Here is a 59,135-nt window from a genome sequence, read left to right on the forward strand (position 1 = left end):
CATTACATTGTATAATATTGTAAGATTATGTATGTCCTAATTTGCATTATAAATGTTTTTTTCCTACGTAAAGGCATAAATATAGCAACTTTGTATAAAGGTAGCTTATTAGATTTTTAATTTTGTCTTTTATAAAAAATTGTCTAACAGTGGGACTAAATTGTCTAACATTGCCAAATTGTATATGAAATATGAATTTTACCCCCTATAGTTAATTTCGTTTATAAGCATTCCATATTTCTCTAATAAAAGACATAAGTGATACTGTACTATGCATAAATTGTATTTTAATGCTGTTTCATATCAGCATTTTAAATTTTGGTTTGCATTTTTAATATTGGCAAAATTTACCACTGTTGATTAAACCTTGTTGTATATGTAACAACATCTTTTGCCCTCTAGCCCTCCCCACCCTGTTCTCTATTTCTCCCTGTCAGTGCCAACTTCATACGTTTTGTAGCATGGCAATAAAATATAACTTTTACACTGAGGCCAAGTGTGGCTTTTTGGAGGATGTGGACATGGGAGGATTACCCTCTAGTTATTCTTTGCATATGACTTTTTGCCGTATAAGCCATGTTTCCAGGCATGAGGAAGTTATCTCGTATATGATGTGAACGTGCTTTTAAGGACAAGTGTGAATGTGCTTTTAAGCTTAATTTTTGTCCTAACAAATAACTAGTTTTTTATTTTTGGAAAAGTCAGAGTTCTTGAAGTACAATCAAACCTTTATTAACTGGAGTACTTAAAGAATAAGCTAATAATTGAATTTAGTTCAACAACGGCTAAACAACACTTTTTAAAAATCCTTATTTATTGTAGAGTATTAGTATACCATCCTAAAAATTATATATAAAATATGGTTTAATTTTAGATGATTTAGCTTCTTGCAATGACTTACTGTTGTCATTCTGGCATAAATCTCCATGACGAGGTACTCAAGTTGATACTGGAAGCTGAGCTGACTATACACTAACCTTAACATTCGTGAAAAACTGCTTTGTTGAATAAAATCTGATCGGAGTTCTTATGGTTACTTTCCCCCTTATTGCCTAAAGTAGATTGCAATAAAACACCAATAAAAGTTTGGTTGGATACCTATTTAAAGTTTCACTGTATTTATACTTCATACATTTCTTGAAACTTTATAAGAGGTTTTATTCCTTAGTCTCATATCACTGCCTCCATTTTCAAAGTTCAAAGTGAAATGAAATTTTATGTATTTGACAGACTCTCACAGTTTTTATCTTCTTGGTCATTCAAACTATTAGTACTCAGGGCTGGGACTCCAGACCTGTTTTTTGTCACTGAGTGGCACTGCAAACCCTATTTCAGTATAGCTCAAGATGGAGATTATTTAAACAGTAAAGGGAATAGACAAGTCCACAAATGATCGGGTGCTTACTATGTACCATACACCATGGAACACAGAAATTGGTTAAGATGTGACAGAGACCACACCTTGCAAAACTTAGGTGTTTGTTCTCAGAAATTAAAACCTTTTTTTGGATTATTGCTGTATTTTTCCTTTGAGCTCCTTTGAAGACAGTAACTATTCACATATTCTTATTTAATGAATGAGCACAAACTAGGTCCTATGCTAGTAATAAAGATAGTAATTCTTGTTCTCAAAAGAGTTTGTAGTTTAGAACAGCCCTTCTAACTGAGGGCAGTGCCCTTCCTCCCCCCAGAGGACTAAGCCCTAAGACATAAATTAGGTATAAGGAATTACCATCTCTGTGATACCTCTAGAATAGTAGTAGCTATATACTTAGGAGAATTGAAAAAAATTATTCCAATTCTTAATACGTGATAAAGGCACGTACAAAGGAAGGGCATCTAACAGCCTGAGAATGGAGATTTTCGAGAAGGGCTTACAGGAGGTAATCCCTGAGGTGTTTGATGAGGGCAGGAGGGGAGAGGATATCTTAGGGAGTAGAAATACCATGTGCAAAGGCACAGAGGTGTAGAAAGATCACGATGTTCAGTGGTGGCAAAGGTTCCATATGCCTGGAGCATAGGATGAAAAGGCAGTCTGGGGGGATAGAGAAGGGAGAAATGAGAGACATCATATAGGTATAGAATGCGAAGGAGTTTTTGTTTTACTCAAAATGAGGTGAGACAATTTGAAGGGTTTAAACATTGGAGAAATAACATTTTATAAAGATGACTGACATCAACATGGAGGATAAAATAGAGGACATGGCATTTTAATAAGGCAGGGAGACTAAAATGGAAGCAAAACTGGATAAATGCTTTTTCAAAGGCATTGTTAAAGGAGTGTTTAGGTTATCTGTTGCTGTGCAACAAGCCACCTAAAACCTTAGTGGCTTAAAACAAATCATTTTGTTATTTCTCACATTGCTATAGATCACAGTAGGCAAGCTTATGGAACCCACCCCAAATTACAAAACTAATATATGGAAGAGTTGAAATCCAAACCCACGCAGTCTGGATCCTGAAGCTGTTTAGCCTCTGGCATACAAGGGTGACACCAAATGACACAGGAAAGGAGGAAAAGTCAAAAACACACGCAATAGAGAAAGGACAAATTGCTGGGAGTTCCCTCAGGGGGCTCCTCCTGGCTGTCTCTGGCCTCTGCTCCACAGGTGGCAGAGCCTGCCTCCCAGTTCCCATCCAAGAGCCCCTGGCTATGCTTCTCCCCACCGCTGCTCCAAAGACCAGCAGGGAGGGGGGGCTGGCTTTTCCATCACCCATAGTCTCAGACTTGCCTGCCAGAGGACATAATAATATTTCCACATATGTGATTTTGCCCACAATAAAAACAGCTGTTTTCAATACTGTACAGGTATCTTAGTGCCTTGTTATTGTGACTTCTCATTCCACCGTGCGATTTGAGATCTGCTGGTTGAGGTACATTCCCTGAAAGAAGAGCAAGTTTTCCCGCAAAGAACACAAAACTCTTGGTAGATTTATAATAATTTGTCCAATCTGAACACCCCTTTTCATGATGGACCTTGCAAATAGTGTAAACTGGGGTCAGCAAACTTTGTCTGTAAAGGATCAGATAGTAAATATTTTAGGCTTTGTGGGCTATAGAGTCTGTCACAACTACTCAACTCTTCCATTGTATAACTCTGTATTGTATTGCCCAGTATAAAAATGAGTTTGCTTGTGTTACAACCAAGCTTCATGGATGTCAAAATATAAATTTCATATAATTTTAATGTATCACAAAAGTTTTTGTTTTCAATCACTTAAAAATATAAAAATCATTCTTAACTCTCTGGCCATACAAAATCAGGTGGCAGGTTGGATTTGGCGCCTCATGGTTTGTCAATCCCTGGTGAAACTAACCCTCTTAGCATATATCTGAAGGGTAGAACAATTAAAAATTGAAAATATCAGGACTTCCCTAGTGGTCCAGTGGCTAGGACTCTGCCCTCCCAATGCAGGGGGCCCAGGTTTGATCCCTGGTCAGGGAACTAGATCCCACATGCTGCAACTAAGAGTTTGCATGCTCCAACTAAGAGTTCGCATGCTTCAACTAAAGTTCCCACATGTGGCAACAAAGATCCCGCATGCTGCAACTAAGACCAGGCGCAGCCAAATAAATATATTTTTTAAAAAATTGAAAACACCCACCAATGTTAACAATTGCCGCAATCCAAGAGCTTGCTAAGAGATCAGTTAGTCAAAGGGAGAAAAAAGCATCAGATGCAAAGCTAAACAGATTTTTTTTAAGTACAAAAATTTTGCTTTAAATGTCCTAGGGGTCAATTTAGAGAAAGTAGAAAACTGTTCTTAACAAACGGAAATATTTGGGATTGATTTTGCTCTTTACAAAGACATTATGTAAGAGGATATTAGTCATCTCTACAACTGTGTGTTGGGGGGAGGGGAGAATGAGTGAAATGCAAAACCTCCTGAAAGTGAGCAAGCTGGACAAAGTAAAAGTCTCCATCAGAGCTCACAAGACCTTGTTCTGGACAGCCCAACTGAGAACAGCGTTTTACAATCCAGTAAAAGAAAGATGTCTTCCTCCATCTTAATAAATAATGTTTAAAATTAAAATAGCAATAAAATATTATTTAGGAATATAATGGTAAATGTTTTATAAAGCTCAAAAAGTTGAGAGTGGTTGCTTCTGAGGAGAGGAATTAATGCGGTTGGTGAATTATGTTTTCCATTATTAGTGTTATTGAGCCCAAGCTCTCTCTGCTTGCTGCACAACAGGCCAATAAATCTGGAGGCGAGTTGTTGGGGCAGGGAATAATGACTTTAATCGCAAAGCTAGCGGACCTTGAAAGGGGTGGGGGTGGGGTCCCCTGCGACGTCAACCAGTGGCTGAGTGGGACTGCTACTAGTGGCTCTCTAACAGCCACGTGCCTGCCCCACCCCTATTACATTAGTATACAACACTTTAAACTCTGTACATGTAGTACTTTAAAGCAACATTTTTTTTTTTTTTTTGGTGGTACGCGGGCCTCTCACTGCTGTGGCCTCTCCCGTTGCGGAGCACAGGCTCTGGACGCGCAGGCTCAGCGGCCATGGCTCACGGGCCCAGCCGCTTCGCGGCATGTGGGATCTTCTCGGACCGGGGCACGAACCCGTGTCCCCTGCATCGGCAGGCGGACTCTCAACCACTGCGCCACCAGGGAAGCCCAAAGCAACATTTTTTTAAAGGTTAAATATAAGAAAAAAAAATTAAACGTGCGAGAAAGAACTCCGTTGCTATGGCAACACCCACAGCGCAGCGTCCCTCCCACCTTGGTGAGTTCTACTCCCAAACCTCTGGGCCTCACGCAAAATCTCCGACCTTCCCCTTCCTGGTCCCCAGCGGGTGCCTCCAAAGGGAGCGGAGCGCCGGCCGAGGCCCCGCCCCTGCAGCGGGACGGGCAGCTTTTCCGAACCGCGGGACTCCCCTCAAACGCTGTGCCCTCCCTTCCCCCAAGGGCGGTGCCAGGACGAGCGGCGCGCCGGCCGGGGCTCCGCCCCCTGCGTCAGAGCGTCTGGCGTCATTTCCGGCCTCTTTTTCCTCCGGCCTGAGGCGCGAGCTGGTGAGGGGTTGTTGTGTGTGCTGAACTCTTCGGAACCATGGTGAGTCTGGCCCTGTAGGCCCTTGCCCAAGGCCCGCCGTCCTCGGCCGTCCTCGGCCGTCCCCCGCCGTCTGCTGCCTCATCTGTATCCCAGCGCCGCGGGCTCCCTGTGTCTGTCCCCGGGCCCGCCGCACATGGCGCAGGCCGCGGCGTGTGGCCTGCGCCGGGCCCGCAGGGGAGGCATGGGCCTGAAGGCCAGCATCTTGTTGTGACTCGGCCTCTCCACAGCCCCAGAACCCCGAGGCTCGGAGTTCACCCCAAGCGAAGAAATTTCTAGTGCACCGGGCGGGTCGGCGAGACGGGCTTCGCCCTCCCTCTGGGGGCGGAGCCTGGAGCGGCCAGAGGGCGAAGATGGCAGCGAGGCCGCAGCGTCCCCTCGTCCTGGCGGTCGTTGTCGCGCGAGTGGCCTACCACCCCTTCCTGCCTTATCCTTAGTTTAAAATCATCTTTGCCATCTTTGGTCTCGCCGTACTTACAGTCGATCTCTTTGGGGTAGAATTTTTATTCCTGAAGGGCTTAGAGATCCAAAATGCAACGTCACCTAAGTCCCTCCTTCCGCTTTAAATAAATGACTGCTTCGATGATGGAGAGCTTCATTTGTTTAAAGTACCCTGTGCTGTAAATTAATTTTCTCTTAGGTATCTACTTGTAAGTCTAGTGGAAGGCATCTAAGTATATGTGTTAAAGAATACTGGTATTAAAACTGAGTCTTGATGTTCCGTTTTAGGCGTCCCTTTCCCTTGCACCTGTTAATATCTTCAAGGCTGGAGCTGATGAAGAGAGAGCAGAGACAGCTCGTCTGGTAAGACTTTATCTCATTCTTATAAAGATACGGTAGTTTTTTGGGTTTTTAAGACCGTGAAGTTGATTTTGACCATCTCTGATTTTTATTCCAGTCTTCTTTTGTTGGTGCCATTGCTATTGGAGACTTGGTAAAGAGCACGTTGGGACCCAAGGGCATGGTAAGAAAAACAGAGAATTTTAATTTTTTAATGTTGCTTTAGAGCCGTTAGAGATATAAAAACTTCTTTTGGATGCTTTGTTATCTTTGAAACTTAACTGTTAATTGTAAAAGTTAAGATATGGATATATACTCCTTACTAAAAATCAAAACAGTACCCATATGGCTAAAGTCCCCTTCGATCACTATCCCCAGTGCCACTCACCTCCCCAGTGACAAACACTGTTACCATTTGGATATAAATCTAACCAATGTCTTTATTTTTATGTAGATGTACAGGTATTTTATGTATTATAAGATATTATTTTATACATTCTCCCTGTAATAGATAACATTGTTTTGTTACGTGATAGATATTATTTGTATGTATTTTTTCTGTAGCTTGGCTTTTTAAATTCCTTTCAGTATAAATAGATATACTGCCTCCTCTCTGACTGTCAAATAGTATTCTGTATCTTGCTTATAGTTTGTATTTATTACTGTATTGTGAGGGACCCTTAGTTTGCGTTCATTGCTTTTGCTATTACAGTATCGGAACAGCCTTGTTCATGTCTCTCTGTTCTTCTGCTGTCTTTAGGGGTAGACAAAGGTTAGGACACCAAGGTTTGCTTTTGGGGGGGTGTATGCAGTGAAAAAATTTAAATGGATTCTGCCACATAACCATCCAGAGTATTTACACATTAGCAATATATGAGAGTACTGATGAATCTGTGCGTTCTTCCAGATGTACTTATATCTTAACTAGAACCAAATATGTTCCTTTTAGGACAAAATTCTGTTAAGCAGTGGACGAGATGCTTCTCTTATGGTAACCAATGATGGTGCAACTATTTTAAAAAACATTGGTGTGGACAATCCAGCTGCTAAAGTTTTAGTTGGTGAGTTTGAGGATGACATTTTGTTAACATTTGGAAACAATTTTTTTTTGTTTTTGTTTTTGTTTTTTTGGTTTTTTTGGTTTTTTTGCGGTACGCGGGCCTCTTATTGTTGTGGCCTCTCCCGTTGTGGAGCACAGGCTCCGGACGCGCAGGCCCAGTGACCATGGCTCACAGGCCCAGCCGCTCCGCGGCATGTGGGATCTTCCCGGACCGGGGCACGAACCCGTGTCCCCTGCATCGGCAGGCAGACTCTCAACCACTGCGCTACCAGGGAAGCCCTGGAAACAATTTTAAATAGGCTGTGTTGACTGTCCTTTCGACTCATTGGTTATTTAGTTTTTAACTGATTATTATCATTATTAAAATGCAAGCTTCTAGATGTGGTATATATACACAATGGGATATTTCTCAGCCATAAAAAAGAATGAAATAATGCCATTTGCAGCAACATGGGTGGACCTAGAGATTATCGTACAAAGTGAAGTCAGAGAAAGACAAATACCATATACTGTCACTTATATGTGGAATCAAATATGACACAAATGAACCTACCTATGAAACAGGAACAGACTCACATACAGAACAGACTTGTGGTTGCCAAGGGCGGGGGGGAGGGATTGGGAGTTTGGGATTAGCAGATGCAAACTATTATATATAGGATGGATAAACAACAAGGTCCTACTATATAGCACAGAATTATATTCAGTATTCTGTGTTAAACCATAATGGAAAAGAATATGAAAAAGAATATATACGTGTGTACAACTGAACCACTTTGCTCTACAGCAAAAATTAACACAGCATTGTAAGTCAGCTATACTTCAGTAAAATTTTTTTAAAAATACAATTTTCTGGGGCTTCCCTGGTGGCGCAGCGGTTGAGAGTCCGCCTGCCGATGCAGGGGACACGGGTTCATGCCCCAGTCCGGGAACATCCCACATGCCACGAAGCGGCTGGGCCCGTGAGCCATGGCCGCTGAGCCTGCGCGTCCAGAGCCTGTGCTCCGCAACGGGAGAGGCCACAGCAGTGAGAGGCCCGCGTACCACAAAAAAAAAAAATACAATCTTCTGGTGTGCCATGTACTTACTGATGGTAAAACTACTGTATTTCGGGCTGAAAAGTTCAAAGAATTTGTCAGGTGAGGAAACCTAGATAAGTGAGATTTAGATTGATAGTGGATATATTTGGAGAATTAGGTAAGCTACCGAGAAGTAATTTAAAAAGCAGAATCAAATGTAAGAGTTAATAACTAGCTTTTTTTTCCCCTAGATATGTCAAGGGTTCAGGATGATGAAGTTGGTGATGGCACTACCTCTGTTACTGTTTTAGCAGCAGAATTACTAAGGGTAAGAATATCTGAGCAACTTCAATTTCATCTTATTGGGGTTTTTTTGCTACTGTGGTTTTGAGTATCAGAAGTAATCAACTTCTTACTACAGATTTAGTATTCATGCTTGTCTTCCACTGTTGTTTAATAGGAAGCAGAATCTTTAATTGCAAAAAAGATTCATCCACAGACCATTATTGCGGGTTGGAGAGAAGCCACAAAGGCGGCAAGACAGGCTCTGTTGAATTCTGCAGTCGATCATGGGTCGGTATACCAAAATACTACTGTTTCAAACATTTAATGTTTAAATGTTCTTTTCGAAATACACTCAACGCAGGAAGTCTAGAGAGCAGTGAAAAGCATACACAAACATGATTCTGTTGGCTCATCCTGCCTCAATAATAACCAGAAAAACCCCACATTACCCCCCAGAGGTAGTAACTAAAGTTAAAGTTTGGGTTTCCAGGGTTTTTTTTGCACGTATAATCACAATAAACAAAATAAATAGTATCATTGTATAGAGGGTTTTTTAGCCTCTTTAACCTAGTTGAATAACCAGAACAGTTTCGAGGTGTCAGTGTTCTCTGTAATATTAGTTTTAGTAGAGGTATGCATTTGATTATGTGACTGCTATAATTCACCTATCTATAATTGGAGATTTGTGTTTCGACAATTTTTAGCTTTATAGTGTTGTGACAGACTTGTTACTTAAAAAAGTAAGTATAATTGCTGTGTCCAAAGATATGTATGTATTTAAAGGCAATTTTATTTACCTTACAAGTAGTGCTCTAGAAAAAATTCATTAATTTACAGTCCCACTAGCTGTATAACAATGCCTTGTTTCCCATGTTCTTGAAATTTTTGTTTGCTTGTGTTTCCCTTTTGGTAGTTTGCCAGCTTCGTGGGGAAAATAGTATCCTTTAATTTGTATTTCTTGATTACTGATAAGGTTTAATTTTTTTCATGTGACTTAGAGCCCTGACTGGTTGAGGTGAAAGTCTGTTGACAAACAAGTATCTGGATAAATTTTGAAAAGTAAAACAGGGTTGATAACTTCAGAGAAGCATTTTAAGAACCGGCCTGAGTTTTTTTGTTCGTTTTTTGCTTTGTTTTGCTTTTTTAGTTCTGACGAAGTTAAATTCCGTCAAGATTTAATGAACATTGCAGGAACAACATTATCCTCAAAACTTCTTACTCATCACAAAGACCACTTTACTAAGTTAGCTGTGGAAGCCGTTCTCAGACTGAAAGGCTCTGGTAATCTGGAGGCAATTCATGTCATCAAGAAGCTAGGAGGAAGTCTGGCTGATTCCTATTTAGATGAAGGTATGTACATATTGAATACGGGAAAAGAAGCCTTGACCAGTTGTTGAAAGCTAAGTACTCAGTGAATCCACTTTTAGTTAGTCAGGACTAGTGACACTTTGCAAAGCCAGAAAACTTGTCTTTAAGGACACAAATCATATTGCAACCATTTTTGTCATCTTAATTCATTTATTATATTGACAGTGTGCTTGATCTTCTCAAACTATCCCAGCATTTCTTTGATAACCTCTAGGTTTTACTTTATACCATGAAGTAAGTTAGTTTCTAATAAAGAGAAGTAGTTTTTTTTTTTTTTTTTTTTTTTTTACTAGAAGTCAGCTATTGTCAAATGACACTTTTTCCAGGATTACATGTATTCTCTAGGAAGGGTTTGGGTAGGTCATACCAGTTAGTTGGCAGGTGTTGAGAATATAGTTTCTGGCGTTCTTGAAGAGTGATAAATGAGTTAGCAACTGTGTTTCCTTAATAATAGTATGTTTTGTTCTTAGAGTGTGGATTTTTCAAAGCATCTTCACAGTGTATTCACAAAATAAATGGTAGAAAGTGTAGGCATTCTGTTCTACAGAGAAGGAAAAAACGGGGTAAATTGTGCTTTACAGTTTCTGCTCTACCAGTTAGTGATTCGGAGTCTGGGTTTTGTTGCAAAAATGCATGTTGTTTGTCTCTGTTTCACAGGAGTAACAATTCTGAAAATATTCTTGATTGAATTTATGTGTAAGGGCTGTAAAGCATTTCTAATAGGGGTTGGTGGTAGGGAAAGATAATTAAAACAAGGATAGCTACCATTGAATGTCTGCTCTGTGCCAGGCATTCTAATAGGAATTTTACTTAAAATACCATTTCTTTCTCATGATGTTGATCCAGTGAGTGAGAATTAAGTTCAGCTGAATAGAGCAGAAAACCCAAGGTGATACAGCAGGGCCGTAGGCTGGTAGCTAGCATCTCTGCCACTGGTGATATTCCTGTTTATAGGTGAGTAGCTAGGGTTGAACAATTTGTCCAAGGTTGCATACATAACCCGTAAGCAGCATGAGCATGATTGGGGCCAGGTTTGTCTGCTGTCCATGGCGTTTCATTTTATCACCAGCCTCGGTGTTTAAAAAGTTCACTAATCTCTAGCAATACCCTGTGTATCTGAGTTTTCACAGCTTGTTTTCTTTTTTGTTGGTTTTAAGCTAATGAAAGTGGACTTTAACAGCTTTGCATTGCAACACACACACCTGCAAATATAATATGTCTCTGAGACAAAAGATTCAAAATGCTATTGACTTTCTTTTAAAAAATTAATTTGTATTGAAATATAGGTTGCTGTACAAAAATGCTGTTGACTCTTAATATTTCTACTGTGCTCTTACATTTTCTGTTTCGCATATTATTTTTTAAATGATCTGCTAAATTGATTCTTATGGTCACTGCTCTAGTGGAATGAGTTTTAGGTTCTAGGAGCTTGATGAATTGGACTTAAATGCATTCTTTGAAAGAGTAATTTGATAAAGCAGATTACCTTGAAAGATTTATTAACACAGCCTTGAAATATTTAATACAATACTATCTTATATTGTAGGCTTTCTGTTGGATAAAAAAATTGGAGTAAATCAACCAAAGCGAATTGAAAATGCTAAAATTCTTATTGCAAATACTGGTATGGATACAGACAAAATTAAGGTATGTTAAACTACATTTCTTGGAATTCTAATTGCTAGCTGCTGTAAACTTGGGCTGGTAATCAGTTGCACTAATAAAAACCCTTATAGGGTTTATATACGTATGAATATATATTTATATAATATAGTTTTGTAGCTTCTGATTTTATATATATGAATATATATTTATATTGTACACATGCATACACACATGCACACATAGTTTTTGGTGTATTTACATTAAAAAGTTTAAATATGCTATGAAACTTGCGAGTAAGGAAAATGATGCTATTTTTTATGCTTTCCTTTGTCTTAGATATTTGGTTCCCGGGTAAGAGTTGATTCTACAGCAAAAGTTGCCGAAATAGAACATGCAGAAAAGGAAAAAATGAAGGAGAAAGTTGAACGTATTCTTAAGCATGGGATAAATTGCTTTATTAACAGGTCTGTGTATGCTTGTGCTAACAATATTTATAATAATCCAAGAAAGGATTGTTTTCTGCAAAGATTTAGGAAAATTGTTTTATATTGAATTTAGTTATTTAGGAAGTGTTATTTTCCAAATGTAAATAAAATTGTACAGCAAGGCATTTGCCTTACAATGATTTTAGTGAAAATTTATGTTAATATACTTTATTAAACCTTTTTGTGTCAACAATAACAGTTTTCTGTTTTGGCAGTTATATTATTAGTTTGGGCTGTAGTATACCTGTATTTGGAAGAGAGATTTAATTCCACATTAAGTGATGGGGGTTTGAAGTAGGAAAAAGCTAATGGTAGCATAGGAATAAAACAAGGATGAAGAGGTGAAAAGTATTAAGAGTTCTAGGGCTTATCTTTAATTTGTATGAAGAAAATATGTGTATACCTTCCCCATGTATTCTTAATATTCAGTATCTAAGGTTTATATGGATTTTTTTTTTTTTTTTGCGGTACGCGGGCCTCTCACTGTTGTGACCTCTCCCATTGCGGAGCACAGGCTCCGGACGCTCAGGCTCAGCGGCCATGGCTCACGGGCCTAGCCGCTCCGCGGCATGTGGGATCTTCCCAGACTGGGGCATGAACCCGTGTCCCCTGCATCGGCAGGCGGACTCTCAACCACTGCGCCACCAGGGAAGCCCTATGGATTATTTTGAATGGAGAAAAATACCAAGAGAAACAGGGCATTTCAGTGAAAAAGCAGTAGTTAACTTTGAGAGAGATTTACCATTTGATGGAAAATAATTGTTTTAAGCCAAATGTATGTGGGCTTTTAGAAGTTAGTTACTAGGGACTTCCCTGGTGGTACATTGGTTGGGAATCCGCCTGCCAGTGCAGGGAACAGGGGTTCGAGCCCTGGTCTGGGAAGATCCCACATGTGGCGGAGCAGCTAAGCCCGTGTGCCACAACTACTGAGCCTGCGCTCTAGAGCCCGCGAGCCACAACTACTGAGCCCGTGCGCCTAGAGCACGTGCTCTGCAACAAGAGAAGTCACCACAATGAGAAGCCCGCACACCGTAATGAAGAGTAGCTCCCGCTCGCTGCAACTAGAGAAAGCCTGCACGCAGCAACAAGACCCAACACAGCCAAAAATAAATAAAATAAATAAATTTAAAAAAGAAAAAAAGCTAGTTTCTAAACTTCTATGAGATCTATGATTCTGATAAGGCACATTTTGCTTAGCAGTGCTTTATACTAGTTATGAACATTTTTTCTTTGGCTTTTTTTAAGTTACAAACTTCTAAACAGATGTCCTTTTTACTCCTGTTGTATGAGTAATATTTGCTCATTTTGGAAGGTTTGAAAGTATAAAGAAGGAACAGAATTCTCCCAGAAATTCTTTTATTAAGTTGATTCGTGGTGTGTGTGTATGTTGTTTCAATTCATTTAGTTGTGATCATATGGTATAAACTTTTATAACATGCTTTTTTTACCTAACAGTATATATATTTTACTTAAAATTACAAATTTTTCATAATTGGTAAGTTGAGATTTACACAAACACTCTCTTCACAGACATTGGAAAGTTTTGTTCTATATAAAAATTTTTACACATATCTTCATTTAATTAATATCTGAATTTTCTTGCTGTAGATTCTCAGGAGTAGAATCAAAGCATATAAACATAGATAAGGGTTTTGTTTTGGCTTTTGGTTTTTTTAGTAAATTTATTTTTTTAATTTATTTATTTTTGGCTGCGTTGGGTCTTGTTGCTGCGCGCAGGCTTTCTCTAGTTGTGGCGAGCAGGGGCTACTCTTCGTTGCGGGGTGTGGGCTTCTCATTGTGGTGGCTTCTCTTGTTGCAGAGCACAGGCTCTAGGCGTGCGGGCTTCAGTAGTTGTGGCTTGTGGGCTCTAGAGCACAGGCTCACCAGTTGTGGCACATGGGCTTAGGTGCTCTGCGGCATGTGGGATCATCCTGGACCAGGGCTTGAACCCGTGTCCCCTGCATTGGCAGGTGGATTCTTAACCACTGCGCCACCAGGGGAGCCCATAGATACGGGTTTTGATGCACTACTGCTAAATTGCTTTTCAGAATTATTGGTTCATTTTATACTGTCAATGGCAATATAAAAAACAATACCCATTTTTAGTACTAACATGGATGCACTAGTATAATTTATAAAGTATTATACAATAATTAAGAAATGTTCTAATTTGCATTTCTTTGATTACTGGCGAGATAAAAATATTTTCATGTTTTTTAGTCTAATGTATTTTATCTTGTGAAGTAACCATTTTGAACAATATTTTTTCATATTTTATTTATAGGCAATTAATTTATAATTATCCTGAACAGCTCTTTGGTGCTGCTGGTGTTATGGCTATTGAGCATGCAGATTTTGCAGGTGTGGAACGCCTCGCTCTTGTCACAGGTATGGGAAAAAGGCATTAATTTCTAACATAATAATTACTCTTGGATTTACTGAGTGTTAGTGTATTTAACTCATTGTTAAGAGGACAAAGAGATTCCCGTAAGGATCCTAGAATCTAAAGTTATTCTGAAATCTGACATACTTTTTGATATCTTTACATTATTTTTAATATACCAAGTTAACTGCCAGCTTCGCCATAGGTGTAGGTTTATTTTTGCTGTGTTGTTTTAAAGATACTGTCTTTTCTCACAAACCCACAGGACCACTGTTCTAAACATAGTCTAAATAAACTGAAGCTTAAAAAAATGAGTCTTTTTTTTGTTTTTTGTTTCTTTTGGCTGCGTCGGGTCTTAGTTGCAGCATGCTGGATCTTTGTTGCGGCACGCGGGCTTCTTTTCATTAATGGAGTACAGTTTAGTTGCCCCGCAACCTGTGGGATGTTAGTTCCCTGACCATGGAACGAACCCGCGTCCCCTGCGTTGAAAGGCAGATTCTTAACCACTGAACCACCAGGGAAGTCCCCAAAAAAGGAGCCTTAAGTCTTACCTAGTTTATTCATTTAATTTTAGTGCTAAGTGAGTAGTTGAATGCTTTGTGCCCTGTGTGATAGTGCAGTTGGAATAGTAACCTTTATTGAACATTTAACTATATGCCAGACAGTGGATCAAATACTTAAGCATTACTGTCATTAATTTTTTAAAATTTATGAAAGTAATAAACGTTGAATAAGTGTGAAACATTCCAGCAGTGTATGATGAAAAGTTAGTTTACTCCAGTATCCTTCAGTAGAGGTATATGAGTTTTATAATCCCAGTATAGACTAGAAAGTGTGTCTACAGGTATGTCTACATCAAAGAGACATAGAGTGCAGTTGTTCAGTTATTGTTTTAGTAATGGTTTTTAAAGTAACCTCTAAATAGCCCTTGAAAACTGAGTATAACAGTCTTTATCCTCTAACTTTCAGGCGCTTGGAAATGAACGAATAGGCTGGAAAGTTGGCTTGCTCTCTGGCAGTGAGAATTAAGGAGAGTTGGGTTTTAGATGTAAAGCCACTAGGAACATCAGATTCAGTTCAGAACTGCCCTGTGTATTAGAAGAAATTATACTAAGTAGATGGTAGGATTGGTCTCATTTCAAAATAACTTCTTAAGCCATTTTTAATAATTTGAGAAGCATAGTGTTCTGACCTAAAAAGAGACATTTTACTTTCATTAATTATTTGGAAGTGGGTTTACCTGATTTAAAAGTTATTGCATACTTGGTGCTTAAGATAATAAAACTTATGATGCTCACGTTCACTTAATTCTTCCCTTGATGCAACAGAATTAAAGACATGACATAAGAACTGTGAATGATAGCACATTCATGGGATAAGTTGATAACATAAGGACTTGATAACATGAAATTGCCACATACACTCAGAAGAAAATTAATTGCACCAAGCACACCAAACTGTATGGCTGTGAAGTAGACTCCATGGTGGCTCCCATCCTTAGTAACATCTGTTGTCAAATGTGTGAAATTGCCTCTTGCAAATGTCTAGAAATGTCTAGAAATATTTTGTAAGCAGATACACATGAATGAGTGTAGGATAAGTGAAAATTTTCATAAGCCAAATTCGTCTCATTTGGGGGATATGATGTCCCAAACATCTATTGTGTCTCACGTCTAGACACAAAGCAGTCTCAGGAATTTGCCAACCAAAAGTAAGAAGAGCTTCAGCTATACAGATTATGAGTATAAATTAGTAGAGTTGGGAAGACCAGAGTCCCTTTTATAAATTAATTGTAAAATAGAAATAAAGCATCAATTATTCAGCAGATTTATCAGTAAGGTGTAGGGAAAGGGGTTGGTTGATGATTGAGGTAATCTATTAAAAGTAATGAGCTAGAGAAAAGGATTTAATTTTATTTATTTATTTTTTGGCCAAGCTGCGTGGCATAAGTACCCTGATCAGGGATTGAACCCATACCCCCCTGCAGTGGAATTGGCAGAGTCTTAACCACTGGACTGCCAGGGAAGTCTGAGAAAAGGATTTTAAAATTGAAACCTAACTTTTGCTTAATTAAGAACCAGGAAAGGAGGAAGTGTTTATAGCATGGAAGATGGAAAATAGGAATAAAAATAATACCTAAGGAATAAAATGAATTTAGTTTTTTGACTTCTCATTAAGTTTGCTCTGGGAAATCCTCAGTATACATTTCCCCTTTTTTCTAGGCCCAAGTGCTCACTATTTTAAGCAGTTCTTAGTGTCAGTACATGTGTTGATATAATAAGATTAGTCAAATATTTTCATGTTTTGGGATATTGGATCATAAGAGTACTGGTCTTCTAGGTTGAATTCAGAAGAGAATCTGAATTTAAATTCAGGCTTAAAGGTAAATGTCAGAATCTCAATTGAGGTGGTATTATTACACAGTGTGTCCATATAGGTCTGAAGCCAGATTGCTTGTATTTGAATTTCAGCTTCATATTTGTTCAAACTATGTAACATTGGATGAGAAACTAAACATTTCTTTGCCTCGTTTTACCAGTTCTAAATGGGGTGATAAATGAAGCCTGTCTTAATAGGATTGTTGTGAAGATTAAATAATTAGTTTGGGGCCTTCCCTGGTGGCGCAGTGGTTGAGCGTCCGCCTGCCGATGCAGGGGACACGGGTTTGTGCCCCGGTCCGGGAAGATCCCACATGCCGCAGAGCGGCTGGGCCCGTGAGCCATGGCTGCTGAGCCTGCGCGGCCAGATCCTGTGCTTCGCAACGGGAGAGGCCACAACAGTGAGAGGCCCGCGTACCGCAAAAAAAAAAAAAAAAAAAATTAGTTTGTATGAATTGCTTCAGAGTGCTTGGCGTATAGTAAGCAGTCAACTTAAATATTGTGTTTTCTGTTCATTACTGCTTGTTAGAAAACAAATTTTAAACCTGTTGTGCATTTAATTAATGTATATTTTTGTTCATAGGTGGTGAAATTGCATCTACCTTTGACCACCCAGAACTAGTGAAGCTTGGAAGTTGCAAACTTATTGAGGAAGTCATGATTGGAGAAGACAAACTGATTCACTTTTCTGGGGTAGCCCTTGGTGAGGGATTATGTAGATCCTGGTCTAGGTTCCTAAATCTTTGGTAGGCTCTTTTGAAGTAAAAGAAACAGTTACTAGTTACTATAGTTACTAGAATATATGTCTTAATTCCTGAGAAATTCTAATTTCAATCTCTTGAGGGCAGCCTAATGTTAACTTTGTGTTTGTGAACAGTGCATATTCAATATAGTTGTTTTAGATAGCTTAGAACTGTTAGGAATGTGGATTGTTAGCAAAGAGAAGGTAGCAATGGAACACATGTCAGCTTTCAAAACCGAGTATAACCTATATAAGTAATAGAAGGCAAACTTTATGTTTTATAACTAAGTGTTCACTGTGACATAAGAATATTATTATTTTTTTAACTTTAGGTGAGGCTTGCACCATTGTTCTGCGTGGTGCCACTCAACAAATTTTAGATGAAGCAGAAAGATCTTTGCATGATGCTCTTTGTGTTCTTTCCCAAACTGTGAAAGATTCTAGAACAGTTTATGGAGGAGGTAAGCATTTGAAAAATATTGAACATATTTTATTTCTTGAAGTGTAGTAGTGGCTTTTGGCTTTAATGTTTCTTATAGGAACTTCATATTGTCTTTGCACTTAATTGTTAATGCTTAATATATCTTAAGGGAAGTCTAATTTAGTGTCTTGGAGACAACTAAGCATAATGATATGTTCTTGGATTTTTAATCTGTAGGCTGTTCTGAGATGCTGATGGCTCATGCTGTGACACAGCTTGCAAGTAGAACACCGGGCAAAGAAGCCGTTGCAATGGAGTCTTATGCTAGAGCACTGAGAATGGTAAGTTAATGAGAAAGAGAGCCTTGAATTTAAATTTTGTAGGTATTGATGGTTTTAAATGAATCCATTCTTCTCTCTTGGGCAGAAAATACTTAACTTTCTTGGCTTTAAGAATTGGTTCACACTGCTTAAATTTGATTTTGGAGTTTATCCTCTTTATGAGCAGTAACTAAAAGGAAGCAGATTTTACATTGTTTCTAAATGTATAATTTTAGAAAGCTTTGCTTATAGTTAGTAAATTAACTTTCTTTTAGTAGAATAGTTACCATGTCTTCTTCACTTCTTAGTTGCCAACTATCATAGCTGACAATGCAGGCTATGACAGTGCAGATCTGGTGGCACAGCTCCGAGCAGCCCATAGTGAAGGCAATACAACTGCTGGACTGGGTAAGAAATTAATTGGGACCATGTGGTCTTTTTTTTTTTTTTTGGCTGTGTTTGGTCTACATTGCTGTGCGTGGGCTTTCTCTAGTTGCAGCAAGTGAGGGCTACTCTTCGTTGAGGTGCGCAGGCTTCTCTTGTTGCGGAGCACAGGCTCTAGGCACATGGGCTCAGTAGTTGTGGCACGTGAGCTCAGTAGTTGTGGCTTGGGGGCTCAGTAGTTATGACACAGGGGCTTAGTTGCTCTGTGGCATGTGGGATTTTCCCGGACCAGGGCTCGAACCCGTGTTACCTGCATTTTAGCAGGTGGATTCTTCACCACTGTGCCACCAGAGAAGCTCCTGTGGTAGTTGTTCAGAGTAACTCTTGACCAGGTTCTTTTATTTTTTTAATTTTTTAAAATGATGAATTCTCATAACCATATAAAAGATTCCTGTGACCCTTGCCTTTATAGCCATTATACATTGTAGAAAAATGTTTAACTTCATAATCTCTACACTGTCAAAATTTTATTATTCCCTAAAGGGGGGTGTAACATTAGTTAGAAGATTTTTAACTTGTTATATAATGACTGTAGGATTTTAGTATATAAAAACAGTACTTATATTCTCAAATAAGTGTAAACTTTACTGTATCTCTTATAATCAGTATTAACTCCTAATCTCACAGTAAAATTATTCTGAGACATTCTTTTTTTTTTTTTTTTTTTTTTTTTTTGCGGTACGCGGGCCTCTCACTGTTGCAGCCTCTCCCACTGTGGAGCACAGGCTCAGCGGCCATGGCTCATGGGCCCAGCCGCTCCGCTGCATGCGGGATCCTCCCAGACCGAGGCACGAACCCGTGTCCCCTGCATCGGCAGGCGGAATCTCAACCACCGTGCCACCAGGGAAGCCGTATTCTGAGACATTCTTGAGAGTAGATCTCTGATACATAACATAAAAATGGCCAAAAAGAGGACTTATTCAGATTAGAAAATTTCCCAACAAAATGTCTACCACATAAAAGGAACAGTTCTAGAGGGTAGATAGTCCTGCCACTGGACAAGAGAGAGGTTAATGAATAATCTGTCAGAAGATGAAGGGGGATTCTAATAAGAAAAGTAGATGACTTCTAAATTCTCTTCCAGTTCTTAAGAATCCATGGTGCGTTCAGTGATGAGCAAATTTTCTGCAGTTTTATTTGTAGATAGAGAAAGATGGGTGATACAGTGTTGTGTATAAATTTTTCATTATTTGACATAGTTACTCTCCATTGATACAGATGATCAGTAGTTGACCTTTCAGTTTTCTAAAAGGCTTTCCTTGAGTAATAGTCTGATGAGAATGCTCTAACTAAATTGAGTAGTTAGTTGTAGTAGTTTTTGTAAGTCAGGATTAATTTTATAACATCATTAGATATGTTTTGTAACATCATTAGATATGTTAAGATTCGTTGTTTATTTAGTAAATACTTTCCAGATATGAAGGAAGGTACCATTGGAGATATGGCAATGCTGGGTATAACAGAAAGTTTCCAAGTGAAGCGACAAGTTCTTTTAAGTGCAGCTGAAGCAGCAGAAGTGATTCTGCGTGTGGACAACATCATCAGGGCAGCACCAAGGTATCGTAACACTTTAAAGAACATTTCTTAGGAAAAATTAACATGGAAACAAAAAATAGGTATATTTTTGATAATTGTAGTTGATGGGAAGTGGAGCCATTTTGTTTAGATAACAGTATTTTGCAAGTTATTTAAAATATGTAATCACAACTCTTAGATTTAAGCCAGAAAAGCTTAGGTGGGGAGAAGGGTGTGGGTAACACAGGGTAGCCCTCAAGATTGAAAGGGCACATAAAGAGCCAGGCTTGGGAAGGTCAAAAACCAGATAACTTGGGGGTGGGCGTGTAGTAGTAAGAACTGATGTCTGTTTACCAGGATGAGTTGGCTTCAGTCATTTTCTGTCCTGGGTACACTTTTTCATATATACATTCTTAAGCACATAATATGCAGAGTTTCCTACGTGTTCCTATTCCAGCAGCATTTTTTTTTCTTTTTTTTTTTTTTTGGCCGTGCCGTGTGGCATGCGGGATCTTAGTTCCCTGAGCCCTTGCCCCCTGCAGTGGAAGCATGGAGTCTTAACCACTGGACCGCCAGGGCAGTCCCTCCAGCAGCTTTTCTAAGATAAAACTCATTCACACAAAAACGATTAAGTGGCCAGAGAAATCTTTAACATTTGAAGATTCAGTTAATAATTTTAATTAATTAAATTTACTAATTGCTAATTAGTAGTTACGAAAACCATTTATTTTACCTGTTAGTGGAAGTTCAGGGAGAGGGAAGGGGATGGTGGCTTGGACCAGTAGATAGAGGTGAAGGTGGTGAGAAGGGATTGATAATAGATCTATTTGTGAAGGTAGAGCCGGCAGGATTTGATGATGGGTTGGATATAAGGTCTGTGAGGAAAGGGATTGGATAATTCAAGGGTGTTTTGGGTGGGGGGAGTGTCTTATAAGGTTTTTATTCAGAGCACCTTAATAATTGCTGCATTTCTGCAATACGTTAAACACACTTCCATTTCTTCAAGGATAGAGAAGGAAAAAAGAACAATTCTAAATAAATTTCATCAGAAAAATCTGAATTGTGTTTTAACATGACAATATTAAACATTTTTAGTTCAGGAATAAAACATGGAAATTCCCAGCAAACAAAACAACAGTTACAAACCAAAAAAATGAAAAAAAGTACTGGGGCACGTAATTCAAGGTTTTTATTGAGAAAAGTGAGTTTCTCTTAGGTGGAGGAAAGCTTTGGGAGGGAAGATGGGGGTTTTCCGTTTTGGACATTTGAGATGTCTGTTGAGAAAGCAGTTAGTTGGATAGTTGAGTCTGTAGTTCAGGGGAGAAGTTTGAGCTGTAGTTATAAATTTAGTTGTCAGCCTGTACGTGTTATATAAGGCCATGAGACTGATTGAGTCCCCAAGAGAGTGAACGTAGCTAAAGAAGGGAAAGGGTTTTTTTTAGGACTGAGTGCTTGAGAATTCCAGTGATAAGTTTGGGAAGATTCAGAGCAACCATCAAGGGTCACTAAGAAGGATTGTGAAGTATAGGTAATTATTAAACTGGATGATGGATACATGAGGATTCATTATACAACCTCTACTTTTATACATACTTTTGAAATTTCCCATAATACAAAATTCTAAGGTTGGGGGGTGTGGGGTGCCACTGAGGTAGGAGGAAAACCAAGGGAATGTGTATCCCAGAAGCCAAATTAAGGAAGTATTTGGGGAGGAGGAGTGATCAGCTGCCAAGATGATGCAAATAGGTCGAGTAAGATAAGGACTGAAAATTGGTCCTAAAAATTCGATTTAACAACAGAGGTCATTGGTAGTCTTAACGAGCAGTTTTAGTGGAATAGAGCGGGCAGAAGTCTGAAGTAAATTCGATAGAGGCTGGGAAAAGAGGAGTTGGAGGAAATGTACGTAGACTGCTTATTCGGGGAGTGTATTATGAATGGGGGCAGAGAAGTGGGATAGTAGCTAGAGGAGGTGTGGGTCATTACTGTGATAATTCAGTGTATGTAAGTGGGAGCAGTTTCAGAGAGAGGAAATGATCGATGCAGAAGAGGGGTGCAGTCCACCAGCAGCTGCTGGATCTGGAGAACAAGAGGACAGGAGGGAAGTAGGAATGTTATTAGGAAAGTATGCCCTAAGTGGACTAAGTTCTTTGTGCAGAATCCTGCAGCACTCCTTTCATTGGCTTTCTTCTATGAATGGCAACTATCCTCTTACTATTAAAGGAAGGAAAGAGTAGAAAATAATGATTTGGATGTGGAGAGAAAAGCTGAAATGCTATTCAAATCTACTGTCGTGAGTGGAAAGGACTGGGCTGAAAAATCTAGATTCTCTGCTCCTGGTATTGGGAGGATAGGGTAATAAGGAGCACTCATATTTTGAAATGGAAAAATTGTGAGGGAAGGAAAAGTTGACACAGTTTTCCTGGAAGCAGTGCCGCCAAAGATGGTTAAATACAGTTACAGTTTCTGTTGTCTTCTAGCAGAATGATAGCAAAAGGAAACTGAGTTCTATAAGTAAAATTTTCTGACTTGGGAGCAAGGTCACATAGCTGCACCCACCCTCAGAAATCTTTGTAATACCTTAGTACCCTCAACCACATTTGAAATATAAACTATAGTACCTCGTTTGATCCGATATCACTGTTTTCAAAGTTTAAGTGTCTTTTAAATATATTAGAAATTCTGCGTAATTTGCAGTAAAGAAACATGAGTAATTTTGTTTAACTCAGCCTTCCCAAATGTACTGGGCTATGCACTTCTTTTCAAACTCATTATTAACCTCCAGGGAATTAATTTTTCAGATCAGTGCTTTGTGATAGCTGCTTGATAACTTTTTCTATATTGACATCCTTCGGTCATACTCCTATAAGCTACCGAGGTTGGAAGGTTTATCTCTGTGTGATCCCAGTATGCTGTCCTCTCTGGATCCATTTTTATGCTTTTTCTGCTTCTCTTAAGTGTTGTGCTTGCCTCTAGAAGCAGTGTTTCCACAGTCATTATGTAAAAAACTTAGCTAGTATCCCTACCACGCCCCCTTCCTGATTCACTATGTATGGTCACCAGAGAATAAAAGTTTAACATCACAGATGTGAGAGGTACTGTTGGCATACTTTAGTGAATTACCTAACCCCATCACCAGCTTATCTATTGGCATTTGTTTTTGTTCATTTAGAATAGTGATCCAGAGGTTTTAATTTAGAAACCCCAAAGCCTTGTCATTTTACAACTTCTGATTGAGAGAACCATCTTTGACTAATTTAGTAAAATTCACTAACGTATTGGTTAAAAACATGAATTAACCATTTTCTGGAGAATACATATTTGGTAAGTAGGTTGTTTGGATGAGAAGCTGAGAACTGCTGAATACCTACAGGCCTTTACATTCCACAGATTTTTCCCGTCCTCTTACTAATACAATAATTAAGGGATGTTAATTGTGAGGTAGAAACATTGTTTATACATTTAAAATTGGTTTTAGTAAAAGTAGGATTATAGCTGTGTTTGTATTTAATATAGACCTTTGGTTACAATCATGCTTTTCATTTTCACCGTTGCCTTTGTTTTCTTAACTGTACGTTTTATGATTCTTGCAGGAAACGTGTCCCTGATCACCTCCCCTGTTAAGCATTCCCATATGCTCTTGAGCTCTGGAGCAGTTCATAGTAAAGTTGTGTTTGAAAGACTTTGACCTCCTGAAAGAAGACTATAGAATTGAAGTTTACCTGTGGCTGTTATATCCTTAAGATTGGACATTTAACTGACCTTCTATTTTAACATGGGTCTAATTTATTTGCTATTCCATTTTCCATAAAATTCAGTTGATTTAAGAGTTCATTTCTCATACTGTGCATCAAAATAAAAATATGAACAGTTACCTAGTTCTTACCTGACTTTAGTGATTTGTATCCCGTTTTAACTCTGCTTAATGGGAGTGAATGATTATAGTTTCAGTGTAGAGTTTCCAGCTTAACTAATGATTGATGTTACACAGTTTTGAAAAAAATTATCCTGATTAATGTAAGTCCAAGTGAGATGTGATAAACTTACATTAATCTTTTGATTCTCAATCATACATAACATTTATCAACCATTTTGTTTTGTGAAAGTACCATATACTTTAGTACTCTTCTACTTTTCTGTAGTCTAAGTACTGTCTCTTATATAGGAAAAAATTTATGGTGGCTTCTGTTACTTCAAGTGTGGAAGAGTTATATTTTAAATGTTGGTAGCTGCAAGCTGCTTCAGGCACCTCTGTTATTTTATAGGGTATGGATATAGTTAGACGTAAGCATTGTTGTTGTTTTGTTAGGGTTTCTTGTTTTTGTTTTTGGCAAATGGATCCTAGATAGAGTGTAAGTGTGCTGAGTTTGATGGTTTAAATGTGAATTTAGATTTGGAGGTTATTGATTTGTCAGTATACAGCAGAATGCACAAGAAATTAAATGAAAGGCCAGCAGTAGTTTTTACTGGGTATCTCTGCTAGCATCATGGAGAGACATTTTATTCGCACAGAGGAGCGAAAGTGTTTTCAAAGAAACACTGATAAACCAACCTGTTCTGTTTTTGTCCAAAAGTGTGTCTCAGCATTTTAATACTATGTAGAAGCTATGAAAACTGGAAAAATTTGGTTTTTGTTGTGATACTAGCTTATATCCTCCAACGTTCACATAAAGGAGAAACTTCTGAGATAGATCATCAGAGAATTATACAGAATTTTACTTTTTTCACTTTTAGAAACATAGCAGTATGTTTGCTATGTAATTTTTTAAAGTACTTTATCACACATCATAACATCAGTGTTCATCCCACAACTCATGTAGGTGGAACAGTTGAGCATATCATGATTTAGAAAATGTGCAGAGGTTTCAGTGGGAGAGGTAGGTGGGTTTAAACATTTATCCTGAGGGACCAGGTAGCGTGAAGTAGGATTTTAATCTAAAGTGTATTTGGGCTCATTTTCTCCAAAGGTCTTAAAAAGGATACATCAGTAAGTATTAAAGTTAATCTAAAAAGAGGTAGAAATGTGGGAGCTTAATTGTATATCCAAGAATACACCCATGCTTCTTTTCCTCTGAATTCATATCCTTTGAAGCCTTTATAGATTTTTTCATCATAGGCCTAGAATATCCCGAGTTCACAGATTACAAAGTTTTTTCCATTTCAGAAGTAAAGTACCAACCTAGGGCCCTCTAATTCCTATAAGAGTTTTAAGATGGAGTTTTTTTTTTTTTAACTCAGAAACAGCAGTTATGGAAGTAGTGAGTTTTTATTTTCACAAGGCTTTTATGACATAGAAATGGAGATTTTTGTAATGTACATTAACAGTTAACTGTGTAGAAATTGTCTAAGTGCTTAGAATTTTTAACTCTATTTTAGTAGCCTTCTGTTTTTCTTTGAAGAAGGATAATATGTGTGCTGGTTTTTCTTTTACTCTCCTCAAGTCAGAATCCATTCTTTGCCTGCTTGGAGGCCATGGGACTTAGCCTTGCTAACTGCCGCACAGCTCCCTGTGGACTGGTTTCCTGTGGTTTAATTCAGGAGGCACTGGTAGGATATGGGGAGAGGGAATTGGTATTTTCTTCCTGGTTTTGCTCTTTGTCTCTGGAATTGGCTTCATCCCTGCGAGACTTACCAGTATAGCTCTCTGGGCAAGCCCTCTTTTCATGACTCTAAGCTCTTAACTGCATTTTGGTAACATTTCTGTTCCCACTTCACTCAGCCTTATGGGTGGGGCTGGCGGCTGCTGTGACTCATGCCAAATACAATCACTTGTATTACCCTGATCTTTCTCCCCTTAATTCTGTTTAGTAACAGTTCCTTTGTGAAAAGTCTCTTTGTAAATCGTATGAGGTGAATGCATTTTCTTGTCAGGACCCTGACTCATAGAAGTCAATAGAATACTTTGTATGAAATTCTTTTCCGAAGTCTGCCTTGTCTTGTATCTACTCTGGTGTTTTAGAGTACTACTAGAGCAGAAATGTAAAGAGGACTTAACCTTTTTTTAATCATAGTATTATTGTAGAACATTGTTGATTCCCAATATGAATAAAGAGTAAAGATTTTAAAATTGTAAGTGGTACATAACACCTCTTTCAAAGAGGTATTGAAAAGACTAGACTATATGAATCTACACAAGACCCTGAGGATAGTGCCTAACCTACAGTAGTGCTCCGTAGGTGTCAGTGTGTCCCCCTGTCCTGTGGCCTTGGTGCAGGATAAAATCTCCAAAATTCAGGGCTTCCCTGGTGGCACAGTGTTTGGGGGTCCGCCTGCCGAGGCGGGGGACACGGGTTTGTGCCCTGGTCCAGGGGGATCCCAGGTGCCGTGGAGCGGCTGGGCCCGTGAGCCATGGCCGCTGGGCCTGCGCATCCGGAGCCTGTGCTCCACAACGGGAGAGGCCACAACAGTGAGAGGCCCCTGTACCACACACACACAAAAAAAATCTCCAAAATTCAAGTAATGTGGTCGAATTATACCAGCCACTGGGGATTCAAAGATAAATATCACCTGTTTCGTGTTCTCAGAAGTGGACAGTCCAGAAAGGGGGAAAAGCATGTAAACTTAACTTGTTTTTTAATGGCATTAATATTCAAGGGTACAAGGTATATCTTTTTTTTTTTTTTACAGTGGCAAAGGCTGTAAATTATCTAGCAGACACACACCCATGTCTTCAGTCTCATGTCTCTTGCCCTCATGACACGAATGGGTTTAGTGCCAAGGAATAGTCTCACATTTTCATGTACTTTGGTGATTTTGCAAATTCTAGAATAACAGGCAGAGGGCAAAGTATGTTCGTTTAGAAGTTTAAAAAAATGAATCCTTGGTAATCTTATCTGTGTTTTCCTGTATATGTAAACCAGAAGTGTTTGACCACTTTGCAGTTATATTTCTTATATTCAAGACTAGAGGTAATATTGAAAATTTTACTGAGAAAAAGCTTTTTTGTTCAATTGCTATTTATGTTTTTTTCCTTCAAACAAGGAGTTATACTGATTGTACAGTAAATATACGTATTTTACTGCCATGGTATAACACTTAGTAAAAGAACATGTTAAGTAAACATTAGCCATCACCTGCCAATCCCTGTTCCATGCACTTTATACACAGTAATTTGTTTAAACCTGACAGGGCCTTGAGAGGCAGAAACTGTTACCACCTTACTGATGAGAAAACTGAGGCACACAGGTAGGTAACTGACCAGTAAATGTACAAAGGTAGAATGTGATCTCAGGTAGTTTGAAGGGCCATGCTCTTAACCATCGTAGTACACTGCCTCCAGGTTACTGTGTGTAGGATATGGGATTTTAGTTAAAAGTTGAGTAGTTGATTTTTAGAGCACAAGGTGACTTTTCAAGTGTGAAATTGCAAACTTAGTATTGTTTTAGGACAAAAACCTTGGGAATGTCCTTAAAATCCACATTAAAGATTTTAGTTGGCATCATTCATATTTTTTTTAATATAAATAACTCCTTTAGGTTATTGGAGCACTTTTTAAAAAATTTTATTTATTTATTTTTGGCTGTGTTGGGTCTTCGTTTCTGTGCAAGGGCTTTCTCTAGTTGCGGAGAGTGGGGGCCACTCGTCATCACGGTGCGCGGGCCTCTCACTGTCGCGGCCCCCCGTTGCGGACCACAGGCTCCAGACGCGCACGCTCAGTAGCTGTGGCTCACGGGCCTAGTTGCTCCGCGGCATGTGGGATCCTCCCAGACCAGGGCTTGAACCCGTGTCCCCTGCATTGGCAGGCAGATTCTCAACCACTGCGCCACCAGGGAATCCCTGGCATCATTCATATTTGTGGAAGCTAAAATCCAACATAAACTTCTGGAAGAGATTTTCCTCTGATGCACTTTGGGTTTCAGGACTTTTAAAAGTAAAAATGTTGGGGATTCCCTGGTTGTCCAGTGGTTAAGACTCGGCGCTATCACTGCTATGGCCCGGGTTCAATCCCTGGTCGGGGAACTAAGATTTTCGCAGGTCGTGCGGTGCACCAAAAAAAAAAAGTAAAAAAGTAAACTTTTGGTGCTTCAGCATTTTTCCCTTTTTTTTTTAAATTTATTTTTTATTTTATTTTTTTTTGCGGTACGCGGGCCTCTCGCTGCTGTGGCCTCCCCCGCTGCGGAGCACAGGCTCTGGACGCGCAGGCCCCGCGGCCATGGCTGACGGGCCCAGCCGCTCCGCGGCATGCGGGATCCTCCCGGACCGGGGCACAAACCTGTGTCCCCGCATTGACGGGAGGACTCTCAACCACTGCACCACCAGGGAAGCCCCGTTTTTCCCTTTTTAAGTTTATAATTATGTTAGAATTTCAAGAAAACATCAGAGGGTTATGGAAATGTAAATATGCATTTACATAGTCAATTTATAAAATTGAAATCCTATAGTGAAAACTTGGACAGCAAAATTCGTGGTGAACACTTAACCATGTTGTTTAAGAAGTGTTTATTTGTTGTGTATTGATTATTTTAGAACAAAACAGTTTATGTGTCACAATGTTTATAATTTGATATCTCTTTCAGACTAGTTAGCTCATTAGATGAAAATTCTATAGGCCATTGGCTACAGCTTATGGCTTCCTTGGAAAAGGTGGGCCCCTTAATCGTAGGAGGGGGAAGAGAGGGTCAAAAGAAAATCATAGCCATTGTGAAGGATGAGCTATGATACAGCCTAGAAGGCAGTCTTGTTGGCAGAAAAGTTTCTAGTATCAACTGAGTATAGTGTAATTGCAGTGATTAGGAATGAGTAAATAGACTAAATCCTAGCTGTCTGATAGAAATCTGGACTCATTATTAAAGGAGTTAAGTATTTGACAATTTAGTGATTAAAAGGACCCTTTGGCAGTCTGATGAATGGGTTGTAGATACTCTACAGACTGGGAGGTGGTGACAGGAAGAGATTATGTGAAACCATGAAACTTTTTCTTCCTCTGGTTTAGCAAGAAATAATTGTGGTAGGAAAACATGAAAACAGTCTGCTGTATAATGTCATTTTAGAACCAAACTTTGCTGGGTTAAGATGCTTTTATGGCAAAAGTACTTTTTAATAGCTAAATTCAGTACATTTTAGTTAAGATGACACTTTTGTGTCCTTGACTACTGAAAAGGGTTCAAGAACATAAAGGATTGTGTTATTAAACTACCCACTGACAGCAGTTTGTTTAAAATTGATGTATTCATGGGGAGAAGAAAAGGTCATGATTAACAAACTTCAGAGAAATAGCGGCCTGAATACCTAGGTTTATACACTGACCATCAAAAGATTTTATCTGCAGAAATCAAAACAAATCAGAGCAAGGGCAGAGATACTGAGGCTGAAGAGGCAGACACTTCCTATATATACCACAACCTGCAATTCCAATTTCCAAATGCTTGTTGCAAGCAAACAGATTTCTCACCTACAACTTTTAACCTAATATGATTCTGGAAATGTGGTCCCTGCATGGCAAGAGATTCAATTCAATTCTGGTTCATTACGTGAGTAAACAGGAGGGCTCTGCTTCACAGAGGCAGCCAGTCACAACGAGGCTTGATTTTGATGCAACCGCACTGCCAAGGAGAGGTTCTGTTTTCTAGATGACTTTCAGCATTGCCAGTGACAGTCTACAGGTGGGAGCAGACCTTTGGTCAAATCTTTCAAGGAAAATGAGTGAAGTCAGCATGAACCACTGTCAAGTTTTAAAGTGGCAGCTGGATTCCACCAGGAGGCATTCCCAGCAGGAGTGTCTTCTCAGCAGCCACTAAATTTCAAGGGAACATCTTCATCTTGAGCCTTTGCAACAACGAAGAGTCTGAATCGGACTGACTAGGTAGACATGTCATTTTTAAGTGACCTGAATCGGTAATGTCTTCTTACCATTTATGGTCATTCATAATAAGAAAATACATCCTGCAAAGGGCTGGAGACAGGCCCCCTGAACTTTTAGATGAGCTCTGTAACAAATGCCTTATTTGAGGGGCTCATTGGCCTCATGACCAGCCACTCCTGGAGACTGGAGGAGGCCAAAGGGTCCCAGCCTTTCTTGCTCTTCAGTGTTTCAAAATACCTGCTCGGAGAGGCTGATTTTCTTGCAAGAAGTTGTCACGCTACCTATAGCACACAATTCCCTCTGGGAGAGTTGCTGGCCTTGAGTATTTTCTTCTTGGTGTGAGGTAGGCATTTCATCTGACTCTATTCCATTTTCCACTGGCAGAGCTGCCCCACCAGTCCCGGAGCAGTCCTTTGCATTCTAATGGAGAGGTCTCCAGAAGATGCTGGAGTTGGGTCCTTGGCATTGACCTACACCTGAAGCTTCTCAGGAGTTGGTAGGCGGAAGTGGAGGAGGCAGGGCAGGCACTTGTGCCTCCTGGCTTTCCTGCCTGGCCAGTGAATAGCGCCTGGCTTTTCTGGGGTCAGGCTCTGGGGTCTCCTCCGCCCATCTTCCCACACGACGCACCCCTTTGGCCACCTTGGGTGCATTCCTGCAAGGATTGTGGTCATAGATGACCAGCTTCAGGCTTGACAGGTGGGCCAGGCTGGGGAAGTAGCGGATGCTGTTCCAGTCCACATCGATCACCTCCAGGGAAGGCATGTGAAGCAGCACAGCGGGGAAGTCTGTCAGCAGGTTGCCTGAGAGCCAGATGGTCCTCAGCTCCCGGAGGCGCCGGAGCCGGCCTGGCAGCAGACGCAGGGCGTTGGAGCCAGCATGCAGAGTCTTAAGGAGACTCAGCTCACACACCACATCTGGCAGCTGGGTGAGGTAATTGGCCTCGACCCACAGGGTCTGGAGATTCTGGAGCAGGCTCAGCTCACCGGGGAGGTCGCAGAGTTTGTTGTTGCCCAGGTAGAGGATGCAGAGCTGTTTCAAGGTACATACCACCTGGGGCAGAGCCTTGAAGTTGTTGAAATCCAGGGCCAGGACCTGCAGATTTTGCAGCTGCCCCAGCTCCGGAGGCAGGCTGTTGAGGCGATTGTCACTCAGGTAGAGCTTGGCCAGCTGCTGGAAGGAGCACACGTGCACTGGGAAGCGGCGGAGCAGGTTCCCGCTCAGATCCACCGTCTTGTCCAGCGGCATCTCCCGGAGGTCTCTAACCATGTAGTTCTGGCAGCGGTCAGCCGGGATGAAGGCCGCGAGGGCCCTGATGGTGTTCCCCATGGCAAGCCGCAGCCTGCCGACCCTGGGGCTGCTGCCTCTGCCCTGAGGCCTGTCCTCCCCTCTCTTTATAACCTGGGGATTGGTGACAGAAGCCAGTCACTACAACAGAGAGAAGTGCTCCTGATAGCCACTTGAGTGTTGGGTGACAGGCAGGGTCCTGGAGGCGGGGTCTCACATACTTGCTTTCAGTCGCCTAAGCCCCAGTCCTTTATCTACATTTTTTGTTTGTTTGTTTCAAACGGAAAATAGCTTCACTGTTTTTTCTAATGATAAAACGTTGAGACATTACATAAAGGTGGAAAAGAAGAAAGTGAGAACAACCATAGTCACACCCACCAGGGATAAACACTGTAAACATTTTATTTAACAGATGTCCTCCAGCCTTTTGCTACACATAATCAATTTGTTTAAAAAAAATACACTGTTTAGGAGTCTTGTTTTTTATCAGAACATATGGACATATTTTTATGTTTGCAGGTATCCATGCAATTATTTTAAACACCTGCAAAGCATTCCATTATATGGATGCACTGTAATTTAAATAGGTCTCTGTTGTTGGGCATCTAGGTTGCTTACAACGTGTCGCTATTATAAATATCCATGTACAGACAGTGTGAGCAGTTATCCACTAATTTCTTTCGGAAATGTCCTTAGAAGTGTTACTGGGTCAAACATGTATGCTTTAAAGGCTTTTCGTTGGTAGTGTCCCCCCTAACACCACCAGATCTGAACGAGTGTATACGCTCCACAAGTGTCCGTTTTCTTATTTGTTCATTCTTACCAGTTAGTAGTTTTCTACACTTAAAAAAATTTGCCTTTGACAAAAGACAAGTAGAAAAACAGAAGAAAGAGAAGAGGAAAACCAGCCTTCTAAAGCTTAAATAAATGAGGGTGTCTGGAATGTGGCTCACTGCCCCTCAAAGGCTTGAGCTTCCTTCCATAGAGCTGAGTTACTGTGGGAAGAAGCTGTCCATCTGGGACATTTCCTAGTACTAGTCTAGGGCAGTCAGGCTAATTCTGGCCAATGGAATGTGAGCAGAAGTGGTAAAACATTTCTACGCCTGGTTCATTTAAAACAAACCTCACCTTCCTCCACTCTCTTTCCCCATCTAATACCCAGGGTGACCTTAGAAGCCACCAAGTATGTGGAAGTCATATGTTGAAGTCCTGGGTATCCTGGATCTCTGAATAAGTGCTAGGGTCAGAACACCTCCCCTCCCACACGGACTCACTACCACCAATTGGACTTAGGTAAATGAGAAACTTCAGTTGTGTTAAGCCGTGGAGATCTGGGGGCTTATCTCTTAACTTAATGAATAGAGCAGTTGTTAAAAATAAGGAGATAAATCTTTATATACTGATGTGCAAAGATATTCAGGATAAATGAAGGGCAAAAAGACAAGTTTCAGAACTCTTTTACCATCCCATCTGGGAAAAAATATGCATATATTCTTGCATATGCCTAAAAGTATCTGTAAGGCAAAACAGTGATTATCTCTGGGGAATCTGCCTGAAGGTTTGGGGGTGATAGGAATACTGACTCCTCCATTTACACCCTCTGTATTGTTTGACTTTTTTTTTAAACTATATACATATATTACTTTCAAAAACTATTCCAAAAGAAACGGATTGCTTCCATTTCCAGAAGAAATGGGTTGTTTCCATTTCTAGCAGCCTGCCTGCTGTCTGGATAGAGTGCCAGGTTGGGAGGGAAGGCTTGGTATACCATTTAACCTCCTCCAGTGCCTTTACTGCTAAATTGCTGATAGTAGACTGAACAGAGCAATACAGGAGCATTCCATGTGAATGGCCATTCTACAGAGCTATTTGGCAATGCAGCATCACTACCCACCTTCTTTCTTCTCAGTCATGACTAAAGCCAGTGTCCTTGGACTTTCTAAACATTGAATGTCAAGGGCTATTATCTTAAGCCCTCTCCTTGCTTTGCTGATTTGTACTGTAATAACTAGCCTCTCAACAGGTACTGTACTTTGGCTCTATATTTAGCATGGTCAGTGGTGACCACAAATGGTCATGCAGCTGCTGCCCTGATGTCCCTAGAAATGATAACAATAATAATGATTGCCACCCATTATTATTTATAACTAAGTGCTAAGCACTGAACTGGTGCTTTACATATACTGTCTCTTCTCAGAACTCCTGCCAGGTAAATATTTTTTATCCTCAATTTTCAGATGAGAAAACTGAGGCTTAGAGAGGTTTAAGAATAACATCAAATATTTATTGAGCACCTGTTGTGTTCTAGATGCAGGGAATCTGGTGGCTAACAAGATAGATAGGATCCTGATCTCACCGAGTATACAGTTTTATCAGAGTGGAGTTAGGTCACACCTGTTGACAAACTACCCTCACACACACTTCCACTCAGCACTTTAATGCCAGCCCCTAAATATGAGCAGGTAGCTAAGGATAACCACACATGAGACAAGCCACCTACGTGAGAGATGGAGATTGAAATAAGCAGAGTAAAAGAAATCAAGAAACAAAAACGATGGAGAGAGCAGAAGAAATTCTTAACTAATTTTACTACAGTATTTTCAGAGAGTTAACTCTAACACTTGTGTTCTGCTTACAGTATTATTAGCTCACTTATTTCTTACAACCCTAAAATGTAGGCACTTGTGAGATAATAGAAAATATATATATTGGTTTCTACCCCTGTTTCCTGGTACAGAGCTCCTAAAACCCTTGTGATTTCCTGTGTGATAAGACCACTAGGAGCATCTCTTGTTCTAATATTTGGTCTTTGAACCCATCCAGACACAGGGCTCCTAAAACCCTTGTAAATTCCTAAGTGATAAGAACACTAGGATCATATTTGTTCTAATGAGCAACTCTGGGTGGGCTCCCGCGTGGCTACTGGATAGGGGCTGGTCACCGGAAAGACCAAGTCATGATTAGAAGCTTGGAATGTTCATTCCCACTCCGCCATCCTCCAGAGAAGGCACAGGGGCTGGAAATAGAGTTAATGATGGTTCATGCCTACGTGAGGGAAGTGTCATAAAATCCCAGTACTAGGGGGCTTCGGGAGCTTCCAAGTGGGTGAACACATCCACACTGGGAGGATAACACACCCCAATGCCACGGGGACAGAGGATCCTGTGCTCAGGACCCTTCCAGACTTCGCCCAATGTTTCTTTTCATCTGATTATTCATCTATATCCTTTATCATATTCTTTAACAGTGGTAAACCTAAGTGTTTCCCAGAGTTCTGTGAGCCACTGGCAGGAGGGTGCATTGCTGTGCCAGGGGAGGGTGGAGGGTCCCAAAAGAACCTCCAGGAACCAGCCAGCATTTGAATATCTGCCATGACAAGGCAAGTTTCCGCCAAAGGAGAACTAAAACTGTGCATCTGGAGTGAAGGAAATCACCTCTCTCTCCTGCAGGACCCAACCCCCAGGGGATCTAGGGGGAGGGGAGGGGGAGGAGAGGAGGAGGTGGAGCCTAGGGAATAAAAGAAAAGACTGTGTCTCCTACCTCCAGTGCCAACTCCTTTCTCTTTGTCGGTCCTCAAGCCACAGGCCAGGCCTCAGCTGGGCAGAAAGTTTGAAATTGTATGAGATGTTAAAATGTTGAGGTAGACTTGACTAAACGTTTAACTATCTGAAAGTGTCAAGAAAGCTGTAGGATCTGCCCAAGCTGCTCTCCGGGGCTTGGGGTAGGAATACGCAAGGAGTGTGTGTGAGAGAAAAGGTAGGAAGAATATGGCTGATCTTCACTACACTCTACTGGATTCAGCCCCCATGATAAGCTGGTATAAAATTAGCAAAGTGGCCCCTAGAAGAACAGCCTGTATCAAAAGGAGAACACACTCTCGTGCACAGACGTACACATCCCAATGAAAAGACAATCCGTGTTGCAAGAGACATCCAGAAAACTCTTGAAAACAGAAAACATAAAGTGAATTGTGTTCCAGTAATTAGCTTTGAGGTACAGCTGGCTTTTCCTTTGTTAGAATTCATGGGGACCATGGTGCCGGATGCTGAGAAGGGTGTCCACTGCCAGAGTCCTGGGCCTTCAAGAAGAGTGATCCAGAAGCAAGCTCATCCTCCTCAAGCCTGAAACCAAGCCTAGACTCTTGTCTGACCATGGGCACCTGTTGGTTTTGACTCCAGACTCCTCTACTGAGGTGTCTGCGCAAAAATTTTGTCTAGAACTAAGTGATGTTGGGTCTTCGGATGATTCCAGGTTCAGTTCTAGTATTAGGGTTCTTAATTGCAATGCAATAAAAAAAAAAAAAAATCTTTGGATGATTCAGTGAACAGGAATTTATGACAAGGTGTTAGGGTGCTCACAGACTCCCTGGGTGCCCTGAGGAACCTGGCTTGGATGCTGCAGCCAGGATCATGTCCTAACTCAGTGCAGAACTGGCACCCCTGGGCTCAGCCCCTCTGCTTCTCCCTTTGACTCCCTGGTGCTGAACGCTGCCCCTAAACCTGGATGTAGCCACGTTCCCCCTGACCCCTCGAAGGGATTTTTCATAGGCCCTGCTTCTTTGCATCACTGGCAGTTGAATCTGATGGAGAGATCTCACTGGCCACATGCTCACCCTAACCTAAGGGAGGCTAAGGTTGAGGTTTTGGATTCTGTGATGTGGGGGGTGGCCTTTTTCCACCACCAAGATTCCTAAGGTGAGAAATTCCCCAAACACAGGAAGGTGAGTTGTATACTGACAGCCAAAATGAATCACAGATACCCATCACAACTAGCCTGTAGTTTTACTCCGACCCTCCCGTGGCTGTCTGACCTTGCACAGTTAATTTTTCTTCTTATATCTGCAGGACTATTGGAGCAGTTTATTAAAGCAGACTTAATTAATATGGAATATATGTGGATTTCCCAGAGCTGGAACATGGCTAGTTTCCTAAACAATTGTGTAATGTTAAAAGACTGAATGGAAGGATTATAATCTTAAGGCCTTCAAAGGAATCCAGGAACATTCAGTGTGACAGCTGTATCAGCAGATGACAATACTACTTGGGGAAAATGGTATGTGAATTAAACATTAATGGGTAAGAATTATTTCCATCAGTTACTAATAAATGTTTATTGAAATGAAATGAAAGCAATCTATCAAAACAGGACTCCTACTAGGTAGCATTTTGTTAGCCTGGTTCTGTTATATACTTAAAAGGAAAAAAGAAAAAATTTCATATTACTATAAGCTATAATTTAGATTTATGATTAATTCTGACTTTTACTATCTTATTATGGTTTATGAGATGGCAGTAGAGTTTAGTATTAAAAGCAAAAAGGTTTTGGCATTAAAGAGACCTTGTACAGTTTGAACCTGGACTTTGGTATTTATTAGTTTGGGGGCTTTGGACAAAGTTTCTGTGCCTTGGGCTCCTCATCTGTAAAATGGGAATCATCTTGGGCTCCACCTCATTGAGTTACTGCGAGGATTAAATGAGATAATGTACTTAAAGTAATTAGCACAGCATCTGACTTACTAACCATGAACAGGTATTATTGCTGTGCTTTCTTAAGACACTGTGCTGGGCTTATTGAAGAGTGAGTGAGCTGCAAATGTGTGCTCTGCCTACAAGATGCCTACAACCTGAGCGAGTGCGTGGCTTAGCGACCCCCTGTCGGCTGAAGTAGAGCTGGGGTTTTGGAAGACTTCTGGGAATGTTTGCCCAGCATCTAGAACAGGACAAACACACAGTTGGTACTTGGTAAGTGTATGTGAATTACCAGAATGGATAGACTAAGTATTTGATGAGAGGCAATTGTATGCTTACACAATAAAGCCAAGGTAACCTGGGACCCTGTTTTCATGTGGTGTTGCATCAAAGAAAAAAAGTCATACAGCATCCCAAAATAATGAAACCCAATTTAAATCTTTATCATAGTCACTTGGGAAACTGACAGAGGACAGATCACTTTCATGATGCCCAGCGTTTCTTCTTAAGACTCCCTCTGCCTGCCCTTCCCTTCTCCATCTCCCACCGAGGCGCTCTCCCTGAGCACTGCCTCCCTGCTGTTCCAGGGGCTCCAGGAGATGGTGCGGCCACCCTGCCCCAGCTCCCCACCGTTTTCCTATTCCCACTCCCTGGCAGGCTGTCCTGTCTCACTTTCTCCTCCCTCTCTTTGTAGCCATTCTTCTTCTCCCCCAAACAGCTGTCAGCAGCCTTTTGAGGGCTGTCTCCAGATTGCATTTTCTCAATTTGCACAGTAAAGACCCAAAGCAGATGGGAAACCTCATTTGGGCACTTCCTGAGGGGCAGCGCAGACCGACAATACCAGGCACATCTGAACATCCCATTGCTTGTGTGGTTCTTGTTGCTCTGCAGATGGTTCCCCTTTCCAGGAACCCCGTTCTCCCTCCCTTCTCCTTCCACTGGATTTCAACACCAGGATTCCCCAGAAAGCTGCTTTCCAAGGCAGAAAGGATCCCGTCCTTCTTACTGACAGAGCAGCAGGGCAGTCCCAGAGACCCCTTCCCACTGAGGCTCCACCTGTGGGAGTTAAAATCATTTAACCCTTTCTAGTGGATTTTATCTGCCGTCTGGATTTGTCCTGCCCTTGTTACTGAACTGAACTTTGGTCCGCTTGCCCACCCTGCAGCAAAGCCAACCTACTGACACCAAGTTGTGGTGAAGGAAAGTAAGTGCTTACTGCAGGACCAAGCAAGGAGAATGGGCAGCTCATGCTCAAAAGACCCGAACTCCCCGATAACTTTCAGGGAAGGGTTTTTAAAGATAACATTTGGGGTGAGGGCTGCAGGTTCCCTTGAACCAAAGAGTGTATGTTTGTGTGTGTGTATTTGTGTATACATGTATTTATATGTGCATATCTGCATGTGTGTGTATTTATGTGGGTATATATATATGAATGTATTGCACATGTGTATATAGGTGTGTGTATGTGTGCATATAAATACACATACACCCTGCAAGTGTCTATGTGTATTTATATGTGTATGTATATATGTGGTTTGCATGTATGTGGTGTGTGTGTGGGTGTGTGTGTGTGGTCCCTTGAAAATCTTTTCAGGCCAGCTCCTGTTCTTCACGTCTCAGCTTAATGGGCATTTCCTCAAAGAGGATCTCCCTGACCACCTTATTTGAGCTGGCTGCTTCCACTCCCCACTTTCTCTCCACTTAGCTCTTACCACAATTTGTGATTGTTTTATTTACTTCTTAGTTCTCTTGCTCTCTTGCTGCAGGAGACCTGCCTGAAGGCAGGGCTTGTGCCAATCCTATTCACTGTTGAACTCTTAGCACTATTGACAGCACCTCAAATGAAGTGGGCATTAATTTACTCAACAAATAAAGACAGAATTCCCTGCCTTCCTGGAGCATTTGAATGAAAGAATGAGTAATGTATTACTCTCAGTTTGATAGTGTAAACTCAGATTGCTGGTAGCCAGTGACTTAATATATTTATGAACCCATAGATTTTTTTTCCCTGCCATCGATGATCACTGAGGTAAAAGAGAGTGGCTCTGAGAAAGACTCAGAATTTATTGAGAATAGTTAACAAGATATACACAGGGTTGGAAAAACCTGGAAAGGAGCTCATATTTGCTTGGCAACCTGTAGGATAAACTCCAATTTTGTGCCTTCCTAGAGCACAATGCTGGGATGGAGACGAAGATTTCCCCTGAGAGTTCAGCCTACCACTATGAAATGTACCTACTCTGTGGACTTGCCCACAGCTGGATTCCAGAGTAGTCTCCCAAAGTACTCTGTGAAGTTGATTAGATTCTCACTCAACGTCGAACTGCTGGAATCTGTTCAGTAGCATTGCTGAGCTAAGACAATTATTCTGAGAAAGGAGGCTTCAGAAGTGAGCAGTGAAGTGAAACACGAACCCTGAAGGAGTTCCATCAACTCGATTCACGACTCACGGGTGGAGAGCCAGGGGGAAATGAACAGAAGTAGGAAAGGCAGCCTTTTTATAGCCTGCACGTGAGTGAAAGGAACCAAAGCCAGGAAGATGGACCTTGAGGGGACTCAGTCCCTAGGAACCAGCAATGAGGGATACGCTCTCTGAAGCTGCGTTTCTTGACGGCCCTGGATAACTAACGGGCCTTACTTGTCATTACAGCCGAAGGCCATTTCAGTGACCATCTGCCCCCTGCTTTACGGAGTAGGATTTGCTATCAGAACATGGCTCAGTCATTCTTACTTCATTGGCATGTTTCCTGGCTCTATAAGGTTTAGTGCAGCCCTTTGAGTAAATAGGTCCTTCTAGTTTATCAGCCTTTGCCAGTGGTTTTTAATTAGTGGTGGGCTTACCCTTCAGGAGACAGTTGGCTATGTCTGAAGACAGTTCTGGTTGTCACAGCTGAGAGAGAGAGTGCTCCTGGCATCTGACAGGTAGAGGCCAAGGACCCTGCTAAACATTCTCCAATGCATAGGACAGCGCCCACAGCAAAGAGTTATCTGGCCCAAAATGTCAATAGTGCCAAGGTTACCCTGGGTTATCCTAAAGCCAGAAGTTTTCTTGCAGGGAAATGCATCACTGTAACTGGAAAATGGGTACAACAGCTAGTATTTCATCTTCTTGACTAGAATACATTCTTTTTTCAGTTGTAGGGAAGATTTTCTTTCAATTTAATAAAGAGAGGTAAGATTGACTAGAAATACCCCATATTTAACTATATTTTCAAGAATGTCCTTAGGCATTTTTGATACTCCTAGATCTTCTTGATAAGTAAAGGTTTGATAATAGGAAAGCAGCTTTGGGTTTGGACCTGTGAAATTTGAATTAACTTAAACCTTATAAAGGAATCACGAAGTCTCTTGGAAGCTGTTTTTTGTTTTCTGGGGGAGTGGGGGGTAGGGGAATAGTAGGTGTATAGATCTTTTAATGCATTTTCCAGTAGAAATTATGCTATAAATGGTGGTATCCCAGGTTAATCTCTAAGGGTTGTCTTAACCCATAGAACAGAAGTGTGCTGGTGATGCAGTGATGGCAGTCTTACTGACTATTGTGTGTAAAATGGTTTCTGAGGAAACGGATTCTGAGCTGCAGCTCAAGCATCAGTCCAGGAGAGGTGATTTCAGAGGATGGTAGATGCCACTAAACTCTGGGGCCATCTGGAGCTGGGCACATTGCTGCCTCAATGCAATCAGGATTCTGTCAACAAGGAAGAAAGGAGAGGTTAGGTAGGAAACCAGCATTGCCTGCCATGGGGACGTCTGGTGTGTGTGGGTTGGCAGTTAGGTTTGGAATTTTAGTTCAACCATTTCCTGTCTTTCTGGCCTTGGGGAGCTTGCTGAATCTCTTTGAAAGTCTTTCTATGTTTATCAACTGGAGATGATATTAATATCATGGTGGGGATTAAATGACAGTAAATACCTGGAACACGGAAGCTTAATACATGTCAACTTTTCCCCCTCCCACTGCAAACTTTCTTATCAATACTTGGTTGATACCACCTCACATCTTTAAGGCATGTCAGTATTTGCCCAAGTTTGTGGTCAGCTCTAGCCACATGGTTAAAACTACTGCCAACGTAGAACCTCCTAGAATCGATGGAACAAGCTCATAACTTTGGGAACCAGTGAGCTATCAAAAAGCCTGGTGCATTGCAAGCAACCACTGAACAAGGACAATGAAACTGGTCCTGGTGGCTCTGGTGTCTTTAAGGTCATCATGGCATGGTGAGCTAAGGGAAGCTTGGCGCAGCTGGAGGCTGTGACATCATCTCTCCATGACTGACACCTACCATCCTCCACACACTGCTGAGTTGATGTTGAAAGAGATGAATTGAAACAGGGTGGGACTGACACCACGAGCTCACTCCTCCTTCTCTACCTTTTCAGGATTTCTTTGATCCAAGCTAAGTCCAGCAGACATCATCTTGGAGAAGCAGGGACCTTGGAGGAGTTCATGGAAGGCCACCAGCCGTAAGTTTTTGCTTGTAGACATCTGTGATGCTTCCCTCAGGAAGTCTATTTATAGGAGAGAACGACAGAAGAGCAGTTATGTGATTACAAGACTAGATTATGTGAGTAGATTGGGGATCTGGAGACGTCTGGCTCTGAAAGGCCACAAACCAACCTGGACTCCCCAGAGGCTGTGTTTTTCTCTTGTTGGAGAGTTTCTTTCTTTAATTAAAAAAGTGTTTTTTTGGCCCGACCAGGGTTCGAACCCAGGCCCTCAGTGGGGAAAGTGTGGAGTCCTAACCACTGGACCACCAGGGATTTCCCTCTCCCATTTACGTTTGGAAGGAACAGTGGCATGGGCTCAATATTGCTCCATCTCAGGTGTCTTTGAGACAGGAGGGCTTAGTCTGAGTCCTGGTCAGTTAGGATCGTATTGATGGGATGGGGTTGATACTGCGGGAGGGGCTCCAGACGTGGACTCTGCAGATCTGTGTTTGCATTACTCTATGACCTTGGGCAAGTTGTTGAACTTCTTGCTCTTCTTTCGCTCATCTGGAGACAAGAGGGTTGGACCAGGTGGTCCATAAGGTCCCCATCAAGCTTGGCAGCAGGGACTTCCCACTGCATCACTTTGGGGTCATCAGACATGTATCACTCAGCTGCAAATGCAGGGAAGTGTGGGGTAAATGGAGTGGGGACTGTGCTTAGAAAAACGTCGTTGCTTTTGCTTCAGTTTAAATTCTGGGACACTAAGTTAAAACGGCAAAGAGCTTGACCCAGTCTCCTTTTGTGTAACCCCCTCCAAGACAGTAAGGGGGGCCAGCATGACAAATGAAAAGAAGATGTATAGGGTTTGGAGTCAGAAAAATTTGAGTTTGCATATCAGCTCTACCATTCAGTGGGCAGAAGGTAAACAAATTATCTGAGCCTTAGTTCACTTACCTGCAAAACTGGAATAATAACACCTACAGCATGGGATTGTCCCAAAGTCAATACAATAATGTGTTTAAAGTATTTTGCACACAGAAGATGCTTGAAAAGGGTTAATATTATTATCCTCTTATTATTAATGTTATTATTAGCTGTTGGGTTATATTTATTCCGAGGAGTTCTAATAGATGCCCAAGTGAGCTGAGCCCTGAGCCAGCTCTGGGGCTGTTTCTCTCAATTCCTGGGCCCTACCTGGCTTCCTGGTTTGGTGTTGGGAAAACCTAAACCTGACGGGGCCAACTCTACATCCTTTTGGTTCACTATCTACTCTCCCAACTCCTCCCACCATGATTATTGAAACATAAATTAATCCTATGGTCTCTCAAGCAGTTATTTGCTTCCTTACAGCAAAAAAAAGAAAAAGTCCCTTTATCGGCCTTAAATGGTATTCTTTGAAATGTTGGCAAGATGCTATTGTTTGAATAGTCTTATGTCCTCCTTATATACAATGTCTTATGCCTCCCTTCCTGGGGCAGAAAGCAGTATCACACCGGCTTCTCTCAGCTGGGGAATGAGCTGGCATTTTACAAGTCCTTTGATTAAAAGTTTTCGATGATGGTCTACAAACCTGGAGAAAATGAGCCCTAAGGCAAACCAGTGGAAGTGGCTTGTTGTTCAGCGGCTATACCTTGGGACAGAGCTGGCTTGCTCCTTTGTCAGAAGAACAACCCCGAAAAGAATGCCTTTCTCTAAAAATAGGACAGTTGGAGGCATAGCTGCACTAGCAGATAGTCTTCCCAGCGGCTTTGGGACAGGCCAGCTGATAAGGCTTTCTGCTCCGGGTGCCTCAGATCACTCACAGCTGTTTTCCAGACCAAAGGGCGCTGGGGATGCTGGCCTCACGCCACACGTCAGGTGCTCTTCATCACACACTACCCGGGAGGCAGCCGTCGGCTTCATCAGCTATGGAGCCTTGCCTGCCCTCTAGAAGGGATGAGGGAGGGTTGTCAACCTGAACAGTAGGCATATTCCAAAACCCAGAAACCTCTCTGTTTTACTTTATATATACATATTTTTTTCTTTTTTACTTCAATCAAAAGTTGGGTTTCCCTTCCATTAGAAGTTGGGAGATGGTATAATGCGGTGGTTAAAGGGGTGCACAGTGGAGCCAAACTCCTGGATTTGAAGCCTGTGTTTTATTTGGTTTTCTAATCAATACACTGTATTTTTAAGAGCCGTTTTAGGTTCACAGAAAAGTTGAGCAGAAAGTACAGAGAGTTCTTATCTACCCTGCCGCCCCCAACCTCCCCCATTATGGACATCCTACACCACAGTGTATATTTGTTACAATCAATGAACTCACATTCACACATCATTCTCACCCAAAGTCCATAGTCCATTTGGGGTTCACTCTTGGTGTTGTACATTCTTTGGGTTTGGACAATGTATAATGACATGTATCTCCTGCTGTAGCATCCTACAGAATAGTTTCACTGCCCTAAAGTCCTCTGAGTTCTGCCTATTCATTTCTCCTTCTCACATAATAGGCAACCACTGATCTTTTTATTGTCTCCGTAGTTTTGCCTTTTATGTCATGTAGTTGGAATCATGCAGTATGTAGCCTTTTCAGATTGTCTTCTTTCACTTAATAATATGCTGTTAAGTTTCTTCCATGCCTTGTCACGGCTTGATAGCTCATTTCTCTTTAGCGCCGACTAATACTCTATGGTCTGGATATACCACAATTTACCCATTCACCTACTGAAGGACATCTTGGTTACTTCCAAGTTTGGGCAGTTATTTATAAATATCTGTGTGCAGGTTTTTGTGTGTATATAGGTTTGAGTAAACATCAGGGAACATGATTGCCGGACTACATGGGAAGAAAATGCTTAGTTTTGTCAAAAACTACCAAACTGTCTTCTAAAGTAGCAGTAACATTTTGCATTCTCACTAGCAATGAATGAGAGTTCCTGTTTCTCCACATCCTTGCCAGCATTTGGTATTGTCAGTGTTGTGGATTTTTGAAGCCTTAGATGATCTGAGGCAAGTTACTAAACCTCTCTGCCTTGGTTTCCTAATTTGTGAAACCCAGAAAACAGTAGCACCTCCATTGGGTTTTCATGAGGATTAATTAAAGTAACCCCTTGTAAGGCACATAGGACTGGGCTAGCCTATGTAAATTCTCAATAACCATTAGCTGTGATGTTTGGATTAGGTTGGATTTCTGTTCTAAAAAGCACTTGAGATTCTTGGGTACAAAATGATATTTAGGTTAGGGGTGGATTTCACAAAGCTATTTTAATAATAAGAGTCAACTGCATGCCATTCACCATGCTGAGGACTTCATATACTATCTCATTTGAATATTACAGTAGATACCAGCATTGCTCTCCATTTTCAGATGTGGAAATTACCACCTAGAGAGGTTGAATTAACTTAGCTAAGGTCACCCAGCTCAGAAGTAGAGTTGGGACTTGAACCTGAGTTTATGCAGTACCAAAGTCCAGCACTTAGCCCCTTGCGACACTGTCCCTAACCTGGCGTCCCTGCCACCTTGCACCTTTGGTTTGGAAATTTAGATTTACAGGGTTACAGTCTTCCCAAACCATTCTCCAGTTAAGCAAGAAGCCAGGTCCACATGTTAGAATTAATTGCACCCCAAATTTGACACATTAACATGATTATATTGAAGTCCAGGTCAACTGTTTTGTTCTACTGATGGCTCAGCCAATCTCTGGTCTTTGCACATGCTGCTCCATGCTCCCCCCACCTCTTCATCTGGCTAGCTTCCACTCCACCTCAGGTCTTGTCTTAGACATTACTTCCTGCAGTGAGACTTCTGGGTTAGGTGCACTCCTTTGCTCCCTTAGCACCCTCTCTTTTCCCTATTGTAGCTCTTATCACCCTGTATTATAGTTTTATGTTTGGCTCCACGAGTGCAGATACCCTATGGGTCTTGCTCACTGACGTATGCCCAGCCCACAGGACGTGGACTTAATGAGTATTAGTGGAATGAAAGACTGAATGAGCGTGAGGGGCTGGTGTTGGGCTGCAATATGAGTTTGGTGTATTCTTCTTACAGGCCCAGTCTCTGGGGTTGTCAGCCCTGACACCCGACTGCAGAAATTCACAATTGTGTTTGACTTAGGATCATCCAACTTCTGGGTCCCTTCGTCCTATTGCTTCATCAAGGCATGCAGTAAGGAATGACATGGATAGGGGAGTTGTAGCACTTGAGTAGACTCTTGGGCAGTGAAGTCCTTTTCCCTAACTCACTTACTCTGCAACAAGGCATGGGCCCCAGATGGTCTTAACACAGTCTCTGGTCTCTATGTTCTTCAGGAGTGTCCCACAATGACCTTCCCAGGGTCTCACCTGGGGGTAAATCAGTTGGTACATGATGGTTTGGCCATATCGGTTGTTAAAATGTAAACTGATATTTCCATATCAGCTGGTAAAGAACCCTTTCCCAGAGGCTGCTAAGTATTCTCTCCATTGCTGCAGTTTCCCTGGCCCCTCTCCTAGGACCCCTCACCTCCCCACAATCCAGGAAACACGGTGGTAACACCTGGTACAACAGGAAGCTCCCAAGACCCTGTTTCAGCTCCATGGCTGGCACCATATTGCTTCAGTCTGAGTCTTTACATAATTTGAGTATTACCCCTGGTAGGGTCCGTCTGTATTCTTGGGAAATGGCACAGGAAGGAGGGGAGAGAGGTGAGGGGGAACAAGAGAGAACTCAGGCAGTGTCTCTGCTGCCCTGGCACTTGCACAGAACTAAGAGGATGCGGGAATTTGGACATGCCAGGTGGGTGACTAGCTGTTTACATGTGGTCTCCAGCTGCCCACGGCACAGACGGCTGCTCTACACCCTCCTTCACTAGCTCTCTGTAGAAGGTTTCTAGAACAACAGCCACCACACACTGAGGTCTTTCTGTGTGCTCAGTACTCAACTAAATGGCTATTTACTTTTGCTGACAACTCTGTGAGTATGAACAATTATTATCCTCAGTTTCCAGATGAGGAAACAGGTCTGAGAGGTTAAGTTGGCACCCAGGTCACGGAGCTAGTAAGCGCCAAAGTTGGGAGTCTGACTCCGGAGGCCCCACAGGGACTGCATTGGTAGGGAGTATCTTAGTTCTAAGGTAGAGGCACAGAGGCTTCTGGTGAGAGGAAGGCGCTTTTCAAGAATCAGTGCAGAAAAATGGAACAGATTCATGAGAAGGCTGCCACAGAGCCATGTCACTATGGTGGCCAGAGGAAAACTCCCCAAGAATCCTAGGTCCTGTGGATGGCTGTCCTGGGGCTCTCCATGGTCTGAGCCTCTGTGCTGACAGAAGTGAGTCAGCTACAGTCCTCAGAGTTCCCTCTGGGACACCTCCCATGAGGGCAGTGTGTTCAGACGACTGAACCTGTGACCTGTCCTGAGGTTTCATGCTACGCTCAGTCTCCATAGCAGCCCTGGCTCTCTGGGTAGTGCCCCAGGGCAGGCTGGGGTATTACAGAACTCCTGGCTAGGAGCTCTAGGTCAGACCCTTGCTGGATGTCCAAGTAAATACCTGTTGCTTTGACTAAAAAATGTGAAAATCACATCTAAGAACAGAAAATTCTTGAAGGAAAAAAAATCTTAAAGAATATTCTTCAGGGAATTCCCTGGAAGTCCAGTGGTTAGGACTCAGCACTTTCACTGCAGGGGCCCAGGTTCCATGCCTTGTTGGGGAGCTGAGATCCTGCAAGCTCTGCAGCACGGCCAAAAACAAAAACAAAAACAAAAATTCACTCCTTTTGGGACTTCCCTGGTGGTGCAGTGGTTAAGAATCTGCCTGCCAGTGCAGGGGACATGGGTTTGATCCCTGGTCCAGGAAGATCCCACATGCTGCGGAGCAACTAAGCCCGTGCACCACAATTACTGAGCTTGTGCTCTAGAGCCTGCGAGCCACAACTACTGAGCCTGTGTGCCGCAACTACTGAGGCTGCTTGCTGCAACTACTGAAGCCTGCATGCCTAGAGCCTGTGCTTCGCAACAAGAGAAGCCACCGCAATGAGAAGCCCGCGCACTGCAACGAAGAGTAGCCCCTGCTCACCGCAACTAAAGAGAAATCCCGCATGTAGCAACGAAGACCCAACACAGCCAACAAACAAACAAACAAACAAATAAATAAATGTTTAAAAACATATTCTTCAATGAAGAATTTATATTATACCTTGCTCATAATTAAGGGAACAAAAGATGAAAAGGAGAAAAAAAAGATTGAAAGAAAGCATTTTAAAAATGCTGATATGGTTTTTATAATAGGCAATTTATTTTTCTTTCCAATTTTTCCAAAATATGTAATGTGTTTACTTTTAAATGAAAAACATAGATATTTAAATTCCCCCTTAAGTTCTAGGATGGCTTATGTCTTTCTTTAGGAGTTAGAAGGTGATAGATGCCCAGGAGGAGACCAGCCAACCTCCTCCGCCCTTGGTGACTTTTAGTAAATCACCTGATTGCTTTGATCAATTTCTCCTTTGTAAAACGGGGAAAACAGTAGAATAGTAGGACTTCATAAGATTAGGATGAGCAGTGAATGGGTTAATCTGGGTAATTTTTATTAGGTCTGGCTCATGGTAAATGCTCCTGGTAAGTGTCAGTTATTCTGATCACTGGCTAACTAGCTCATGGTGTTAGTTATTCTCATAATCGTCAGTGTTATTATGACCACCAGAGGGCACTCCTGGCTCTGGGAGTCTTTCTGGGGATATGGTGTTTCATGGGACACCAGGATTCCAGTGTTGTGTGCCTGTCCTAGGTAGGTAGATGTGAGAAGAAAGCACACAGATGCCCCTTCCTCCCTTGTTGATCTCTAAGTTTCCAGCCATGTGCTGAGAAAGAAATCAGCTTTAGAGTTGGAAGGGCTGACTTTCTCTAGCAGTGGTGGAAACTGACCACGTCGTCACTCCCAGAAATGCACATGGCATTCAGATCTTTCCTCTGGAGTTCCCACGGGCAAGGAGGGCAGACGTTTTCCCTTCAGTACCTGACAGGGACCTCCTGGGGATGGTGAGGGTGGATGTCGGGAAGGTGAGCGGGCCTGACAGAGGAAAGTTGGGTATGGTGGACAGGAGAGGCCCATATTCTCTGTTTTACTGGTCGCTGGCTCTGGGAGGCCACATGGAAAGAGGGTAGAATCCCAGATTAGTTAAATTCCTAGGCAGTTTCATGCAGTAAAGTGGCTTCATTCTCTGTGAGTTGGTGACTCCATGACCTCTCTCCAGCCCTGACCTCTCTTCTAAGCTCCAGACTTGTCTGTCTATCCAGTTGTCTATTTGATTGTCTTCTTGGATGGGGTTTAATATACGTGAAATAAAACTGTTCCTCCTGACTGTTAACAACAACAACAACAAGTACCAACTACAACAAAAACAAAACAAAGGGGCTTCCCTGGTGGCGCAGTGGTGGAGAGTCCGCCTGCCGATGTAGGGGACACGGGTTTGTGCCCCCGGTCCGGAAAGATCCCACATGCCGCGGAGCGGCTGGGCCCGTGAGCCATGGCCGCTGAGCCTGCGCGTCCGGAGCCTGTGCTCCGCAACGGGAGAGGCCACAACAGTGAGAGGCCCGCGTACCGCAAAAAAAAAAACAAACCAACAACAAAGAGTGAGCCTGTATTCTCAAAATGTCATTCATTTACTAAACAAGTACTCCTTGAGTGTCCACCCAGTGCCAGACAGTGGACTCATCTCTGGGGGGGCGATGGGCGGGTAGAGCAGTGAACACAACCGACGCAATCTCCCCATCATGGGGCTACATGAAGAGAAGCCGAGTGTCTATGACAAGGAAGCTGACTATGCTGCTCTGCTGTGCACTGGTGAAGAGCAAAACACACAAAAATAGGAGGAGTGTTGCGCTTGCTTCTGGGCACACATTTGAGTAGAGCCATTGTGAAATTATGACACGTCCAGTAGAGAGAGATCAGGATGTGAAGGGACTCAAGATCATGAGATGCAAAGAACAATTTGGGTCTTGGTTTGACAAGATTCGGTCTCAAGAAAACACTCTGTGTGCATGTGTGTGTGTGTGTGTGTGCGTGCTCTGGGAGCTTATATAGATAGATGCACCATAATGGCATTTTTCAAATGTCTGAGGCTAGTCCTGAGTGTGGAGAAGGATGGACTACTTAGGTATGGACCCAGAGGCAGATTGAGAACCAGTGGGATCTGGCTGCAGCTTTCCTTCCAGGGTGGAGAAGGCCATTTCCCGAGTGTGATGTTCCAGCGTACAGTGGCTCGCCTTGCGGAGGTGAATTGTCTTTCAGTTGAGGGATTCCGCTGGATGAATCTTGGCAGGGATATTGTAGGGAGAATTCTATCACACGATGGGGCACCGAACTAGGTGATGCCAAAATTTCCTTTCCACCCCAAGGTTCTGGGAACTGGCAGATCAATGGCATAGAGACCCAACATGAATGCATTTACTGTCACCACCTGGTGCCAGCAGGCTGTCAGCAGCCTCTGAGGTCTGTTCCTTGGTGTCCTGCAGATGAAGAGACTCTCTATTCAATAATGTCCCATTGATTCAAAAAGAGAGGAGCAGCTAGATCTGAGGGGCCCCAAGATATGATGAGGCTGAAGCCCCCAGCTCCGCTCAGACGGGCATTAGGCTTCATTTGCTGCAGCCTTGCCTTCTCTGTGCCCATCCTGATCTACCTCCCTCACCTGGCTAGCATCCCCAGGCACCGGCTCACCCGGGACGGGAAGGAGCTTGTTCAGTCACCTCCTTGATCTCAGATAACACACTCATCTTTATTGCATTTTCCCTCCTGATAAGCCTCTTAGCTGCCGATTTCTTGGTTGTTCTCTTTGGTAAACAACCTATTTGGGGCTTCCCTGGTGGAGCAGTGGTTGAGAGTCCGCCTGCCAATGCTGGGGACACAGATTTGAGCTCTAGTCTGGGAAGATCCCACATGCTGCAGAGCAACTAAGCCTGTGTGCCACAACTGGTGAGCCTGCACTCTAGAGCCCACGAGCCACGACTACTGAGCCCACATGCCACAACTACTGAAGCCCGCGCGCCTAGTGCCCGTGCTCCGCAACAAGAGAAGCCACCGCAATGAGAAGCTCATGCACTGCAACAAAGTGTAGCCCCCGCTCGCCGCAAGTAGAGAAAGCCCGCACGCGGCAACGAAGACCAAACGCAGCCAATAAATAAATAAAAAACAAAAAAACAAAAAACCCGACCTACTTGGAAGAGATTTTAAATGTTAACAGAGATTTAAAAAAATAAGTGTGTGAGACGTGCTGTCCTCAGCCCCAGTCTGGTGACGCCTCTGGGATTACGGGGGTGCCGGGCAGGCCTGGGAGGTTGTGTGGGACACCCTTTCCCCATTTTTGCCTTTTTCCCTTTCCTCCCATCCTACCCCATGCTTCCTTCTTTTATTTTCCTTTTTGTTACCTTAGACCCAGGGACCTTTGCTCCTAGCAAGCCTCGCTCCCATCCCCAAACCCCTCCGTGTTTTGGAATACTGTCCTCTAAAGTTTCTCATGTTCAAGTTCTTCCCCAGGGCTGGGACTGGTGGGGCCGGCAATGCCATCCAGGCAGGGTAGACTGAAGCTTATAGGGGTTTCCTGTGTCCTGTGACCAGGCCCTGGTGCCAGGGGACCTGCCTAGCCAGGGGATCGTGCTTGGGACAGGTGTTTGGTTTTTTTTTTTTCCTTATTTTTTGCGTGAGATTGGGCCTTCAGAAAAAACACACTGATTTGGGGTGACTCAAATAGTTTACAGAGACAGGGGCCCTGAAACCACAGCCCTATGTCCCAGACCTCCTCCCTGAGAGGCAATTTCAAGTGCATCTGAGAACCCCCAGCAGGATTCAGCATCGCTATGACCCTCAGCTTCTGATGGCTGAACTGAGGTGTGATCAGGGTCTTTCCCAAGCTTGACATATCAAACGCTGCCCACCTGGAGACAGGCGGCGGCTGGGCTGCTAGGGAATGCCCCCGCTTTCATTCCTCTCTGTGGCCTTTGCCTTTGCAAGTGGAGTTTGCTATATGCTGTTTTATCAAATGGGCTTAAGGCAGAAAATTTAAGAAATTATGTACCTAGATCTTTGACTCAGCAAAAGAGTCATTTTTGTGCTTCGGGGAAGAAACCTTAATCATTCTCAAATCTTACTTTTGTTCTAAAGTCAAGCCCATTTCTTTAAATAATAATAAAGATAGTTAACAATTATTGGGCCATAACTTTGCATCAGACCCTGAATTAATTGCTTTAAATAAACTATTTCATTTAATTGTTAAAACAACCCGATGAGGAAGGTACTGGCATGAATGTCATTTTACAGTTGATGAAATTAGGGCTAAGGCACATTGAGTAGCTTGACCAGGTTGCACAGTTAGTAAGTGTCTGAGCCTGACTAGAACCCGCTACCCCAGTTCTTAATCACCATGCTATTTAATAACATGATGATATAATAATGAGAGCAAACATTCATCAAGTGCTTACTATATGATAGGTAATGTACTATGGGTTTTGTATGTACTAACTCATTTAATACTCACAATAATAGGGATTACTATTATCCCCATTTTATTTGTGAGGAAACCAAGTCACAACAAGGTTAGGTAACTTCACAGATAGTTGTGGATCTGGGATTTGAACCCATGTAATCTGAGTCCAAAAGCTCACATTCTTACTCTCTATGTTCTCTTCTTTTTTTTTTGCGGTACGTGGACCTCTCACTGTTGTGGCCTCTCCCGTTGCGGAGCACAGGCTCCAGACGCGCAGGCTCAGCAGCCATGGCTCACGGGCCCAGCCGCTCCGTGGCATGTGGGATCTTCCTGGACCGGGGCACGAACCTGTGTCCCCTGCATCGGCAGGCGGACTCTCAACCACTGCACCACCAGGGAAGCCCTATGTTCTCTTCTTAACACAGGTTGATTAGGCCACATTTGAAGTTTAGTCTTATAGGTGGAACATAAAGTAAAAACAAGAGCTCACTCTGTTTTCTGCGCCCTTGGTGTAGTGTGAACCACAAAAGATGAATGACTTACTTAACCTTTACCACTGACCAACAGAAGTGCACCCTGTCTGCTGAACACCACATCAGAAAGGCGTGAGCTTGGTACCCAGCCAGCCTCATGTGGATGCAGGGTGGCTGTGATGCCCACATGATCCATGTCTGCTCTTTTTGATTCCAGGAGGCCCTGAGGGATGGGATTGTGTGTATCCGCAGCTTTCAAGTTCTAGATGTCACCACCAACTCTGGATGGCTCTGGATCTTAGGAGCTGTGTTTGTATCAGAATTGTACTACATGTTTGATGGGGTAACAACAGGGTGGGGTTTGCAAGAGCTGTGCATGGGGGTGGCATTGACCCCCTTGGCCTTGGGTAATGGGCGAGGAAGCTTCCAGAACCGCCCTGGTGGCTGTGGGGCTGACCCCCATTCAGGCTGATGGGACAGAGGGAGAGGGTCACTTCTAATCTGACGCTGGGCTTTCTACTCTTTGTTCTCAAACTCCTCGGGGCCCCTCCCGCAGACTCTCTGAGTATCCCTTAGAGTATATTCTGAGGAAAGCCACCCTGGACTTGGTGTTGGCTAAACCACAAGCCAATGCCCTTCTGGGAAAGCACTACGAACAGGGGAGTGTTCTTCTCTCTTGTATGTGGTGCTTCTCCGGACATCTGGTCTTTTATCAGTTTCCTTTATGGCTTTTAGAGGTTTTACTTCCCAGGCAGTGAGTGGGTTTGATCTACTTCCCCGCCATCACTTGCCCCCACTCCAGCAGGCTTTACCAACTATGGCTTAGCTGTTTCTTCTTCTCCCGCTTACTGACTTGCCCTTTTCCTTAGGAGAGTGAAGTCGGCTTTTAAAAATTCCACATCCTCTCCCCTCCCCTCCCTGTGGAGCTGCCCCTGTTATTCAGTGCTCCGTGCCACTTGCTCTGGAGCTGACCTCAGAGTGACTGATGGGTCCTGAGGTCGATGGCTGGAAATAGCAGGAGGGCTCCAGGCTGCCTCTGCCCATAGACAGTGACAACCAGCCTGCTGGGGACTGTGACCAGCAACTGCAGCTATGCAAACCCCAGTGGAGAGGCTCGGGTTTCTCCAGTGGGAATGACACAGAAATGACATGCTGTTCTTGGGTCATCTAGGATGTGACAGCCCTACAAGGCCTGCTGCCAGTGGGGCCTGTCAAGCAAGGTTGGTTAGTGTCATGAGTCCCTGCATCTCGAATGATCTGCACTGTTGTTGAGCCAGGGAGAATACTGAGGCTGTCCAGTTCTCCCGGAGACACAGGTCAGAAAAGAAATGAATGCAGGTTTAACATGTCTGATTGGCAGCATGGGGCTGCTGGAGTCTATAGCAATCCATAGAAAGATGTTCTGAGATTATTGGCTTTGTATCTTCTTATTCTTTCCCTCTTTGCACAGTTTAGGAAACTCACAGTGGTTGAGGTCTCCATGGAGCTGGTGATGCTTTAGTAAAAGAATTGCACACTGAACTTACCCACCAGGGCCAAACAGGCAACACAACTGATTGAAGTGGGCCTAGCATAGGGCAATGGGGAGTGGTGGAGACTGTGGTAAATTGGAGAATCCTGGCCAAGCAAAAGGTATCAGAAAGTCAGACCAGACCACCAACCACCACTTTCCCACTGCAGACCAAAGCCATGTGTCTAACTTTGTCTCAAGACTGCTAAGTAAAGGAACTTATTAGTAAACATTATTCCACTTAATGTAAAAAAAAAAAAAAAAAAAAGACAAAAAACCAGATTCAATAAAATTACTTTGTTTCTACTGGTGCACTTTCTCTTCATGGAAACTGGTACTTCCAGGATGCCCCAATATAAACACTTGGGTAATGAACATGTCACAGTGAACTTACACAGAGTTTAGGCCCTAAAGTCAGCAAACAAGGAGAACACTGGTAGAGTGAAAATTACCATTGAAAATCTCTTAGGGAGGTTACACATCAGGCACTTTATTAGTACTTTTGCAGGAAGTCCACATGCCTGGATGCTAAAAATTGTTGGAAGTCTTTCTGTTGAACAGCAGATGAAATGGTTGGCTTGTGTTTAGGAGCCAGGTTGTTTGGGAAATTCTAGTGCTGTGCCTTTAAGCACCAGAATCACTCTCAGCCCATTGGAATTGGGGCTGATCTAGTGGGCTTTACATCTTGCATTTCCCACTCACTCTGAGGGCTGTGTTCCCTGGGGAGAGGGTGAAAGTAAGGGGAGTCTTTCCTTTATGTGTGTACACAGTGCTTCTCTTTCCTTTGCCAAGCTCACTTAGTTGAATTCATATGGGTCACACACATTCAGTATGATTTCAGCATTTGGAAGGATACACATATACACCTCACATGTGCACAGAGAAGAAGGAATTGGCAGTCTTGCACTGTATCCATACACCTGTTTCAGGCCTTGACTAGTGGCAAAGTACAATCCTAGATTGTAGACAAGAGTTTAAGCTTGTTGCAGTGAAGGCAGGGATCATGCAGGCAGGTTTGATTGCAGGGAAGGTGTTTACAGAGAAATAGGCCCTGGGGTTGGGCTGTTCTTTAGGGAAACAATGTATTTGCCTCATAGTTTATGTACAGACCTGATTTTGCATCCTTCCTCTGCCCATTATCAGCTCTGTGACATGAGTACACTATTTCACTTCCCTGGACCTCAGTTTCCTTATCTGTAAAACGAACATAGTGACACCTCACAGTTTGTTAAGAGAACTAGATACGATAATGTACGTACAGCATTTAAACCGTAGCATTTGGCGCATAATAGGTGTTCAATAAAAGCTGGCTCCCAGGGTTCCCCACTAGTCTCTGAAGGCTGTCAGTGGGGCTGCTCGAGTGGTTATGGCAATTGACTGCTCAACTACATACAGAAATTTCTGTCCTCCCCTAGTTCATTGTTTTCTGGGTGCAGAATACGGTAGTAGAATCAGCAATGCACCTTAGAGACCTGGGTTGAAATCCCAGATTGAAATTTTAACTGTTGTGAACCCCCTGGCAAGTTACATAACTTCTCTATTTCTTCCTACACAATGGGTAGTAGTACCTTGTGAGGGTCGATTGAAATGATGTATGTGAAACACCAGGCGCACCCCAAGTACCCAACAGGTGTCAATTCTCCTCTCGCTCGCCCCACTCCCTTTTTGTTTCTTTCTGCCACTTGGGTCCATTTTCTTAATATTCATCGTGAATGCCTCTTCCTTCCTCCCTGTGTATAGAATCTTCAGAAATGTTATTGGCACCAGCCTTTGAGAGGGACCTTAAATCACTGGGTCCAACCACTTATTTCAGAGCTGAACAAGATGAAGTCCCAAGGTCTGAGTAACTTGATTGAGTCCACACAGCTAAGGTTGTGGTCGCATTTGACTGAGATTTTCAGTTTTCCTAACTTTAGATCCAGGTCTAATTTGGTTTGTTCATTCACTCATTTTTTTCTTTATTTCAAGCATGCATTCAGCTAAGGGTTTTTTTGTTTGTTTGTTTGTTTTTTGAGTCCTTTCCGACACTGTTGTAAGCACGGGGATACACTGGTTGAATAAGACAGTGAATGGAGCTTACATCCCAGTGGGCAGGGCAGGGCTGGCTCCTAGGACAGGTCAGCATACGCCCCGTTTCCACTCTGCCTATGAGACTGACCTCTCACAGCTAAACCCGAACCTTCTTCCTTGGTATATAGCCTCTGAACGGGGACCAGGAGGGGCAAACTTAGTTGAAAACAGGTGAGTGTGTCATTCAGGAACTGGCCTGTGTTCTCACATTCTTTTGTGATGAAAGTAATCAAACTCCACTTTTACTAGGAAAAAATATGACTGATCCTTTGTTCGAAGGTGTTTTCTAATCTTGAAAAGTGCTTTTCCCTTTGGAGTTTGTAGGGTCCCCTGACCATGTGTATGAATAACAAGCTTATCATTAGTGTCAAGGATGCTGCCCATTTTGGAAAGCTTTGTTTCTTGAGGAATAATGAGAAGGTGCGATTAGTTCTTTTCTGAAACCATCTGCAATTGTCTCAAGCATGGCAGCTGATTCCTAAGGACAGGGCCTGGGTAGCAGTAAATACCTGACATCCACCATCTTTGAGCACAGCCTGTTACAGGAGAGTAAAGACAGACTGTGGGGAAGTCCCAAAGGCCCAGGGCAGTCTCAGCCAGTGAGACAAGTGACGCTGGCCTCCTAGCATAGCACCTCCTCCTCTCCGATCCCGGGCCCTAAATATAGTTTGGTCGTGGACTCCACCACTCTGGATTCGATCCTCCCTCCTTCTGAGTGTTGAAGGGTTCCAGACTATCCCTGTGACACCATCACCTTTCCTTCTTTAGCAAGAGCACCTTATGTATCAAGCTTTACTCTTGCAGTTTAATCTCAGCCTGATCAAAGAGATGGCCTATTTTTAGTGGGCTTTTGTGCAGAGGTGTGTAGGAAGAGTTTACACACTGCAGGCACCAAAGGGGAAAAATCACCAGTTGAAAGATAACAAGAGGGGGATGCATTTTGGAGAAAGCTTTATTTAGTGGGGAGGAGCATGAGTTTTATGAGGTTAAGGGTCGGCTTTCTTTTTTTCCATTCATACCACTCTATCTTTCAGTTCTCTCCGTTGCTATTTTGTTTCAAACCAGTGCCTCTGATTTACAAGAAATATGTAGAACTTATTATATGTGATTGTTTAGTAGGGAGTATTGGGGGGAAATTGGCTCACTCTATGGAGAAAAATAAACCAGATCCCTACCTAACATTATAAAGATAACAGAGGGCTTCCCTGGTGGCGCAGTGGTTGAGAGTCCGCCTGCCGATGCAGGGGACACGGGTTCGTGCCCCGGTCTGGGAAGATCCCACATGCCGCAGAGCGGCTGGGCCCGTGAGCCATGGCCGCTGAGCCTGCGCGTCCAGAGCCTGTGCTCCACAACGGGAGAGGCCACAACAGTGAGAGGCCCACGTACCGCAAAAAAAAAAAAAAAAAAAAAAAAATAGATAACAGAAAAAAGGGTGGGAGAATATTGTGACATGATGTGGAGAAAGATTTCAAAAAAACTTTCAAAAACGTAAAACAAAAAAATGACTGAACTTGATTATATCAAAGTTAAGGATTTCACAGCAAACGATACCATGGACGCTTTTAACAGACACACAAAAAACTGGAAAAGACTATTGCAACGTCCAAAATTAACAAGGGTCTGCTGTCATTCTGGAATATAAAAGGGACTCCCAAAAACAAACAAGAAAGATATAGAATCCCCGTTAGATAAAAGGGCAAAGAATTTGAAAAGGCAGTTTTCAGAAGAGGAGTTCCCAAAGAATGAACAAGTATGTGAAGAGATACTTGATGTCATTAATAAATCAGATAACTGTCATGCAGTAACCAGTAATGTATAATTGGCAGGTAAATGTCAGTTAAACAGCAAGTAGGTGCCACTTTACACTTGTTAGACTGGAAAAGTTAGCAACCTAGGTGTTGCCAGCCATGTGGCAGGGAAGGGGCAGTGGAGGTACAATGTGCAGTTGGTGGGGGGCTGCCAATCGGTGCCGTTATCCTGGAGCGCCATCTGGCAATAGCAGTCAGGTTAAATATATTCCCACCCTGTGACCCAGTGACTCTGCTCATGGGTTTACACCCCAAAGAAACTCCTATGGGGCCATAAAGGAACGCCTCTGAGGTGCTTACTGTGGAGGCGGGGGTGGAGGCAACCTGGGGAGTGGATAAGTCAGCTCCCAGACATCTTAGACCGTGCCGGACTTAGAAGCAATGGATGAGACGAACACAGGGAACTTGGGAGGATCTTAAAACATGGTATGGAGTGAAAAACAAACCAACAAAGAAACAGGTGAAGCCTACAGTATAAACATTTACAGAAGTTAAGAACACTTGCACACAAAACAGTAACACACCTTTTTATAAGACTGCAAAAAAAGGGCTTTACATTAAACAAACTAAAATGGTTGGGAGGGGGAACAAGATTGGGGATGAAAGGAAGCAAACAAACAGACATACAAACAAGCAAACCAGCTGAACTTCAGAGGGCATTTTGATATTTACCTAGACCTGCAGAAGAGAGTGACAGATGGGTGAGGAGGGTGAGAGGGATGGATCTCCCGCCCACCCAGTTTTAACTAAAACTGTAGTTGCTAATGTTTCATGAATGATTATGAATAAAAGTCCAACTGGTGACATCATCCAGAACTGCACTAGTCCTCTGATGTTAGCCTCCTGGAAGTGCTGGAGAATGCATGAGGTGGAGGAATCCGTGAGTTTGCTTGGCCCATGGGGAGGAGGTATACTGATCCTACCCATTTTAACTATTTTCTACTGAAAAATAAAGTACCAGATTATCCGTCTAGAAGATAACCATTTATTTGTTTGGTCCTAAGTAAGACATACATAAAGGCCAAAGCTGGATCAGGTGTCTATCCATGGTCTAGCAGTTTATTGGCACAAACCCTTGCATAATATTTGGCAAAATCTATTCTCGTCACCCTTTATAGAAGCTACATTCTCAGAAAATTATAGTCATGGTAGCAATGGTGTTTAATTAATCTTACTGGTAAGAGCCATCCAAGGAATTCTCTAAGGGTGAAACTCAGGGTTTCCATCCAGTTTTTCTGGATTTGACATATCAGATCCTTTAGCATCGAGGGAAGAATGGTGATTAGTTCATAGCTTGTACACAGAATAAGAATTTCGCCAGTTGCTGGGTTCATCTGTTCTCTTCTAGTTCTATTTCTTTCTCTGGATTATCTCTCTTCATTAATCTCCTTGGTGGTTGTCTCATTTTCACCTTCCTGTTGGCCTAAGTCAGATTTCCCAATCTGATTATTTTTGGGCTCCATAGTTGTTGTGCCTATCTGTCCTATGCATTGCAGGATGCTTGGAAACATCCCTGGCCTCTTTCCACTAGATGCCAGTAACGCTCCCCAGTGTGACAACCCAGAATGTCTCCAGACATTGCCAAATGTTTCCTGTGTACAAAATTGCCTCAGGATGGGGCTTCCCTGGTGGCGCAGTGGTTGAGAGTCCGCCTGCCGATGCAGGGGACACAGGTTTGTGCCCTGGTCTGGGAAGATCCCACGTGCCGCGGAGCGGCTAGGCCCGTGAGCCATGGCCGCTAAGCCTGTGCGTCCGGAGCCTGTGCTCCGCAACAGGAGAGGCCACAACAGTGAGAGGCCCGCATACCGCAAAAACAAAACAAAAAATTGCCTCAGGTTAATAACCATTAGCAAGACAAAGAACTTGGGACACATCAGCATTTCTGTACAGAAGGTATTTTAGAAATGTTCTTATCCGCTTTCAGGAGACAAGATACAGCATTCCTTTTGCTGCTTCTGTTAGGTAAATATCTAAAACTAGAAGTTCAGAAAAGGTGGTTCCAGG

The 59,135-nt window shown here is 42.4% G+C and overlaps 2 protein-coding genes across 2 annotated transcripts; one reads left to right on the forward strand and one right to left on the reverse strand.

Moving 5' to 3' along the window:
- Positions 1-4,697: 4,697 nt before the first annotated feature.
- Positions 4,698-23,734, forward strand: CCT2 (chaperonin containing TCP1 subunit 2; the record flags this gene model as incomplete). Its single annotated transcript, XM_079714961.1, has 18 exons — positions 4,698-5,021; positions 5,080-5,203; positions 5,289-5,458; positions 5,788-5,862; positions 5,957-6,022; positions 6,788-6,899; positions 8,169-8,245; positions 8,378-8,490; positions 9,350-9,552; positions 11,117-11,217; positions 11,512-11,639; positions 13,945-14,048; positions 17,005-17,124; positions 17,496-17,624; positions 17,822-17,925; positions 18,213-18,312; positions 19,764-19,905; positions 23,454-23,734. The coding sequence occupies 18 exons, from the start codon at positions 4,698-4,700 to the stop codon at positions 23,482-23,484; spliced, it is 2,223 nt and encodes a 740-aa protein (XP_079571087.1). The 3' UTR covers positions 23,485-23,734.
- Positions 23,735-30,148: 6,414 nt separating this feature from the next.
- On the reverse strand, positions 30,149-30,988 carry LRRC10 (leucine rich repeat containing 10; the record flags this gene model as incomplete). The annotated part of the gene is made up of 1 exon (XM_079714878.1): positions 30,149-30,988. The coding sequence occupies one exon, from the start codon at positions 30,986-30,988 to the stop codon at positions 30,149-30,151; it is 840 nt and encodes a 279-aa protein (XP_079571004.1).
- Between the last annotated feature and the right edge of the window lie 28,147 nt (positions 30,989-59,135).

This window comes from Hyperoodon ampullatus, assembly GCF_949752795.1.
Source record: "Hyperoodon ampullatus genome assembly, chromosome: 11".
NCBI classification, from domain to species: Eukaryota; Metazoa; Chordata; class Mammalia; order Artiodactyla; family Ziphiidae; genus Hyperoodon; species Hyperoodon ampullatus.